This window comes from Strongylocentrotus purpuratus, unplaced genomic scaffold (assembly GCF_000002235.5).
Source record: "Strongylocentrotus purpuratus isolate Spur 01 unplaced genomic scaffold, Spur_5.0 spur5_scaffold_15, whole genome shotgun sequence".
NCBI lineage: Eukaryota > Metazoa > Echinodermata > Echinoidea > Camarodonta > Strongylocentrotidae > Strongylocentrotus > Strongylocentrotus purpuratus.
In genome coordinates this window covers 27838388-27910476 of record NW_022145600.1, presented here as the reverse complement: position 1 = coordinate 27910476, position 72089 = coordinate 27838388, and the positions used below count along the sequence as shown (strand labels likewise).

The window sequence follows — 72089 nt, the reverse complement described above, 5'->3', positions numbered from 1 at the left end:
ACAGTTATATCAGGGATATGTGAGTTTATATATTATGGTAGGTCCCATTTACAGGCCAAAAAATGAAAAGGTTAAATTCCAACATCATGACGAAAGACAATACTAATTTAGAACTTCCCTCAAAACGAAAGGGCTGGAAAATGGCATATAGTGGGCAAATAACGACCATTAGTTGTCGAATCGACGTAATACGTGATTGCAATCACCTAAGTAATAGTCTGATTTTTTTAGACCCTTTTATCGAATGGTCGGACGTTTTGTGCTGCACAAAGATTCAATCAGTTTAATTTTGGCCATCATTACAAGTAGCGGGTTATTGATGTAGACAAAGGCTCATGTACCTGTTGCAGCTCATTTTATGTATGTTATACCAAAAAAGAAAAGAAGCTAGTCAGTCGCTCAATAATGTCTGACAGTGAAATATAAAATAAACGGGTTTCCTTGCATATAACTGTATACTAGGACACTGCTAAGTAACGTTTCAATTTCACAGATAGGATATGCGTGACATATTCATAATAGACCAGTTCACGGTTAGCACATTACTGCAATGACCCCGAATATCCACAGATCTTTAGAACATGAAGAGGTCCCACTTTGTACATTTTGTACTTTGTACACTGTTTGTGCATAAATGAAAACATAACTTTCATGAGCACGTATCCAGTATTTCCTCTCCGTGTATTTCAAAATTTGTTCTGCAATGACCTTTATCTGCTCATGCTCAGACTGCAACCGTGAACTGGCTTATTCCTGTACAGTTCTACAGAATTTGATGTTGGCCGCAAAAGGGATACACAACCTTTAATATCCTGAACAGCGCTCAAAATACACGGCGACGGTGGGCGATTCGTCCCCGTGAGCTCCATAATCGCCCCCGTCAGGTTGCTCACGGGGGCGATTGCAAAATTAAAAATCGCCCCCGTGGAATTATAAAATAAAGATTTTCTTTTCTGATATAACTTTAACACAATATTGTGTATCACTTTGCAAATCTTAAACCAATGAAATGGAACTTAAATGGCGCTTTCTCTCCCATCTCTATGAGTATTACGATACAAACAACGGAAGATCGCAGCGGCAGCTAGTGCGGCCGTCAGTAGAGAGGATATACTGCGCCGGTAGTACCAGTGTGCACGCTGACGCCCAATATCTGCTGGAGCTGGAGACGATCGCGCAAGAACTGAAACATGGAGAAGTTTTTCGTTGTGAAAAGTGTGAATCCTCTAAAATCTGGTTATTCTAAAAGACCAGCAAATAATGTAACTCAACCAGTATTGATATTGATATTGAGAAGAAGATCACCAAAGATGTTGCAGGGGCGGATCTAGGCGGTTTAGGGGGTTTAACCCCCCCCCCCCCCTACCTTGGGCTGCCAAGTGAAAATGTGATGTGCATAGAAAAATGCTATCATGTGTCCAGACCTACACAGTATTAGTAGATGCCAGGAAAACGTCACGAACGGGGGTTCAAAATAGCAGCAACAAAAATTGCCTCGCCGCTATGCGGCTCATGGACGATGCCCAACATCGTATTAGGGTTACCCCCCCCCCCCCACCCTTAGCAAAAAGCTAAATCCGCCCCTGTGTTTTGGAAGGATATGGTAAAGACTAAAAATAAAGAAAGAATGTAAATAAGGTTGCTCCGAATAATGAGGAGGACATTATGTGCAGAACGGGAAGAAATGGATAGAATGTCATCACGGGGATAAAAGTCAATAAGAGCTATGTAACAAGTACATTTCTAAGAGGGAAAATGCCGACTTTAAATGATAATGATGAATTACCAAGGAATTTAGGAGTTTCATGGGTACCAATTCAATGGAAATTTGTATTAAAATAAGAGCCCCCGTCAGCACTAAAAGAACCCCTGTGAGAAGGCTCACGGGGGCGCTTTTCTTTTTGGAAGAGCCCCCGTAGACAAAAAATTAATTTGAGACCTGATCCTGAATATTTCTCCTAATACGCATAAATTGAGACGTTGGTATTTAATTGTCTATGACAGGCTGCAAGTAAGTTCTACAGAATTTGATGTTGGCCGCCAAAGGGATACAAATGTACACAACCTTTAATATCCTGAATATTTCTCTTAATACGCATAAATTGCGACGTTGGTTTTTAATTGTTTATAGCAGGCTGCAAGTAAAGGGAAACCAATTGCTGTCGTTTCCAATTAATCCTCGTTGTCGATCTAAAGTTTTTTTTTCGCAGTTTTTTCTTATTTTGACCAGAGATGACGCAACTACCAAACCTTTATTTCAAAGATGAAATTAGAGAGGAAATATCAATGCTCACTCTATATAATCAATTAGATATGAACGATAAATTTACAGCACTTCACTATAATTCAATCGATTGGAGATCTAGTGATGTAGAGCCCACTGTACAATAGGAGTCATCGGTAAAGCAGGCTCAGTAACGGACAGTAATGAGCAGGGTGATCCTGGCGATTTTTTAAAGAAAATTTTGAGGGAGGGGGGGGGGGAGAGGGTCTTATTATCATATTATCATATTATTTATATACCTAACTTAAGAAATCCAGCCATCTGATTGGTCGAAATTGCAGTCATGGTTTTAGCCATTCCCGTAAGTAAACGAAAAATGCCACGCCCATGTAATAGTTCGAGGATAAAAGTCAAGTTACCGGGAATAGTTCAGTCTTGCTTAAAAACTGGTTTGAGCGATCGCAGATACCATACGTGTACGTGTGCGAAGAATTGGTCGCTAGACAGCAAGAACACCAAAAGGGTAGGCCCTAGATATAGATTGTGATGTTATTGCTTGCGATAACGGTGATACAGGTATTGAAGATTGTATAATGCAAGTGTTTGAATTCATTTGATGGATGAAAAGTTGAATTCTACGCCATTTTGTGCGTCATTGCTGCGCTGAATTTGCCTGTTTGTCGCTAATTTCCGACAAATTTAAATAGCTTTCCTGATGGTATTTCATGAAAAATTTATGTTATATTGTTAAGCACTGATTCTTGTCATTACCTTTGACTTGTTTCTTGTCTGTTAATAGATGAATTACTTGAATTCTGAGCACATTTCAGTAACACAAAAAATCCAGCCCGTTCATAGTCCCACACACATATTTGTATGTACCTTGTGCCTTACACTGCTTAGTCAGTAAGTCTGCTGTCTCGATAGCGTAAACAAACTTGATTATCATGATTGGTAAGTCGCACATGTATTCTATGACCCTTTTCGGTATATAAAAGCACTAATGACTGCTTTAATTTTCGAGACATAGTTGTTTTTATACGCTCTCAGAAAGGTTACTATTGCCCGAGGGCCTCGGGCAATAGCTCGATTGTAACCTTCCCTTGAGCGTATAAAAACAACTATGTCTCGAAAAGCAGTCATTCATACTATATTCTATATGTTTTGTTTTATTTTTTTTGTAAATAAAATCAATAATTAAATCTACACTTTTTTGTATTTTAAACACGTGCCTAACAAACAATATTTGCTTTTGTCCCCCATCTTCACGTCACTGTCTCTCATTCTGCACTTCTCTCTCTCTCTCTCTCTCTCTTTCTCTTTCTTACCCTATCTCTCTTCTGCATCTCTCTCTATCTCTTACTCTCTCTCCCTCTTTCATCTCTCTTTATCTCTCTCTCTCCCTCACCCTCCCCCTCTCACTATCTCTTGTTACGAATTCACTTAGCCATACCGTTAATTTATAACTGTCGCTTATTGTAATGTTATTGTTATAACCATTTTGACCCAAAACTCTCTATCTATATTTTAGGAGCAAAGTTTAACACATTGCTTACTGGAACCTGGTGGTCCCTGTGTTAAGTCTATGGGAATTAGATAATTCAGTATTCAACGGGTTAAGGGGTTTGCGCCATACAGGCATTACTTCTATAGCATGCCCATCAACCCCCTCCCCCGTTTCATTGTATACATTTAAGTCAACCATGCTCCGTTATCATTTTCAGTTCTTCAATAATTCTACTTGGTCTTTTGTAAAATCTTATTACATTGTTTTATGTCATTGTTGTCATTAATATATGTACCTTATACGTGTTTGAACATCTTCATATTGAAACGAAAGTTATTACTTCAAATCATAAATACTGTACTGTAACATTAAGATTTGTCCGTTCGCTTCGAGAAAACGAGTATAGTTCATAGTCCATTCCCGATAAATTTTGAAATATCACTATCCGGTGAACCATCACAGACAGCGAGATGCCCATAAATCGTCCTCTGCAGGAAGTGAGTTGTCTACTTAAAGGGAAAGTTCACCCCCAAAATAAGTTTGTTTCGATAGAGGCAGAATAATAAGAAAATCAGGTGAGTAAAAGTTTGAGCAAATTCTGAATGAAAATAAGAAAGTTATGAATTATTGAAGTTGTGATCAATCAAATACAAATTGGCAACTCTGTGACTTATTATACGAGCTCTCTTTCATTTGCTTTATGCATAATATTCCATAAAATCATGTTTTCTTCGTTATTGATGACGGAATATATATTTGTTCCTTGCAGGGGGAGTATAGAAACATATTTGCAATTATTATATTTAGGGTGCATGTATGGTTGAAATTTTTCTTGAGGGAAAATGAAAATTTTAGATTTTTTTAGTACTGAGCAAATGGAAGTTGAGCTCGCATGATACGTCATAGAGTTGCCAATTTGTGTTTGATTGATCACAACTTCAAAAATCCTAACTTCCTTATTTTTAATCGGAATTTGCTCAAACTTTCACTGACTTGTTTCTCTCATTTTCTACTCCTATTAAAACTAACTTAATTTCAGGGTGGACTTCCCCTTTAATACTTTTAAGGAAAACAAAATTGAAATTGTTTTCATTACAATCATACAAATCTCATTGAAAGTATATGTAGTTGTTGTTTTTGTTGAATACAAGATCATTCACCGCTCGCTGACTCAAAATGTAATTTGATATATTATATTGTGCCTTCTCATGCTTCCTTTCTAATGCGCATTTCTCTTTCCTTATCTTCTTCTGAACCCCACGCATGCAGCTCATCATTTTGTATTATTTTCTGTAACCCCGATCTCTCACTTCTTTTTGTAATTGTCTACTCTTTGTATTATGACCGTGTTCTTCTATCTTTGTCGTGTAAAGCATTGTCTTGTCCCTTTCTCGTCTCTGCTGGTATTCCCCCTTTTTCTTTCCCCTATTTTGTAGTTACGGATTAGTTAATTTAATTACCCATTATTCCTAAGTATCATTTGAGGTGTTCACACTTGTACAAGCATTGCTTTTTAGTAGATCCCTCTGTTTTACATTTGTTTTAAATGCTTATAATTGATTTGTCATGTTTTGTTGGAAACATGAATAAATTGAAATTGAAATTGAATTGAATAATGAAATTTCTATATCTTATCCACTTTGTTTTGATAACGAATAACATTTTCCAAAAACCGTAATAAAGCGTCTTCTTCCGCTTGTTCGCTCGATTTAGAATTGGAGATGTGAAATTTGGACTGGGACGTCAGACCCTTGCCCTTGCTAATGTAATGAAGTGCGATATTTGTATGCCGACACATAGCCTGTGTCGTTTCGCTGAGCACGCATGGTTATTGGGTGTCATCTTGCTGCACACAGAGATATATCACGCTAGGGGATCAGCAGATTTGATTCGAAAGAAGTTTACATGAAATCACTGACATACAGAGATAAACAGAGTGCACAGGGCAAGAACTTACAATGATGTGAAAGCATCGTGGTAGAGTTGGTCGTTCACTGGACTCTCATTCCAAAGGTTGACGATTCAAATATCTGCCTGGTGAGTATGTCCTTAAACAATATTTTTTAATATATTTTTTTAATCTACAGCTGCCTCTGAACCGGGAGGGATTTATTCCTCGATTTATGGATATGTGCAAATTTGACTTGCCAAATCATTCATCATTATACTCGAATGGACATAAGTAAAAGGATGAACGACAAATGAAAATAAAAGAACGTGAATGGAATATGTATTTAAAAAATGTATATTATACTACATAAGAGAGAGAAAGAGAGAGAGATAAACAGAGACAGCAATAGAGAGAGCGAGAGAGAGAGAGAGAGAGAGAGAGAGAGAGAGAGAAAGACGTAAGGGGGAGAAAGAGCGATATGATGACCAGGCACCTAGCCAGAGTTCGATTTTTTTTTTTTTTTTTTTTTTTTTTTTTTGGGGGGGGGGGGGGGCACATACATGTAATCGATCGAGGTCAAAAAAGGGGGTCTAAAAAAAAAAAAGGGGGGCACGTGCCCCTCGTGCCCCCCCCCCCCCCCCCCATGGCTACATGCCTGGTGATGACATAAGTAGGGTTGTAATACACTTATTCCTGTGAGGCTGTGACAATTACCCCGCGTCAGTTTTCTACACTAACCGAATTTTAAACTTCAACCCTTGACCCAACTGTATACCTAACCCTGTACCTATCCCTAATCCTAACCCCAACCTTGACTCAAAACCCAATTAAAACCCTATACATAACCCTACACCTTTGAAGAAATAAAGCCCGGAGCAAACGTCGCAGGAAAAAATGTTGCCGGGTCATGCTTCTCAAAAGATAAAGACAGAATTCTTGCTAGTCGCACACACTCACATCCAAAGTCACGTTGAATCAAAATAAGTTCTCCTTAGTAACCACATAATTAACTTCTCTCCCCAAAATACCATTCAAATATTCAAACAAGATCAGCTTTAACTCCAAAAAACAACACATCAGTACATCGCACTAAAGTTTCTCACCTGTAAGAATACTGCAATCAATAGAATTGTAAAAAGAGCACATTATCCCTTGTAACTTCGCCGAAAAGGGTGTTCCTTCGAGGTGCTTCCATGCGCGGTATGGTGCTCCTCCTTCATATACTAAGCAAATAAATGTACTTTCATTAAATAAGTTTATATCTTTGATACGCATTTTGGATTCGGCTTGCCTCATTTCAATCGGCGTAACACAGTGAGAGTTCAATAACACGACTCAATTGCTTCGTTCATCTTAATCCTAAATAAAGAAACACAACTGTCTCACTGTTTTAAATCCCATGAGCTAGCGGAACATCGCGGCGGTTCGAGGAAGTCCTCGTAGTACACATCTTAAGCTTCATCTTACACACCAATGATTTTAATCGGGTATAGTACTTAACACGCTTTGGATAATCAGAGGTTTTAGGCTTTGTAATGGCGCCTACTAGGCGTTTAAGTTTGTTCTTTTATTTGCATGATTTGTCACTTAACCTCTAAAAACCACAAAACTCGATTTCAAGGGCGGAACCTGAATTTCTCTTAATGAGGGAGAGAGACATTCAGAGAGATATTACGGAGAGATATTATAAAGAGATATATTGAGAAAGAAAGAGAGACAAATGAGAAAGAGAAAGGAGGGAGGAGGATGGGAGGAGGAGAGAGAGAGAGAGAGAGAGAGGGGGGGGGGGTTGGTGGTGGTAGTGTGCGGGAGGCACAGTCACGGGTGGTAGCAAGACAAAAAAGACACTGTCAAATTTCATTTATATAGCACTTCTATTCAGTTTATCTTTGATTTCTACACACTTTCAAAGTGTACATCATGGAATTTGATTACGCAATTCTACAATTTAAACAGAAAGCGCCGACATATTAAATAGTGCTACATTTCGAACCGGGAAGTGCGGGGGCGGAATCCCTCCTTCCATGACATCTGGAAGTCATTTATCCATATAGCATTATCAAATATGGTAAAATAGTTCGGCACACTATCCTCAAATTCGTTTTTTCTTGCACTTTGCCAACGAGAATATCATGTTCTTAAATCAAAGGCTATTAATCATTTTGAAATGCATTCGGTTAAAAAGCCATTATGTGGTAGCCCACACCTTTGCGTATTGCTGCGTATTTATGGCAAGCCGTTTTAACATTTATTCCTATTTCTTGATATCAAGAATTTAATTCTTGAAATCAAGAAATGAATGCTTGATATCAAGAAATTGAGTTCTTGATATCAAGAATTACTATTGCTTTACACACACACGCACACACACACACAAAAAAAAAAACAATTCTTGATATCAAGAAAAATGAATAAATGTTAAAACGGTTGCCCTAAATACGCAACAATATGCAAGCGAAATACGCAAAGGTATGACTGAGGCATAACATTACAATTCCATCGTATCAGGCGAAGATGCCTCAGATTCTTATCTGACACGATCGTCATATGACAGTTCGGGAGGGATGAGAGAAAAAGATACGAACAGCCAAAAAATTACATCGGGCTCATTTCGTCACTCCATCCCCAGCCCTCTCAGAATGTATAAACGCGGGTCGAAGCCCATTCTATAACACACACAACCCAGTTGCGAATTGTTCCACCCTCCTCGGAATCACAATATAATTATATGCCCTATTCAATGTACTTATTCGATGATTATGATCTTATGATAGTAACAAAATAATTTAAAAATCTCATACAAGCTTATTGCGCACCGGCGAGCAGGTGAAATAATATGGCCATCTAAGGGGGGGGGGGGTAATAAAGCCCCCCTCCCCCTCCTGTCAATCCTGTACCCGTCTCTTAGTATAGATCCAGACAACCTGCAAAATGGACAATCACCCAGCGGGTGGCTGTCCATTAACCTTATTATGCGTGTGACTCTTCATCGATATTCCAACCTTGTGTTTACACGATACACGAAGCATGCTTGTTATAATAAATGAAGTGTATAATGAATAATACCATATCACAATCGTAAACATCGCGAAACAACTTTTTACCTTGCTAATATTATGTGGGTCATTAAATTCAGGGTGTATGTGTTATAGAAAGGACTGTTTTGTTTCGTTATTGTTATGGCAGTATAAAAACCAATATTTGTTTTGTTTGTTTTTATTCAGTGTTTTAAGTGAACCTAGTAACCAGCCCCATGCATGAGCGCCAAACCGTTTAATTAAAGAATGAAGAACAAACGAACAAAGCAACACAAAACAAATGGGCGTCTTATAGTCCCCCACTAGATTCACCGCTACCGTATGCCCCAGTTACTTTATCGACAACATGGGTATAGTATAGGAGATTATCGGAAACCGCATGACTTCCACCGTGACTAAAAGACAGATAGAAAAGTGATGTTGCGTTCAAGCAAGCAAAAACTTTGTCACAAGCTTAAGCACGTGAAAACGACGATCTGGGCCTACATTTTTTTTTTTTTTTTACAAGGATACCACCCTTTCAGGAATATTTCTAGAGAAAATGCACAGAATGAACAGCAAAATGTCGTGTCCATAGAGACGGTATCTTTGGATGGTGCTCCAGCTTTGGTTAATGACCCTAAATCTGGTTTCATTCTTACGAAGAATACTTCGCACTATGTTGTGTAGAATGTACCGTCGGTGCATAAATGAATTAGATCATTTCATGAGCAAGTATCCAGTATTCGTCTTGGCGGGTTTTACCATTTTGGTATAAATTACCTTTATCTGGCCATGCGGAGAACGTCCTTTAATTAATGTACAAAATATTGCATCCACACTGGTTCACTGGTGATACATATGGTATACATAATTATATGCTCCCTTACAAAATTTATTACTAACATGTACATGATTCGTGATAATATTTTTCATCTAAACTATTCATGTAAAATATAGAAAGCTGTGATCAATTTAGCACGGATGTGTAATTAAGAATTAGGATAATCTACACTTAATCATGTATGTTTGAATATTTAACAACCGAAAAGGGCATATAAACATTCACTAAATAATCGATATAATTGTTCTTTTGCAGTGTGGGTCTGATTATTTCTAGAAACCACACGGGGTAGTATTGATATTATTTTTTTGGTTTTATATAGCACTTACAATACACCATTAATGTCACTAAAAGCTGTTAAAAAACCACGAAGATTATGTCATAGGCCCTATACTTATGGTAAATAAACCTACTTAAATGTCACATTATGTCTGTTGAATTTCCCTGTATTCTGAAGCACAAAAGAATACACACGACCCCCCCCCCCCCCGTAAATTATTAACAAATATGTTACCATGGACTTAAAGGTAATACAAAGTTTTGGTAATATTTCAACAGAATTGGATTATGAGATTTAAAATTTGCATTACCATTGTGTAACCTAGTGTTAGAATAAGCAACTCTGAAAATATTGGGCTCTAAAACGCTTAGGATTTCGAGAAATGAAAATATCTAATTTATCGGTGCTCTAGATAAATTTCAAATAGCGCCTATGGCCATACAATGGTAACTGCGACCATGACAATTTCGGAATATGCAGTTCTGATACATAATTTCCAAACGGGAATAGAATATCGATCGATTTTAGTCAAGAAACATTGCTTCGAAGCTAAAGTATTAACAATCTTGAGAGGGAGTTATACAACATAAAGAGTTTATTTTCACTATTTTATCACTTAAGACTCGATTTTAACCGCGACAACGATCATTGTATATTGCAGGATCGCATATGCTTCCAATATGTTCATTTGAACCGAATTCATGACCCCATGCGAAACACTTTGTATTACCTTTAATTATTTGCGGAAGATAAATATTTTCCCTCACAACACCTGCTCTAACAACGGAAGCACCTACATTGAATAACTGTCTTCAGCTTATTCCATTTTCATATCGAAATGAAATTTGATGTCAGAAACTACCATCTAGGTGACCCACGTACATGACACAATAGCCTATAGTCTCACGGGTGCTTGACTCATGAACTCTAAATCAGGACTTGTGTGTCAACATCTAAGCAACTGTCACTTTCAATATAAGAGAACATCTGGTGAGACGTTCCAAAACAAAAATAGAATCTAAATCACATCGGCATACGAGTATACATGAAGGTGAATCAGTGACATAATCTAAAAATCAGTGTTTTTCTATAATATACGAGGCAGTTTAATTCAATTCATTTAGGCTTATTGGCCAATATATATGCATGTATACGAGAGCTTGTGAAGAAGACGCAGTGCCGAAAAACTAGTAAAATACTGGTTAAAATGCATTATCCTAGTCTTGGACTATCATTGTCGTCTTCCCCTGGCCATATTCAGACCTGTGAGAAAACTGGTCGCATGAAACTAAACATGATAAGAAGAAAAGAAATTACGATTGAAATTATTCAAAGTAGCTCGTCAGGATAATTATCCCCTGATCACTCTACTCTGTGATAATTAAAAAGTAGGTCAATTATCTCAAGCCAAGCACACCCGGCTAAATTATCGCAAGGAAACCAGGGGGCAGTTAGCAAATGGTAATTGTCCCATGGAATGTCCCAATGGGTAATCGTCCAGGGTATATGTCTGGAGACGTTTAAAAATTATGGTATTGATAGATAATTAATAAGTTTGGTCTTATTTAAACAGGGTTGCCACATCATTAGTAATACATATTGCTTATGTTGGCCCTGCAATTATTATTACCCAAGCCTTACAAGGAACCTATAATACCTGGGTCGAGAAGGAAAAATTTAGGCAAAACACGTTGCCAAGGTTTGAGCCCAGACTCTCGAAGGAGATTAAAGAACCTTCACTAATACACCACAAACGTCTCCCATGAGTACAACAAAGTTCTAGGGGGTAGCTGCCCGGAGTAGTAGTTCAGGGGGGTGTTTCACAAAGATCCTAAGTCGAACTAAACTCTTAGTTGGACTTATAATTTAAGGAGAGCCATTTGTAGCCTAAAAAAAGATATATTCAAAAGCGAAAACAAAGTATTTTAGACTTTTTATAAAGTCCACATCGGGAACATGAAATCTCCTTGATAATAGAAAATATGAATGATTTGAATCAACATTATATGCCTTTTAAAATAACTTTTGCAAAATATTTGTATAGATGCTAACGACTTTCCATAATTGTTAAGTCCAACTTGTGAAACACCCCCAGGGGTAGTTTTCCTAGAATCCTAAAAAGTTATGATCTACAACACCCCTGACGATGATAACCGTAATAATTTGATTACCACTCGGCTAATGCGAAACAACGTAACAGAAACTGAGATGCAAGGCTCAGTATTCCAAAGGCTCTTTATTTCTAAATCTTCTATTTAGAATGTCAAAATGTTGGTAAATGAAAAAGAGATATTGAAAGAATTGGGTTGCCAATTTCTGCATTTAAAAAGAGTGAACGGTTTTGGTCGCAAGCCTGTCTTTTAATGGTCCGTTCATTAAACATGGCATCAAACTTGCAACAATATCCGACGATTTTCATGTTTGGGAAAAGACGTTTTACTCCTTGATCTCGTGGTAAACTTGTATCTCCCACACCTCATACATTTCTTGAGAAAATAAGACTGTTCAAGACCATATCACTGTGATTAACTTGATCAATAGACCTGTGCATTGTCATCCACGAAGAGGAAAATCAGGAATAGCCCAGATTTCCGGGGTCGTTTGCGGATCGCAACGCAACAACTGTCCTGACTAAATCGGAGACAATCAATGTCAATTTTTTTTATACGAAAACCGTAGGGTTCTACATACACAAGTCATAATTATATCGGAACGTAATCTAGCGAGGTGGAAGGTTTCAGCTTCTCTTCGAACTGGAGATTGGTAAAGAATCGGGGCACAGCTAGAGCCCATGGGAACATCCGATCAGAGACAACGTCTCTGACCCGATGTTACGAAGACCATTTTCATTAAACAGGGTATATAAACGTGCGCTGATGATTATCAGCAATGCCTATGATCTAAGCTTACATACAACATGAATTGTATAACCTTACCTCCCCAACTAGGTCGTTTATTTGTTAATTCTATGTACGATATCTTCAACGATTGTCCACGTCTCTTTCACTGCAGGATGTTCTGATTTGAAGAAATACCTTTCTTTGACAATGTAGGAAACGATAAGGCCTTCAAATGCTACGATAGCAAGTCGGGTATAATTTCTTACGTTATTACCAGAATAGAAGACTGCCTTTCAACTCGTTCTAAACTTTCTTGAGGAATAAAAAGAATAATCTTACAATTAAATGGCATCGATATCATGGCATTTGAGGCGGAACTAATCCCGATTTTTTTTTATCAAGATGGAAAGTGGGTGGTCTTTGCACATTTGATTTATCCAGAAATCTAAAGTTATGTAATAGATTGCAATAAATCTTCCCCTGTCTATTGTATTACCTTCCTCTGTATGAAAAACGTTTTATAGGAAACCTCACCCCTATGAATGCGTGTTGGCGGTATGATAAACAAGATGTATTCCTGCCCTTTGATGTACAAAATTCCTTACGAGAAATGTACAAGATAAATGTAATTCATTTTAACATACTGAAATATAGTAGTTGAAAACTCTATTCCTTTTATGAAAAACCTGCACCCCAGAAAAGCGCCAACTTATATATGCAATTTACGTTCTGGTAATTGTAGTAAAAACGACAGAAGCAGGTGAATGCAATGATTCATCACCACACACACCTGGAAAGGAAGCATCCATACATTTACAAACATTAACAGGGTCCGGGGAACGATTTTTTCACCGGAGCCGCTGAGATATATATATATTGCGAAATTTTTGCAACGACTCAGCCAGCCGTTGAAAAAGGGGGGGGGGGGGGGGGGGGGGGGGGGGGGGGGTAAGAGGACATTTTTTTTTTTTTGTCCCAAAAATTTCGCAACGACTCAGCCAGCCGTTGAATAAGCGGGGGGGGGGGGGGGGGGGGGGTTAGAGGACACTTTTTTTTGTGTATTTCATAATTTGAAAATTTGATCGATCGGTATTGGGGTGGGGTAAGGTCTGTCATTTTTGGTCACCAATTATCACAATTTTTTTAATTTTTTTATTATTATATAAAAAAAAAATAAAAAACGCTTCGAGGGGTAATGTTATATGATTTTGTGAAAGAAACGTTATAATTTTGTACTTTTTAATCTTCATTTTTGGCTGTCGGCTGTGTGATAATTTTGTAAGCGAGGCATATAACGATATACAGTAAATATATCATACCAACAAAAATTCCGGGGATGCTGCAGCACCCCCAGCACCCCCGCTTCCCAGGGCCATGAACATTAACTTGATAAACGACTTCAAATAGTACGTCACGTTATCAAGAAATTGCGATGCCCATGTCGTGCCGAGGAACTGTACATTATTCTTGCTGTATGCCTCTTTCATACACTTTGGTGGGGAATCTTGTAGATTAATGGGTAAGAACATATAAATTTGTCAGAATAATAAACTTATTTTTTGAGGTTAGGTTTTCTTTAAAAATAAAACTTGATATAAATGGAATGAATGAATTTAGAATACAAATATAAAGGAATAACAAGTATTTACCCTTTCATTATCGCACAAAAGCAAATTAAAACCTCATTTTCCGCACCCCTTCAAATTACGGGTCAACAGGGGTCAAACTTGCCGAAGTTACAGTGACGACATAACATGTGGACCTGACCGGTTTACCTATATACCTGAGGCGATGAGCCGTGCTTAATTAATGCAAAGTCGTCGTGAATATGCGTACTCCAAATAAGATGATGTCATCAAGTCGAAAGCAATTTTTTTAGTTCGCAACTTCCTATTTTCAAAGCTTTATATTTTGAGTTTTCAGATAGCTGATACTCCTCTGACAGACACTAAAATGGAATGCAATTTATATTATAATAATCTATGGCTCATAAGCTTTCCGTTGATATATAATTCATCTATTTCACGTTTCAGTTCGGATATGGTCTTTAAGCGTAAAGCGTCGATTTTCACACCCAATTATGTACATCCGATGACATAGGATGTCCTCCCTCCCAATCCCAAAATAAATTGATCAATGCTCCCAGGTCTGTCCATTGCGTTTATATTCTTGCTGTATCCGATTCATCATGGTCCTCCTCGTTATTGGAATTTGACGTAAACTGTTCTGTCATCCCAGTGTGAACAGTGTTTCTCAAAATGCATAGACATGTCATGGCATCAATTAACTAACTTCAAAAGACAGCCGGCATCCCGGTGGATCTCCGTGCACAGCAATGACAACTTTAAAGGGCCCATGACATCGAAATACAAGTGTATTCCTGTTGGTGTCCAGTCCTGCATACATCTCATATTTTGATACGTAAACTTCTGAATTTGTTTCATAGATTTTTGTATTATTTATTGTAACAGGTGGTCGACTTCGGCAAACATCGTACCACTTTCTCAAGTTAGCTCATTGATGACTGACAGATGATGTCACAAGGGGATCGAGATCTTGAGGTTTTTGGGTGGAGCTTAGCAAATTTGAAGGACAAATATTTAAAGGTACTATGTCCCATTTGCAGGCCAAAAAAAAGAAAAAGTTAAATTCCAACTGCATTTGAAAGATAATACTAATTTAGAACTTCCCTAAAAAAGGTGGGGCTTGAAAATGTCTTCAAGTGGGAAAATAACGACTATTAGTTGTCAAATCGACTTTAGGGCTATAGAGCCCAAAAGTAATAGTCTTGATTTTCAGACAATTGTACCGAATGGTCATACGTCTGGAGGTTTTTGGGTGGAGCTTAGCAAATTTGAAAAACAAATATTTAAAGGTACTATGTCCCATTTGCAGGCCAAAAAATGAAAAAGTTAAATTCCAACTGCATTTGAAAGATAATACTAATTTAGAACTTCCCTAAAAAAGGTGGGGCTTGAAAATGTCTTCAAGTGGGAAAATAACGACTATTAGTTATCAAATCGACTTTAGGGCTATAGAGCCCAAAAGTAATTGTCTTGATTTTCAGACAATTGTACCGAATGGTCATACGTTTTATCATAGACGTCTATGGTTTTATGCTGCGCAAAGATTCAATCAGTTTAATCTTGGCCATCACAAGAAGTGGGTTATTGATGTAGACAAATGCTCATGTACCCTTTACAACTCTTTTCATGTATGTTACTACCAAAGAAGAAAAAAGCCAGTCAGTCACTCAATAGTGTCTGACAGTGAAGTCTAGCAAGTAAACAGGTTTCCTTGCATAATTTGAATATGAGGACACTGCCAACGTTTAAATTTCACAGATAGGACATACATGACATATTCATAATTCCTGCAAAGTTCTACAGAATTTGAGGTTGGCTGCAAAAAGGACATAGTACCTTTAAAATATATTGAAAATCTATGAAACAAATTCAGAAGTTTACATATCAAAAATGAGATGTCATGGGCCCTTTAACTTGCTGACGACTCGTGGAATTAACCCCATCGGTAACACCGAAAAGGCCACTAATTTGTGAAAGCCTTATTCAAACGATCTAAACATTTATACTTACTCGTTGTAATTGCGAACATGTATAGAATCCACGCATTTGGCCAGGGGAAGACGACAATGATAGTCCAAGACTAGGATAATGCATTTTAACCAGTATTTTACTAGTTTTTCGGCACTGCGTCTTCTTCACAAGCACAGCACCCCTCTACCATGTCCCGTTGTTCTTTGACTTTGTATAATCTGTTTCATTGAGGACACTACACGGCTAAAGGGTTTATCACAGCGAAATGTATTTGATTGCGCTTCATACTGGAGCCTCACCCCAATAAATCGGTGAGCATCACCGGACGGTATCCAGTGCCTGTATTAAATCGTCGTTACAATTATACTTATAGCTATCTTTATCGTTACAATTGAGATAAGACCGGTCATTTGATGATTCACTCTGAGTGAATGTGTCTTCTTTTTCAAGAATTCTCTGGAAAAGAGATTTCTAAAAAAAAATAATCATATAATAAACAAATAAAACAATCAGGACCGTATTAAAGGACATGACCAGGTATAATATGATATACATCTTTCTTCCTTGATCCTTTATTTCATAATAAAGCGATTATATTGTCATAATTATAAGGATTATAATAATAACAATAGGCCCTACAATTGACAACAACAACAATGATGATAATAATAATATCAATAACAATATGATAATAATAATAAAAGTAGTAATAATAAATAAAGATTATAATGGTAATGAAATAATAATATAATAATAATGATAATTATACTAATGATAATAACAAATAATAATAACAAATATACAGCTACTACTACTACTTCTTCTTCTACTACTACGATACTACTTTTACTTCTACTACTTTTACTACTACTACTACTACTACTACTTCTACTTCTACTACTACTCCTACTACAACTACAACTACTACTACTACTACTAATACTAATACTAATATCATATTTTACCCTCGGCAGCCTCATTATCAGAGGGACAGAATTAGGCGAAACAACTTGTCTAAGGATATTCGCCCCGAGAGAGTATCGAATCAAGGGAGATTAACCAATATCACACAATGTGATTGGCAGTTTCATAATGACCCTACTAATAGACCAATTTGCATGTTACGTTTCTCCAATGCTCTTGCATGTGAAGTTACAATTACACACGACCCCCCCCCCCCCCCCCCAACGTCAACTCTGGTAGGTGGTAGTTAAAGTTACGTTTGATTTTCTTTATATAGTAAGTGACGATGACTTATCATCATGATTATACCTCAGCCCGTAATAGGTCAATGCTCAGCCACACCGACAGATCGACACCAAACCGACCCATAATTCGCCATTGGTATGTTATGTATATCAATTAAAATGAAGATGTATGATTTCTCATTTGTACTGAATGAATGCAATAAAAAATGCTACAAAACTAAATTGTTCGTGATCTCGGAATGTAAATCACTCTTGTTCCGTGCGATGGCGGTCCATGTCTGCCTCATCGATGTGACTGAAGTATCAAGTATTTCGGGTATAAAGTCTGACACATGGTTAATAGCTCCTACGAACGCCCAGGAATTTTAAAACTCGTTGAATTTTATGCTACAATTAACCTTTGTCTGATCGTGCTTACTACAATCGCGATGGTAATAAAGATCCATCTGACCCTTTTTATGAAATTCTTAGTATCCCATGCGATTCAGTTTCTAATCCATTATTACTATCGTTATTAATCACCAGATACCGCGACATGGGCCGACAAATTGTATGAGTGTAGTAGAGCATCGTTTCGTTTGAAAGACATATAGCCTCTCGAAAGATACAAAAGCAAAACTACAAATTCGATACAGGGACGTAATCCGGCTTTACAGTAATAATGATTTTCGTGATGGCCAGGATAGCTATTTTCAGTTGAATAGACCAGGACAAAAGCACAAGGTAAACCATTACACTAGCTATTGTCATGCTTTGGCGGCCCAGTGGAACTACTCTCTAATGGCTTGACTGGGTATTCCTGTTACTTCCCCCCGGCCAGTATATTCACGTCATTGTTCTGGTCAGTAGTCGATCGTTTATATTCAGTTTGATTTTACAATGAGTTCACAGCATAGTACGAACAAACCCAATTTTATTGACAGAGACTAGAACAGAGAGTGATTATATCTTATCAATTTGTTTGCATAGAGTAATTTGAAAAGAATAAAAGAAGAGTGAAATAACTATAGAGGAGCCTACTGTGAAATTTGTAATTGTGCATGAGTTATAGGCCCCACAGGGTGGTAACATTTAAGAAAAATCGTTATAGGTAGTGGGAGAAATTAATGTAAATCACAGTAAAAGAATTCGCATTCGAAAAAATGGCAATGGATGATAGTGGCACTCTCATTTAAAAAATGTGACAAACAAGAATATTTGAATAATATGCAAAATAATCAATACCAGCCACGCGGAGAGCAATGAAGTCGATTTTCAGATCATTAAACTTATTTACTTTAATATATTTATGGGTTTTATCGGTCCACAGACATATAGATAATGGTTAACAACATCGTAGAATGAACTATAACGATCTAGCGTCGTTTCCCCACATCTAATTTCTACGTGATGGTATATTCCCTATCATCGTGTATTAGTTCGATGTTCTGTTTCTAATTAATGATAATATTCAGAAATCGCTGGAAAAAGAACAACCGAAGAAATCTCTTTTGTGCAGTTAGCCTATTTACTTCATCACGAGGTGACCTTACGTTAACTTCATTAGTGTATTCACGAGAAAGAAAATATAATTTCTTTATCATATGTGCAACAGAGCTAAGAGACAACTCTAAGACGTATATAAAATGACAAGGGCTCATTGAAAGACAGCATTATCACATGGTCAAGATGTTTAGCTGAAGCCCTTTGAATAATAATTAATATGTTTGTCATAATTTATAGGCAATCCTTGATATTCGTTTGGTACGTCGTACTATCACTTCTCTCTCTAACTGTTTTTTGTTATATAATTCCAATTCAGTCTTGTCCACTGTATCATTGGACCATAATTTTAGTTTTAGATTTTTTTTAATCCGAAGTAGGAGCGTTAACACAACCTTTTATTGCCTAAGGACCATTAGAATCATTAGAGGATTCTACACCGTTGGTCATAATGGTGGAAAATTATTTTTACCCCAAATTTATTGAATGATTTTGACAACGATTTATTTCTTATAGATCTAGATAATAGTATACAGGGCGTATCATAATAAAGGATATTGAAGTTTAATGACGATTTATATGAAAACTACTGATTTCATAATCAAGCATTTTATGTCTGTTGTAAAGGACAGAATGTCCTCTTTTTAATGACACCCCGATCATACTACTACTGTCACAGTTGACTGAATAACAAAGCATTGCTGTCCACCATGTGAAAGGTGCACTGTGCCAAGTTTGATAACATTTCCTTCTTAGACACATAATCCACTCATTGTTCAGCATTTCAATATGTCTGGGCTGACACAAGCACTAATCTTTAGAATTTATCTGTGAATGCTAACTTGTCACGGTGCACCTTTCACATGGTGGACAGCAATGCTTTGTTATTCAGTCAACTGTGACAGTAGAAGTATGATTGGGGTATTATTAAAAAGAGGACATTCTGTCCTTTACAACAGACATAAGTGCTTGATTATGAAATCAGTAGTTTTCATATAAATCGTCATTAAACTTCAATATCCTTTATTATGATACGCCCTGTATATTCTCAGATTTTATTGAATGACATTTGGGGAGTGTTTGTTTTGCGTGACTGCTAAAGCATATGTGTGCTACAATGCTAATCAACTAGGGAACCTACGTCCTTAAGTCATAACTGACAGTAATGGGGATTAATACGTCATAAAAGGGCACTAATATAGCACATCGACACGGTTTTGATCCTGGTGGCTCACAGTAACGAGGCCACTGTTTAGCCAATGAATCATGACTGTACGCAGCGGGCGATAGGGTACGTCGACGCCCCCACAAAAACAAAAAAGCAAAGAAAATGCAATAATTTTTCAATAATTCATTGCATTTTGCCCCGACCCCCAAAATAAAGAAATCTTCTATGTGGGCATGCCTTGAACCATAATGCATGGCCCTAGAGAGGAATTTTCCTTGTTGGCAGTCTTATCTTCGCCCTCATGTAGCCTATGTTCAGTAGAGGGATTAACCAAGAAGAGGGATGTTCGTTAGAACACAATGATGCATGCCTGCAATGATGTTGGGTATTGGACAACATATAGGTACTGGAACATACTGAGTCGGATCTTCGGAGAGTGAGAGCACAGAGGTGTCTGAAGTCGGGTGTTAGAACACATATAGGGATATCGGAACAGGTGGAGAGCACATGGGTGTCGACCATAGGTAAACAGAGGGGTGTCGGGACATACAGGAGACGGAACGTAGGTTTTTCTGAACATTGTGCTTCTGAACATTGCGCTGTTTTGAATAATGGGTTGCCGGAACACAATGGTGTCTGGTCATTTGGGTTTTGGATTGTAAGGGAATATGCAATATCACAGTGGTTTAGAGCGAAGGGACTGACAGCGGTATAACAAGTGTTCGAGACCGTCAGCAAACTTGTGCCATTTATGAAGGGCCTTATCCCCAAATATATGATCTACATCTACATCTACTCTGGTACTCAGCAAAGTCTACTTCTGGATATGACGCTGAGGTGAAGAAACATGTGCGTGTAAAGCTGGTGGGCGTTTGTGCAAAGTATGAACAAAATCCAAGTAAAAACTGCCTCCAGCATGGAACTAGAGAGCAAAGATGTGTACCCAAGGCCTTAAATGCAACTCTGAAAATCAAATGCAAGTCATAAAAATCAAACGCAACTTTCAAGCCCAACTTTTCCAGATCAAACGCAACTTTATGATAGATATAATCGATTTCGATCGCAACTCTCTTTTGGCAATGCGCAGTTGCGTTTGATTGCAAGTTGGTATGATATTTGCGTTTTCATCGCAACTTGACTTTTATGCAAGAAGACGCCCACTGATCGAGCGTGCTGGCGCCTGCAGTGAGTGCTTTCCGAAGCCTTACTGTTGTTAGCACGAAGGAGTTTGAGTATATGTCTTTGGTGGAGTACGCGGTGAGAGACTGGTACTTGGCAGGATGTTTTTTTCTCAATCTGGTGTGAGAGCCCTTTGCAAGACATCGGCTGGTAAGTCTGACTGTTAGGTTTACAACACACACTTTGCAGTGGGATGCACACAAATACATGTCTATATATTATGGGCAATTGACTGATCAAGAGGAAGGTCCGCAAGCGAATGAAACGAGCGAACCGATACTTTTTTTAGTGAGATGAAATTAATCACAGACCAGGTAGAGTTATAATTCAAACATTGGCATTGTTTCTCATTGTTTGGGTACCATTATCCCCGTGCAAACCTTATCAATATGAAATGCTTTCAGTGGTTGATTTAATAATCACTGAAAACGATTAAAAAGGGTTTAAGGAAAATAATATTTGGAAAATGATGTTCATGTGCTTTTAATATAGACAATTCATTCACAGATATATCTCCCCGACGGTAAAAAAAAACATGAGACACAAAAGAGGCATTAAATTCTAGACTGCCCCCAATTATAAGCTTACCTCTGATTATTCCAATAATGAGGGTCAAACTCTTCATCACATCCTAAAATTGTTGGAATGCACGAACGTCAGCCAAGGTAGACTGTTGCTCCAGGGGGATATAGTCTACATATTTCACGATCTGGATCAAATCATATTCTTCCTTCTAAATAACAAGCACCAATATTACACCACTCGGGATTCATCTTACGAGAGACACAGTCAATCTGGTATTATTCCGTAATATATGTTTCCTGTCACATGAAAGTGAATACACTGACGCATCTCTTTCCGTGAGGTCCATGAGATAACACCCGTGTGTCGATCCCGGCCGGAATCACGTAAAATCTCGGTTTACGAAAGAGGCTGATTTAACGGTGCCAATTTTAATAATGATGAATTTGTGAAAATAAAAATTCAATGTCGTGTAAAAGGCACGGACAGTGTTGCTGAATAACGGACTGCGCTGGTGTGAGCGTAGTCCAGAATCTGTCATGTTCTTAAATATTTCGTCTGTTTAATTTTCTCTACTCTTGCCTCAAGCCGCCGAAGATGGTGTTATCAGTGAACTCCTACTTCTACCCTTAGAAGCTCCCAAGGTCCATAAACGTGCGTAATGCTTTAGTACAATTATTGTGTCGCTAAGACGTACAACTAGAGAACAGTCAAGTCAGTGGACTAGTCGTATCCACGCCTTCTTCTCGACATTCGAGACATCGTCTTATAAACCACCGGTAAGTTTCAGGAAAATTCGCTCGAAGATTTGTCGCAAAGCATCACCACTTCATCACTCTAAAACACGGACGAACATGAAACATGCGTGAAGATGTTCCTTTCTGTCGCAACGATCCATTTTGTACCTCACCTAATGTGTAAAGAAAAACCTTGGGACTGGACTTAACCCATGGGTATGATCTGCCAAATGAACCACTTCTACTTTAAATATGATGACGATCCTGTGCGGTCGAGTCAGTCGCGCGTAGCACGGATAAAAGATACATCGCACAATTGACTCTAAAAATATAACCCAGCGAGCATAGAGGACGCAGAAAGTAGATGGGGGCACGGATCAACGAATCGGGTATTCTATGAACAATATGAAAAAATGTTGAAGCAAAGCAGACCTTATATACGGGGCTCGAAAATGGAAACAGCGCATGGTGTCAAAAGTGATCTTATATACATCCTGCTGTCACTCTTCAGATGTTCTTCACGTAGTGTCAACGCATTAACCAGGTTCCCATTACACACATTTAGTGTACATAAGTACATATGTACATATCACTATGTACAAGATAAGTTAGGAATCAAATTATTTCCTAAAGTCCCAAATCCGATGGTGAATCCACTGGACCACGACACTTCCATATATATTTATATATACATAAACATATATATATAACCCTACATGGTACATTAAGTGGACATCATAAAAACCCTAACCCTAACCCTTACCCTAACCCTGATATGTATGTTTATATTATGTATATATATATATATATATATATATACACTTACAAGAAAAAATGATCTTACACGAAGAATCAGTATTTCTTGTGTGTTTGTGTTTTTCTCGTATCAGGACTATTACCCCCGGACAATTAACCCCGGAAAAATATCTCCCAAAGAACAATTACCCCGTAGGACAATTACCCCCCTTCCTCCTAAAAATTACCCCTGTTCATTAAAGGGGAAGTCCACCCTGATAATAAGTTGGTGTTAAGTAAATCTTTTTTTTTCTTTTCCAGATGGTAATTGTCCCGGGGGGGGGGGGAGGGGAATTGCTGGAATTCTTTTCGACATAGAGAGCTTACTCCCAAACTACCTAGAGCTACATCTCTATTAACATCATTTTGCCCCCTTCCTGTAGCCTATATCCATTTCTAAAAACACCACTGTATACCTACCATTTAAATTAAACAAAATTACATTACAGTAATAACATTACGGAGTGAATTCGAGCGATTTTTGTAATCCGTGTCCACAGCTGCTTGCGAATTTCCTAGCCATGTAAATCAGTCAAAGAACTATGACAGTTGGTTTTAAAGGTAGTATTTAACACCTTAAATTAAAATTAATCTACTTAAATCCCATGTGCACTAGTTGGCCAGGAAGGATTAAACCTCCCTGCATGGTCATTGACAGGCAAGAAACCACGAACATTATAAAAGTTGATTAAAATTTACGGAAAATTAACCCACTCAAGACCCCCAAAACGATCGTATACAGCTGAATTTTCAGTGACGTCAATGAATGAACAATGGGCCGCTCGTGTGTATGCAAATCACTTGTATTGCATTGAGTGCTGTACTCATTCATAGCCGACGTAGTTTACCTTCATTAAAATCCCCAGGAAATATGGATATGGACGAAAATTTCTTGATTTGAGTTTTGAGGAGATAGAAGAAGGAAGTACCTCGGACAATAACAACGACAATGGAGATTTGGGAGATCTTGACCTAGAAGTAGAACTAGCAGATTTTACCAATTTTGCGGTACTATATAACCTGCCTGCAAGTTGTGCACGATAGCTGGCTTGCCATATAGTCATAGCCAGCCCGGTGGGCGATCAAACTAGCCGTAAATCGGGAACCTGACTGATCTCGGTTTTCTCTCGATTTCCCCTTCGCCATTTATCTGGTGCTACGACTTAATTTATCAAAAAGTATAAATTAGTCGGCCCAATCATACATTTTCGTAATGAATATCTGAACAATTTTATGTAAATTTGTTGCCTATTTTGCTCCAGAAGAGTCGTTAGGTCAGCATGTAAAATGTCCCTCGATATCATCACTGGTGGTAAGTATACAAACAACGTTAAAAATATATATGAGTGGGTTTCGGAGAGGGTATCAAAATTGCGTTTAATCTATTCATCACACTAGTGAGGGTTTAATAAGCACTTTACTCATTTTCTTAAGGTTCTCAGCATACGTCTATACCAAGTTATTGTGCTTTCATGTGCTTTCATCATGACTTTGTCAAAGTCATTTCAATTTGATGATTCGAAAACCTCACAGTATACATAATTTCCCATGTACTATCATAAGCACCCTTCCCAAATTGCTTCAGTACTCAACTTTGAATTGTGCAAAGATCTACCATAGGAGGGCACTACCATGGCTGATGTCTTTCAGCATTTAGCTCTACCCTTACCGGGAGTGACTCAGAATACACCTTCCACACCACCACCCTACATCAAAGTAGATCTCACACTTGGTGTCCTGACCTCAGATGACTTCAAGTGGTCTTCCCACATCTCAGCCACTTCTAAGAAGGCCAACCAACGATTAGGAATTGTTACGAAATGCCAGGCATCTTCTGCAGTCCTTTAGCAAATTTTAGACTACAAGAGAACCAGTAGTGCGACCGAGCTAATCTACACATTACAGTGGCCATTACAGTGATGCACAAGATAGCTAATGGTCTATCTGCCATTCCCTTGGAAGCATTATTTTCCTTCAATAAACCGCTAACATGGAAGAACCATGACATGACCTTCCAGATGCACCAAGCCGGAAGCGCCATAGACAAGTTGGCATTTGCCCAGCGATGTATACCCTAATCGAACAGCCTTCCAACAAATGTAGTGCACGCTGACAGTCCAGAGAACTTAAAGGCCGTCTGTACCAGTTTGGGAAGAAGGGAATAGACCACCCAGAGTGGTCACTGACAGGTGGCTATCTCATCAGCTCAGCTCTCAATTGACATAAGAAAACGAGGATCATGGGGGACCAATGGTCACCGATTTAGTTCATCTTCTTGATCGGCTGTATAGCCCTGGAAGATTACAAAAAGAAGAAGAATATTGCAAAGTTTCATGTAATGATAAATGGTAAGTCTAGTTATGTCTTATACACTTTTTTCTTCTCTACGTCGTATCGTCAAATACACGCTCGTACAAAAGGGAAATAATTGTCTACAAATTGTAACTCTGAATATGTAATTTGCTAAAGATATGTATTAATCTGCCATCTTGGTGTCCATGAACTACAATGTATTATGCCTCAGAGCCCTCCAAGTGTGACATAACAGGCCAACTTTTGATTGTATGTAGCAAAAAACTATCTGATAGATCAACGACATATATATATATATATATATATATCCCTTTAAGATAGAGTATTAGAAAAACGACTACGCAGACACTCTTAACCAATCAGCATCGCTGGACACGTAGAGGTATCAGATCAGAAAAAGACTGCAATGGAGCTCGCAAACAGTCAGTATTGTTCGAGATACCGATCTCTACTGACTGCATCTATTCTTTCGTGCGAAAGTCTACTCTAGATGTATACGGATCTCATCAATGGAAAGGGTTTTGCCCTTTTCACAAAGTTTAACCGAATACAATTTACATTTTCAGCGACAGCATAGATTTAAAAAATAATTGTAAGGGAATATCAGTTTAGTTACTAGCAAAGTGTGGATATCGTCTTTTTCCATTTCACCTTTAGTCGTCACTTAAACGACACATAGAGTTGCTACACATGCACATGTTAAAACATATATTTGAACGAGCCTTAAATATATGGCAATGGTAGTAAGAAAATCATCTAATAATTTTAAAAATTATGTTTGGGGGGGGGGGGGAGGTTTATGGCCTTATGTCTGAATCAGGTTTGTCGAATACGTGCAATGATGAAAAGTGATTCGTTTGAACCTAAAACCATTTAGTAATACCAATCGCATTTAATTTCAGATTGAGCAGTTAAAGTTTTCGCATGCACCACAACTATTGTGGAATGCAGTAAAAAGCCAGTCAAGTTATAACAAGGTATATATGAACATATTTACAAAACCATTTAAAAATTATTCATAATATGCCAGTTAACAAGAGGGTCGGGGTATCAAAATGCCGGACGTGATTGCTGTGGTTTTTTCAAGCCATTCGTTCTTCCCCTTGTAAAACATCACATTTTTGTGGGTCCCCGTCACCAGACTAAAGAAGGAAATTTAAAAAATCGATGTTTCTAACTATTACAGGCCTTTAATGAGTGTATACTAGGAAGTATTTTTGAATCAAGTAGTTATCAAAATGCCTTTTCATGAACACCGTGCGATATGGTCTGTTTTTGTGTGTGCGTATGTGTGTGCGGGGGGGGGGGCAATTAAACGGTTTATTGCAAATATATCTTTGCCCTTTAAAAAAAAAAATTATTACTGAAATATTTCTTTTACCATTTGCAGATATATTTAAAGAGAAGGTTGAGTTCTGGGAAAATGTAAACAATAACTTGTGAGCGGTATCATTGTTATTATGCGAGTGAGACAGAACACCAGAAATAAAATGTTCCCTGAAAAGAATGGCTCTTCAATCGCCTTAATATTCTAAATATGGCATATAACAGCATCTTAACATGATTCTGATTTGTACAATTCTTTGTAAATTTCATCCACGAATTCTTTCTTTCATTTTCCTCTTGTTTTCAGGTTTTCAACTCCACATCCTTGTTTATTTCATCGGAAAGTCCATAATAGGGAAAGGACGACCCATCTCATACACCCATTGACTGGAACTTCCAGCAAATTTCAAGGGTTGAGCAAAGCTCTGTTTGGTTTCTGCGGGTACCGTTTTGTAATGTGCAAAACGCTGGTGCTTATGTTCTTCACACATCATTTCGAAGGAAACGGATAGTACTGACAAGTGACTCAATAGGAAGTAATCGCAACACATGTTCGACAGCACCTGTACATATCTCGAGTTTAAACAACCTTTATAAACAGAACCGCTCTCAGAGTGAACGGAAGTTTACTACGTGTTTCAGTTAATAGACCACACATTCAGGAGAGAAAACAAATTGCAAGGCAGAAACGAACCCCTATCCAGGATGTAATAATGGAACTCGATAACCATTCGCAGTTGTGAATATCTACATATTCGTGAAATGAAAATCGGATTTTAAAGGGGAACATGCCACTACATTAGGTGGGAGCAGGGGGAGGGGGCTGCAGCCCCCTCCAAAAATATCGAAATAAAAAAAAAACCGTCATCTAATGGTGAACGAGGTGGTCAGTTCTTATATACTTATGACGAAAAAAACATTTTCACAATGAAAAGAAATAACGGATCAAAAATTTTGCTCGCTCGCCCAAATTTAGAAACTGCATTAGAGAAGTAAACCCCTATCCGTATTCCTATGGCAACGGGCTTGCACGTTTCATATTTTCTATCTTGAAGTTGGAAAAAAAGTTTGAATTTAGTTGACTGGTAGGAAATAGCTTTTGAACTTTCTTTACGTTCACACACCTTTTAAAGAGCATTAATCCCGCATTGGGTAAATTTTAGAACCGTCAAGTTTGGAATATTATTATCTGTCCAAAAAGGTCTAATATGAGTTTGAAATAGAGACCCTATTCATACTCATCTGTCTGAAAAAAGATTTCACGAAAAGTCCTCGGAACGAAATCAATACTTATATGATTGTGGCACATTTGCAATACCATTACAAGCTTTCGGCAGATATATTAGCCTGCTTATACAAAACCAAATGCATTACGAAAAAAATAACACCGTGTCAATTCAAACATTCCTTAATCTTTAATTTTCCGTTCTTCCGATCCACCTCTCACTACATCTCTCCTTCTCTCGCTCCTTTCTCTCATCAAGCTCAGCATCTAGCTCTTATTCATAATATTATTGCTCTAATAGACCCTCCTTTGCTGTTTCTGTCACCATGGTATTTTTTTGCCTCTCCCTCACCCCCTTTTGCACTGTCTGTTTTCTTTCCGTCGATGGTAACTCTAAAGGCAGAGCGTCTTAACAAAATACGAACATAACAAATATATATATATAGATAATGAGTACACTTTATTGTGCCATGCATCATTGTTGGGAAATTAAAAACAAAAATATACGTTTTATTCACCGGCACAGAAACAGAAAAATGCATATATTTGCGTGTGCATATTCATTATATATAATATATATATATATATATATATATATATATATATATATTGAAGAAGACATTCAAAACCAGCTATGTAACTTTATTTCTAAATTTTCGCCCCCCCCCCCTCCGTCAAGGATGAAATTCCATATAGGTGATCATAATTTTTACAAATATATATTTATATATATACATATATATATTTAGAAATAAATTGATATGTATGTTATATACACATTATACACACAATTAAATATAACAATATGAATATTAAGTTACATAACAAATGTTTGCTTTCATGGTTTCAATCGCAATTCAAATATAAATCAAACGGTAAAGGCTTGATTTGAAATTTACCGATATTTTACGAAAACTTACAGGTTTTGGGTAATTCCGTGTTATCTTATTTTGTATGCAAAATCTCAAAAATCATGTGAACAAACATGAATTAATTTGTTTGAGGGTATTCTTAAAGCATTATCGAATGAAATATAATAAGGTGAATCGGCGGTCTCTTGAAGTGATTACGATTTAAGAGAAAAATAAATTACGATTTTGGAGTATGTCGTAAATAGGACATCTTTGTAGGACGCACGATCATACGTTTCCAATTAATTCCACCCATGTGGAAGAAGAAGAAAAACAAATCGATGGTATCACTTGAAGAAAATCATTTTTTCATCGAGTATTTGTATAGTTGAAGGGATATTAATGTTGCCAAAATGTTTGTATCCCCACATGGAATCGCCGATCTAGAATCCAACACAGATGTTTGCATTACATACGGTAAGTTCACTTGTCAAGATACATTTGATATTGAATAACAATTACTATTAAGAATGGCAAGAATTAAGAAATGCCATTTCAGTACTTAGAGGAAGACGTTTCTTATTTCCATATATTTTGTTGAATATAATACTGATGGGTAGCATGTGTCTGGACCGTTCTCCAGGTAGTAAGTAATAATAATGTGTAATAATCTATTTAATTCATATCTATTAAACATATTACTTATCACTTAAATAATAACGAAATATATGCCATCTTTTTCACACCCTAAATTGAGTTGTTGTAATTAACCCTTGCTATGCTTTTGCTGAAGTTTGGCACAGACGTTTCACGTAAAATCTTTAGCCCACAGCACACTACACGACCCTACTGTGACGCGATTTTTGAAAAAAATTGCAATGTCGTTATATATCGAAATTTAATCAAACAAGAATTATCTTTTTCTCTTATAATGTAGTTTGTAATCCCAAAAGATCTTATTGGATCGACATATAAATATTTAGAACCACGGTCATTAAGAATGTACATGTTTGAGTGCTATTTCAAATACTACTACGAATTCTTATAAAACCGGATCGCAGTCAGATCGCAGCGAGATATTGCTTAGCTGCAAGTTTCATGGTGCATAGATTAGATGAGAAACAATCAATTAACTTCAGTGTAATGTATTATTAATGATCTTGAAGAAAACTTTGAGTTCTGATGAAGATGGAATGTATGTGAGCTGTCGCATTCTTCTTATGTTAGTTCATATAAGACTATCTTGGAAGGAAGGTCCCCTGCTAATAACTGCTCTATATTTGAATTGATATTAAGATTTAGCTTGAATATTTGGACCAAATTTTGTATGTGTAGTCCCATATAATCATTTCTGTGTGCAGTGCATGTGAGTTGCAACAAAATGTTGTAAGTTTCTTTTCGTTTTGATTACCGCAAAATCTCACAGTATAGCCAATATTTATGTACTTCATAATCAACATAATTTCACAATTCTGCTTCCAGATAGTATTAAATCGCGTTACCAGAACTCAACTTCGTCTTGAAGCCGAACTACATTATGTACGACATGTTTTATGTACGTAACTATAGACCTATACTCATCTAGTAGTAGATTTAAATGATTGTATACATAGCATGTATGATGGTGGAAAAAGATCGACATGAACAAAAATGTCACAAAGACATACTTAATTGAAATATTGCAAATACACGTGTATTCAGTTGTTTGTTGTTAATATGCATATTATAACGTGCACATCTGTATATATTTACATACATTTACATGTATTTACAGTAGTTGGTAAACTTAACATAAGCTATAAAGTGGAACATTTCATTTATTCTTCGTAAAAAAATGTTGTAATTTGATCGTTGAGATTATCCATATTTTACCTCATTTACATTTTTTTTTTCTTACAATTTTTAACTTTCACTTCAAATATTGAGACTGCATAAAAATCAACATGCTTTCGAAGGTCGAAATAAAAGAGGGCATGAATCTCTATGCACGAACTCCTTTCATAATCACACGACCTGTGGTAGACGTGCGATCACCCCACGAATTCACCATTCCCCTGACGTACTTCTCTTACACAGGCTTGTGTGTGAGCGAGCGCTCACGTCCGGTGGCACCTTTGAGAGTTCGACGGTACTTTAAAAAAAAAATGGTAGAAGGCCCGGATACAGTTTTACAGACTAAAAAGGTGAAGGGGTTAAGAAATTGGATTTGAGCCAGTGTTCGAGACGCTTGATCTGCCATCAGTTAATCCTCAAGAATGTCAGCTGTCTATCTCTTTGTAATATGATCATGGGTCTTTTTTCATTCGGGTCTCGATGGATCGAGACAAGCACGTCTGATCAAGGCTCGTAAAAATCATGGTCTGAAACCGTCTGATAAAGACTGTTCAGTGATTAATCCCAAGATGACAAGTTCTCGAGTTTTATTCATTGAATAGTCACTACGTAACATATAGCATGTTGCATGAAAGAGGCTTTGATGGGTAGATTTTGCAATTGCCTTGCGCTTCCATGTTAAAGCCCTGCTAAATTTCCATTCAGCGTGTTTATTTAATTACCCATAATGCACATTTCCATATCATGCCCCTTTCAGCTATTTTGTAGCTCACCCGAAGTTTAATGAAACATTTTTAGATAAGAAAGACGTAAAATGCAGATGTGCATCAATGTTGTAGTCCCTCTGAAGTCAGATTCAGCGTGTTCTTTGAGTGACCTATTGATTTCAGAGCTTTTCTTATCCGATGTTGTCAGCCGTTTTATAGTTCCTCTAAAAATTCCATAACGCAAATTGCCTGAATCACTTAAGATACAATATTTTGGTGTAGTTAAGCATTTTTATGGTGCACTCTTGTTCTAGTCCCCCTGTAGACCAGAATCTTGCTGGTTCTTCGTATCCCCTACAATTGAATCAAGTCGCCGAAGATGGCGATATCAACGAACTCATATAACCTCACCAGCCAAGCCATGCGGGCGTCCTAATTTAATGATCACGCCATCTTCGGCTGGCAGCAAGTTAGTAGGGGGAGGTCGCGTTGGTGAGGTGAAAGTCAAAAATTAAATAGCCCAGATTCTGGACTAGTCCCTCTTTAGTTCCTTTCGGGTCATTAGTGAATGATCTTAGACCAGAACTGCCATTTTGTAGCACTTCTCTAAAGTTCCATAGCGCATGTTGTTAGAATGACCTACGATCGCACCTCTTCGTACATGTCGTTTTCGTCGATGTCGTAGCCCCTCTGAACGGTACGAAAGTCCACGGGGTGGAGGATGAGAATGACAATGCGGCCTGCCTTCTTGATCATCTCCCATACCTATCAATGGAAGAGGGAAATAGTTAACAATCTTACATCATCAGGTCACAGGATGGCTTTGTTATGCCCCCCCCCCTGGCGCTCAAGGAGGGGTGCAATTTTTAAAATTTTCGAGGGCCACACAAAAAAATTAGTGCTCACTATCCCTAAAGACACTGATTGCAGTTGTAAAAGTTTCCAGGGAATTGTTATAGATGGCTACATTTCAGTGATTTTATCGATGCCATTTCAACGTTTGGTGATTTTTGTAAATGTTTTATTTACTATTAAATTTTATAGAATCATGAACGCAAAAAATTAGTGTCATCAGAAAGGTATTCAGTTCACTACTGTAAAATTATTTTCAGAACGGCAACGAATGAATGAACGACCCAATGTGTGATATGAAATTCTTTTCCTAGAATTCTAGAAACGTATCCTCATGATGGTAAGGAACGTTCTCGTATGTATCTTCCTGGCGGGCTGTGTGTGGAGTAAACTATATGGTAAGCCAAAGATTTTATCTTAAGCATGTAAATATTTGTCTTGAGCTTAAGCTACACTGATTGTCGAATTTACAGCATGATGATACTAAAGATTTTAATGATAATGATAATAATAATAAAAATGGTTGATTCTTATTGACTCAGGGCAGCCACGTCGAAATTAATACTGTTCTGCCTGCATGGGGGCACCACAATTATCACTATCCCACCAATTGACAGGACCAGTTGGAGAGACAAGAGTGGCAAATGTGGATTAATGTCTTGTCACCAGAAATAACACCCCAGTATTCCTGTCATCCTTATGACCCTCCGCTTCTTTTATATTTTAATATGAGTGACCAATGGTAAAGTGGAGACGATTCTGTCAGATCTGCCTACCTGTTCTGTAGATGCATTGGGTTGGACGCAGTCAAAGTTGACCTCAGTGATGACGTAGTTGCATCTCAAGCCTGCACTGTTCAGACAAGTGGTATCGTTTGACTGTAGAGATCCTCTGCGATGAGCCAGACCTTCTGGATATACCCGCTCAATCTGAAATGAGGATTTTTTTTTTTACATCAAATGTTGGTAAATTTCTCTGAGGACTTTCTGCAGGGGTATCATCATTCACAACTTACGTCGGTGAAATTCTAAAAATTGTGACTAAAGTTTTTCTCTGCAGACCAGCCTTGCCTGTAGGAAATTGGTTGTTGCTTTGAATGTTTAAAATGAAGGCACTTACAGAAATGATTCAGGAAATGGTACCCCTTTGACAGTTAATAGCATTTTGTTTCCGATGCGTAAAAGAACACACACCAAATTTGAAATCATGAGATGGGAGGAGGTATACGGGAGTTGGAGGGATGCTAGATGAACTAGGTATTTATTTCATTTGGCCTAATGTTTCAGCCAACAGACGCAATATAGTCCTGCCTTATCTTACCTCGTTTCCGTGGAGTTTCAACCCTATGTCGTCAACATTATCTGAATTCCATTGGAAGTCACAGATTGTTCCAAACGGGATTCTCTTTAGCGTGATCTCGATCTGAAAAAGAGAAAAAATTAGAACGTTTTGTTACATTAGACTTTATATCATTCCGCCCTTGGAAGGGCATCGATCCGCAAGTTACCTTCACCGAGTTCTGCTTAGACTTTCGATTTTTTTTTCTTCTTCGATTCCATGTTTTTTTTTTTGTCTTTTAGGTCATCGATTCGCAAGTTTCCTTCACCGAGTTCTTCTTAGACTTCTGATTTTGTTCGATTCCATGTTGTATTTGTGTCTTTTAGGTCATTTTCTTTATGCAATGTATATGAAGTTCGATTCATAAAATGTAGGATTCTTGCACGAATATTACATGAAATTCATTCATTAACATTACAAAATTGCATAACAATCCTGCCGGAAATTAGTGTCACCAAATTCATTCAAAGATAAGGCAAATGAGTCAGTATCATTTTCTCAGAAGTCCTTCAACCAAGATTCAACGTGCTGACGAATGATCTAACTGATGTATTAATATGAAATATTGCATTTATATTTGTTCTCATCCTTAACAAATGTTGAATGATTTAGCATAATATATTACCTCCGGTTTGTCTGACATTCGAACACAGTCTCGGGCAAAGTGGACGTTTTTCAGCATATTATCATTGACCTTCAACCACTGGTCACCTACCCGGAAGTAATCCTTGAGTTCGCAAGGAACATCCGTAACTCTGTCATGGGTGAAGAAAAAAGGAATAATAAATTTCAGTTAAAAGACGAAGAAGCAAAGTTCTGTTAAAAGAAACGACAAGAGATAAAACTGAAAGGGGAGGGGGGAATAAAGCAAGAATAGAAAGAAAGACAAACTGAAAATTAGACCCCCACTTACAACCAGCCACCCTCCGCCCCCCCCCCCCCAAAAATATATATATATAATAATAATAATAAAGGTACTTACAAAATACTGTCTCTGGTTTCATTCAGCATAGACAAGTACCGAACGATGATAGTTTTGGCGATACGTACTGTTGCTGTTCCTGATAGCTTCTCCCCTTTAAGTTTCCTATAATAAAAAAATAAGATGAAACTAGATGAGTAATTTATTTGGAACCTCCAATGTAATTAAGCCAGTTAGATTCCAATCGTTGTTATATTTTCCGTTAATGCACAACATACGAAATACATTGTTCGGGTTTTATATTAATTGATGGTAAAGTTGATTAAGTTCATGAGAAGAAATATTGCGCACTGCATGTACAACATAAACTTTCGAACGAAGTAGTGGGAATGCAAAATGCCTTTTTTAAAATTTATTTGTAAAATAATCTCGAATTATATATGTGGAAAAATAATGAAACACCATTATTATTTCAATTCCATTCTAATCGGAAGTAACGAAGTATCTCCAAGGCTTTAGACCTCACATATCCAACACGTTCACGATATATGCCTTATCGATATCCTGCAAAATATAGTTTTAAAAATAGTAACTGTACATAATAACTAATTCCATTATATATCCGTATTATTTCTAGAAATCGACTTATCAGCTGCTTTGTATCAAAAATACATTTTCCATGTAAATTGTGAAGAAACTAACTTTATCTCCTTTGGCTCTTACTTGCATTGCGTTTCAATCTTCATGGCTGGATTTTTCTCAGGTAGCTTTGGAGGGGCGAACCTAGCCGATAAAGACGGCACACTTAATTTACGCGGAGGGACATGTGGTTTGGCGTCATTCCGTACAGAGGCTGATCGTTGCGGTGTTGTACGTGTGGTCATCTGAATGACGGACGAATTTTCATAGATCTGTTCAACCTCGGGTTCAACCAGGCACAAGCCAGCCTTGGGTTCCAATGTTTTTGAGCTTGGGGGGTTTCTGAATTCGGGCTCTGAATCATCAGTCGATGCAGGACTGGATGGCCAACTACTCTCTGTTGGTTCTTTACAGCTGTGTAGACTATGAGGAGCTGACATGGCCGAAGCACCACATTCGGACTCTTCGGACGAAGTACTGCAGCCAGAGAGACGGTTATCACTTTCCGGCAAGGGATCCCTGCGAAAATCTGGAGTCTCGTACTCGTTCTCCTGCTTTTCCTGAAAGACAAATTCGATAAGACCATTGTTCATATTGTGATTTTGTTACCTTTACCGTGGGTCCTCAAACATTAATTGTTCATGGAACTTGAATATTCTTGTTTTAAAATGCCTTTGCTGTCTACAATGTTTCAGATTTGATGGCGTGTTTCCACATGGGACCCTGTCTTATAAAGAGGTGATATTAAGCGCAACTTATTTGTGATTGATATCAATCGCAATTATGTTCATGAGAGATTGCAAACTTGCTATTGATTGGAGAACTTGCGAATGATTTGGATCGAGCGTAACTCTTTATAAAACGGGACCCATGAGATCACACACTGTACGATCAGCACAATGCAATTCACATGATTACATTAAACTTTATCCAATTCCAAAAAATATGTCAATTTAGACACTGTCTAAGACACAATTTCGTTTTTCAATCCGTTCCTTACCCGCAAGAAGGCCGTATCAATAACATATTGTAAATGGCAACGGCCTTATTGCGGGTAGCCGACGATTTATTAACCCCTTATTAGTTTACTGGCATATGCAATATTTCTCCGTTGGTGAACGGCCCACAAATCTCATCAAGAGTTTTGACAATATAACGAATAAGGTACTGACCTGAAGCACTACCGTCTGATGAAAATCTTCGTACAGTTCTTGTGTCTTTTTGAGGGCCTGCTTGTGCTTGGATGTTCGCTGCTGTCTATGCCAATTCTTCGGATTAGGAACACGAGGAACGTTCTCGTATGTATCTTCCTGGCGGGCTGTGTGTGGAGTAATGAAAGTGACCAAATGATAAATGGATATTGCTATTATTACGCGCTATAGCAATGTTAACAAAAACATTATTTGAAAACTACACGACTTGATTTAGAGATCAGAGTCATTTTCTTTGTTGTTTTGGCTACATAACCATCTACTGGTGAAACATACCAGATGTTCATGTATTTATTTGGACCTACGCGCGACACCGGCTCATTTATCATATTAATAATTATTGTTTCTTAAAAGCGCTTTAAGAGTTACATCAACCAATTTAGAGCTGAAAGTAATGATATTACCCTGGTCACTGGATTAATATTATATTCAGTAGATTACAGTACACATTCTCCACTGTCTGGGGAGCAGACTTTTCTAATCACATTGACCTTCGCATCCTTCCGGGTACCCAATAAGAACCCCGGTAAAGAGGAGCAATCTAAATACAATATATTGCGCTTAAAGACAAAAGTGGCGAGTCAGGGCTCGATCTACGACCTTTGCATTCCCAGTCACGTGAATGAACCACTCGACTTCGACACATCGATATCACTGAATTCGTTCACCATGCATATTATTTGAGGTATTTACCGGGGTGTGACGTCCAGGCCTCCAAGTGAGGACGTCCACGGCAGACTGGGCTCTCGTCAGTCTCCTTGATAGATTCTGGTGGATTGACCCTCTTCTATTAGATATAATTTAAAGAGAAACTATACACTAAGCCGATTTCGCTAACAACAACCAAAAATGTCAATTAAATCAATAGATAAATAGTGGAATAAAATAGAGATACAAGAAAATGAATACCTATCTTATTTTTAAAGGATCGGGAAGAGCAGGAAGCTACATGACAGACATGTGCGCTATATAAGAAGCCACCATTATTATTATTATTATTACATGTACATTTCGTTGTTTTTCTTAATCAAAGGTTTCATGTTTATTGCAGGCGATAGCTCAAAGACATTACATTTCAGACATGCCCTCACTTTCCATGATAGAAGAAAGCTTTATCTATAACAGTCGACGTTTAATTCAACAACGGGACTAACCTTAACGACTTTGTCTAGCTCATCGTGAAAAATCCCTTGTACGTTGCCAGGGGCAGTGATGGCGGCTCCTTTCCGAGTCCGAGACACGGCCGATCTATTGGAGGTAGCATCTGTCCGTGTTCTCTCTCGATAGGGCTGCGATGGCTGTTGATTGGGTGTGGTTCTTCTGGATATCAAGGCCTGTAGTTGGCTGCACCACTCATCCCTCTGATCTCTGCGTTAAATCAGTAGAACGGTTGGGGAAAATTTTCCGTTATGACGTTCTCAGTCTCGAACACATCGGATATCCATGGTGCGAATGACGATTGATTTCTTTATTCTATTCATTAATTAATTATTGGGTGTTTATCCTTCTTCTTAAACAAGTTTTGTTTTAAACACCCTTTAAGGAAATCAATAACTAATTGCTCTGCCACCGTGACAATCACTTATACTACTGTAACTTCTCATATCACTAGTCATACTTTTCAAACAAATCTTTTTTCTTTTTAAAATCAGAATTGCTGCTGCAAGGGCTAGATTGTTTTTAAAAAAAGTATACTTCTTCTGTTTACTGCTCTGAACCATATATATCTTATCAATTTAGCCTTTTTACTGATTTTTCTTTTGCTCACCTTGTATATGTGCGTAGATATGTAGGTTTAGCCCCGCTACCACTACCGGTGATGCAGATATAGTTGTCGTACTTTGCCTTGACGATCTTCGGGACAATGTCACGCTCTTGCACGGCTGCGAAGGACTTCACTTTGACGATAGAAGTTGGTTCTTCGGATCCATCGGTGAATATTTGAATCTCTGGACGCTCCCCGATGTCACGTGGAACTAGCTTGCACATCACCAGTTGTTCTTTGTCCTGTAATGTGCATATATTATCCATTTGATGTGTGCTTTAATCATCATCACCACACACATTATATCGATATCATTTTTTCAATAGTGATTTTTAAAAATACGAAAGGTTTGTTGTGTTTATGTCTTCAATCATTAAACAAAGGATAGCTGACAATTTCGACCATTCTAAGTTTTACAACTTATTTTTATTTGACTATTAAAAGTCACGTCAATCACCTGTTATATTGTAAACTATCACATATACGTTTACAATTAAAGGACGTAGCGAAAGGAATGTTTCTTCAATCAAATCACATTAATATTGATTTTGATGATTCATTTTGAAGAAAGTGTAGTGAACGAAATAGTATATCAACAAGATTTAAATCTCACATTCTTGGTAGTGTTTACTTGAAATTCAGGCACCAGTTTTCTCGATACCGTCATAAGTCTAAATTCGTTGACATCACATAGAAGAGCGTGATAATTCTATATTACACATTTTAATGGAATGTCCAAGAAGTAAAGACTTATGAACGTTTCGAGAAACAGCCCCCAGTAGTCTACAATAAAACCTCCATAACATTAAATGACTCGACATGTCTTTTTTTCGAAAAATAATCCTACTAATTTTGTTAACTTTGTGTTAAAACAAGGAACAGATAATTTTCATCTGATTCGGATCAAAGTTAGCTTATAAACTCCAGTTTTCTTTTAGGGTATCAATATATTTAGCTTTTGTTGATGTGAAAAGAAAATGCAATGATTTATTCTATTTGACGACGCCTGGACATCTCTTACCGTTCGCTTGAGGAACCCTGCCTTGTGCAAAAACATAGGAGTTTCTGTTGTCCCAGACATGGTTCTGAAAGATAAAACATTTCGATACTACTTCAATATCTGCAATTATTAAACTATCTGGCAGAATATAATCCATTTCTGTTTACATAAAAAGTGTCTTGATATAGAGAACATTCCATGTATTTAATTTGTTCGACGTTCCATAAAGTCGTCCCTACCTCCAAGAAGGCCGTAACAGTTATGTTTGTCAATGGCATTAACGGTATGATTGCAGGTAGCCGACGAGGTATCAGTACCAAACCAGTCGATTCTAAAATTTTGAAATATGTTTGAGTTCAGGCGTTTCATTCTATTGCTTCGAGAAAAAAAAAGGAAATGATGTAGTATTACACCACGGTGACATCATACTCTTACAAATGGCCACGGGTCTCAGGAAACAATACAATACTGCTTTTTAATGGGAATACTTCTGTTTTTTACAAATTATATTATGATGATGATAATGATGATAACAATAATAATAATAATAATAATGATAATCATGAGACTTGTAAGCGCTCAAGGCGCACTATTTCAAAAAGATGAAATAGCATCTGTATAATTAACTAAAGAGCAACTTGAATAAGATAGAACAAACAAAACTGACAGAGAACAATACATTTTTTATGCCGAATTAAACATATGCGTTTTAAGATTAATTATAAATACTTCACCTGATCTGCTATTACGAATCTCTGAAGACATGAGCAAAGGTCCCCCTCCCAAATATTCAGCTTAGAAAGAACAAGTAATCCGCATTTAAGAGAGCGTAAATATGTAGACGAAATGTAATGATTTATAAAAACACGGTTTTTGTCATTCATTAATTTTTATAAATCTAATGTTGTCATCATTGCATCATGAGTTCAAAGGATAAGTCATTGCTTTTCTATGCCTTATGGCAACCTGATGTGAATATGGGAAATACAGGTGACAATAAACTCGTCCTAACATAGACATTCTGTTTGTAAGAGATGAGGGGGATTCTAAATCTTTATATTCCGTGAATCTAGATTCCTACCATATGGTCACCGTGAAGGCTTATGGCAGTTACTAACACAAACTTAAGGCTTTTGTCATCCTACCAAGTCCCCGTTTCTTTCCCGGGTATGGAGTGGCAAATATAGATTAATGCCTTGCTAAAGAACATTATATCAACAACTTCTGAACTAGATCAGAGTATTTCCTAACCAATGACACTCATGTATCTTGCATGGTGTCCATTCCATTTTATGATCGGTTAAGGATGCAAGTTGCAAGTGTTAGCATTCACATTTGATAAACAGATATTGATGAATATGCATGTCCATATAGATAAAATCAACACACAATAAAATTACAAAACCCGATGACATCGTCATTTCTGACAAATTTCCATTGACCGGAATATTGTAAGCCCTATGAGCGAAACTTTGTTAGACCTTTACATTGTCAACCGCGTGTTTTTTTTTTTAATTCTGCGGTGAGTCTCTTGAGACTTTACTCCGTCGCAGAATATGTTTGTCTTATATATATATATATATATATATATTCTCATCGTATCGTATTGGGTAATCATTATTGCACAATCAAAGATAAACACCCCGCGTTATTTCAGTTGTTTGAATAGTACTCAAACAATCTGAGAGCTAATGAGGCGAGGAATGTCAAACCTTGTTCGTTGTAATTAATGAAAACGTGAACTGAAATGTCCCCAAAATTCAGTTGTGTAATGTTTACATTATCATTCATTCAGCATTGTTCGTTCGGATGTTCAAGTGGGAAAATAGCTCATGTCATGGGACTCTATATCAAGTCTATTGACTCAAACTTATATTTGTAAAAGGTACCGCTCCGGGACATTTCTTCAGAAAAAAGGAAGAAGAAACAGATTTGGGGGCCATAAAAGGGGAAACAACTGGTGTAAAGGTGTACAATACTGATGACTAAGTCTAATGTATTATGATACTATCATATGATTGATAGCAAAACCGTATAGCATTAATCAAAGTAAATATTATAAAAGAAAATGATATTTCAATCGTACTTTACTTTTCAATCTATTACACTTAGAAACATAAGGGATTCAAAATTATCAGCCACCCTAGACTTGCCATGACTGTTGATATCATAATCGCATTGCTAATTCTAATAGAAGCTTTGGTAAAGCTCCCCCCCCCCCTAAAAGGTATAAAGTGAACATGCAAGTTCGTTTGTAAACATTGACCCAATATTGAGTGTAATGTAGATTGGTTAGAATTTATCCAATAATTGATTAAGTTGTACCAGTTATTAGTGTATTATACTGCGCCTCCTTTTACATGTCGTTCGTGCCAAACAGTCACAGAAAAATCAATTCTTAAACGAAGAGGAACCATAGACTATTTTTAACAAAAGAGGAAATGTTTCATATCGTATATTTAGAAAACAATTTTTTGGTCAAAATTAGAAAACCATCTTATTATTGAAGCTTAATCAATCACATCCCATTTCATTACAGACATCTGTACATAATCCGAAGCAACGTAATAAATGTGCTATTGCAATTCAATTATGAACTCTGATCCCATCACCTGTCATGCAAATTTCAGCTAAAAGTGCCAGTATTTATTGAATTAAGATGCCTTTACAAAATTAATACATGTTTACTTAGAACACTCTGTAGCGGATCCACATGTCAAGTAATCAAAACACTCTGTTGATCAATTTTAAAGAAAAAAAGTTAAAGATGAATGATGAAATTGATTTACAATTTTGTGTTTTGTTTTGTTCCAATTTTGAATTTGGTTTTTATACATTCAAAAGCTTTCAAACTGAGTTTATTATAAACAATGTATATTTTCATGACAAAACAAACACCCAGGCCTGCAAACATCCCTAGATGTATATTGCATCATGATTCCCGGTACTCGTTATAATGATCATCAAAACTTCATTATCCTCAAAACAATGATATCAATAGTTACCCAAGCTTGTGGGCTACAGCACTGGAAATACCCAAACAAAAGATCATTAGTTTTCTGTCGTTATCAAAACTGTTTTTTCAAGATATCAGAAGTTTCACAAGGTAATTGTCTGTCGATCAATTTCCTGTTGATCTCAAGATATGGCACACAAAGCTCCTACTTTAGTTTTTTCTACGGTGATTTAAGTAGTTTTTTTTGTTCCTATGGAAGAGCTTCAGGAAACTAAACTCATTCTCCCACGCACTCTTCTCATATAATTGTGACTAACAAGTACAAAAGTTGTTTTATATCCTTAGTGTAAATTATCGATGATAGTTTGCTTTAAAAAGTCGGTCATTATCCTAAACTATACAATACATTTTCTGGTTAAATAATCTCCAACTCACGATTGAAGGCTTTTGGTATATGCGTTAGCCTACCTGAATAGGCTGTTGATATTTTCGTCAACGAACCCGCTTATGGGGCATTTGAGAGCAGTTAAGCATGAGAAAGGGTATTAAAAAAGAGAAAGAAAGGAAATATATGATAATAGAATTTGTATTTGTACACCAAAACGAGGTAAAGAGGAAAACAGGAATCGGAAAAGTAAAGAAGGGGTGATAGGAAGGCTGCCACATAGTGTTGACTTGTTCAACATGACAAGATTTTAAAGCGAAATTGCTGTCATATGAGATGACTATTAATGCAGATGGTTCTGCAAATTTATCTGATCAATTTTTACAAAGATACTTTTGATTTTGGACTCGTATATAGAGCTCGTTAAGATCGAGGGTGCTAAAAGTTTGATTGTCTGATAAAATATTCCCACGTTATAAAGTAGTTTTGATTTCGATTCTTTTGTTTCGTAAACGTCAGGCGTGTCATCTAAAGCTATTACGCGAGCAGTCATGATTTTCATTTGTCGAAAGAAATCGTTAACACATTAAAAAAATATCACAACAACCATTATGAAATATTATTCTTTACTTAATATTCTGTCAATGATTGAGTGAAGTTGTGATATTATGATGATATCACAACAATGTAAAATATTTGGGATTCGGGCGTATTTCTTTCATTTGATTCACTTAATGTTTGAGTTAATTATAGCCACCCCTTCCTTTGCATATGCCTTGTGATAACGATACATTCGACAGTGACAAAAGGCGTCTTTATTTTATTACTATTATTATTTGTGATGGTGGTGGTGTAATGGTTCCAATATTACGAGACTTACTTGACAGATTAATGTAATCCGATAAATCAGTATAACATTTTGCATTTTAGTCGTCGGTACCTTTCTCCTTGATTTTTACAGAAAAGTGTTCTGATTGCAAGCCGGACTTATTTGATCAGATACTATATACTATTTCTTCCCGATGGCACTAATAAATATCTTTATTGATTGGGATTATAGCCTACAATCTTGTTATGCGATATAGGCTATATGAACAAACATCAGTACCAATATAACTATTATTATTTTTAATAGCAATATTCCTTCTTCTTCTTCTTCTTATTATGGTATCATTATCATTTTCGTTCTTATTATTATCATTGTTGTTGTTGTTGTTGTTTTTGTTTTCTTTTTGTATCAATATCATTATCATTATAATTATTATTACAATTATTATAATTATTATCTTATTCTTCTCCTACTGCAAGTTGCTCAAGTATTCAACTACTATTAACATAAATATTAATTTGGAGATAGAGATTAAAAGTCGAACATCATTATCGGCACATTGGATGTTATAATATTAATTATGGAGTCACAATGAAAGTCCATACATGTTATTATAAACAATTGTTTTATTGCACACAATTTGCTCCTCGATTTATTACATAATCTTTTATTTCCAGAGGTCTGATCGACACAGATTAATGATGAGCCATCCAGGATATGATTACTATGTTGGCTAGACGGCAATTCCGCTCAGCTTTCAATCTGGTGTAAAAGTTACAAATAATGTCATTTTCATTTTATTCCACTGCCAAATCCATCACAATTTAAATACCTTTCCAGCTTATAACTTAATTATTATTCCCCCTATAAATGTTATGGTTTTTGGTGTTTTTCGTACATGTAACTCGAGAATGAAAAGTGAACTGCTTGAATTAGGGCCTTTGTTGAATACACTTAGATATAAGCTTTAATATGTCGTTGTTAATCAACTTGACATACACTGCTTTGCATGGTCCCCCACATCGAACAATCATTGTGAAACCTTTCAAAGTAAATACAGTTTTGTTCGGAAGAGTGAATAAAGGAAATATAAATATCATAACATTATACGTCCAAACACCTATACAGTGACCTTTGTACCAGTATGATATATGTGGGTGTTCGCGTGTGTGCGTATGTATGTGAGTGGTATCTGCTTTACACAAATGGTATTCATAATCATTTGATACAGTCAATAAAGTACATAAGGAGGAATGCAGACAGTATAACATTGGGAAGTTATATTACCACTGTTTCGTTTCCTATGAATGGTAGTATTTCTTTACTTGGAACAAAAAATATACGTTTATAGTCGCCTTGATGAATTTCTTGCAGACATTATTAGTGTTAATTTTAGAATCTCTTTTTTTCCCCAAAGGTATTCCACAATTTAGAAGTACATGTACAAGTATTATAATCACATATCCATTATGTTTGTGTGATTAAGCTCAATAGAAAATAGTAAAATATAAAGATACTTTGCTATCCCATATGAAAAAATAGCTCTTACAGGCATGCAAAAATAAATCATATATCGTCACATCAACAAAATAAATTAGCTCTGTTATTACTCTTGAGAGGGGGGGGGGGGGAGAAAAAAATTCTGTTTGTTTCCGTTTGTGTTTTGATACAGAGTGTTAAAGTTTAATCAGCATGAAGTTCGTTTTAAAGATAAAACTGAGTTCTGGTAAAAAAAATTTTTTTTTTAAATTCTTACAGAATTAAATTAAACTTACACTGACTGTTCAAGATTACAAATAAATGTCATTAGCCAAACAATTTTGGTAGAAAATGTATACTGGCTGAGTAATGAGCATAGACAGATTAGGAAATCAATGTTAGTAGCCCCAACACCATTTGTGCAGTCCCATATACATCTTTCTGTGTACAGTGCTTGTTACTTTACCGAGACTGGGCCAAATTTATTATGATTTTAATGACTCCAGAACTTTGCAGTACACACCAATACTTAAAATAATGCTACATGATCAACTTTTTCTGATTCATTCCACACCTTTTCGTCCACAATGCAATCGGATGACCAGAACTCACCTTTATCTTTAAGTATAAACTTCTGTGTTTTATTTGCATGTTCAATCTCTCTCTATCTCTCTCTCTCTCTTTCTCTTTCTCTTTTTCTCTCTCTCTCTCTTTCTCTTTCTCTCTCTCTCTCTCTCTCTTCAAAATTCAAGTCTGCATTTACAAGGTATTATATTTCTCATGTTAACAATAAGCTAAGTAGCTGCATTATTTGTCTCACCTCTCCTTCTCCGACATACTGCCTAGGTAGATACTATCCGACAGTTGGCCAAGCTGGCGATGAGACTGGTTTGGAAGCTTGCTCTCACGACGATAGTCCGAGTGAATTTCTGATTGTTAAATAATCATCACTGTACTACCCTTCTAATTGCTTCCCGTGTACCAATGAACCCGAAACAGGCCTTCACTTCAGGATATTTAAAAAAAAATGAGCTCTAAAGTGCTCGCAATCCAAGATCAAGTTATTTTTCAACTTAACTTCCTCAAACTGATATTTTGTAAAAAGGGAAAGACCCGGCACGATTACAGGCCCAGGCCTACACGCATGACGTAGCTGCTTTTATCAATTCGGGGGTTTCAATGATGACGTATTCGGCATAATTGTTAACTAGCAGAAGAAGTGTTTGTAATTGCCATGCCAACTCCTGTCAAAAAAAGTATTGGTTTTCTTTTTCCACTTTATTTGTTCTTACGAAGTGTGTATATGCATTTCGATGGATTTCACTATTTGACTTTGACATGTCTGATGCTGGTAGAGTGTCGATTGAACATGATCATTAATTTTACGGCAACATCACGGCTTTCGTCATTCATGAACTTATTTAGTTTTTGTTTTCAATCCTTTGGTAGGGTTATGTAATGTCACAAAATATTCCATAACAATTTTTTATTTAATAGTTGTTTAAAGCAATTATAATTATAGAGATGAGTTTTTACGATGGTTACAGATTGTTTAAAATATTGTGATAAGCACGGCAGGTTTATGGGCACACCGTCAATTGCCCCGACTAGTGCCTTATCGCTTAGTTGAGTAAACACTACACCATCGATGTTACATACCTAAAACCATAATAACAACAAGCAAACAAACAAAAACAAAAAAGAAACAACCCCCCCCCCCAAAAAAAAAAAAAAAAAAAAAAAAAGTTCTTTCTTTGTATCCTGACAAAAATGAAATGTTTCCCCGATAGGATTTTGTTGCACCACACTAAACAGTAACACGGAAATAGTGGGCGGGTGTGAGGAAGGTGGTGGTGGTGGTGGTGTTATTATTCCAATCAAGTATGATTCTAAAAGAGCTGGCGATCGGTGGAGAAGTAGTCCAGAATCTGCCCGGTCCTTTATAACTCCCTACACACTTTCAAGCCGTCGAAGATGGCGTTATCAACAAACTCATAATTATGCTCACCAGCCCAGCCTGGCGGCGCATATATCTTTTACACAACTGTTTACCCATTTTCGCGACAAAATTTCAAGAAGTGCTCTGGTGAAAGAGTCTAAGTCGTCAGCGCACTATATGTGCAAGCACGTACACCCAGGGAAGGGAAAAGATAGAAAGGGAAAAATAAGGATAGTGGAGAGGATATTGAGAAGGAAAAACAAGGAAATCCATAAGGAAAGAGAAGAGGATAAGTCAAAGGAAGAACATAAAAATACATAATTGAAGAGCTAAGAGGATCATAGACTAAATAAAAAACAGGGAAATACATAAAGATGGAGAAAGGAAATCTATCAGATTAAAGCCCGTCTGTACGACGTTGGTCAGGAGGGATACCTACCTGCATGGTCACTGACAGGTGGTTATCTCATCAAATCAGCTCTCAATTAACATAAGAAAAAGAGGATCATGGGAGATCAACGGTCAACACTTAGGCAATGTTTGCTATATAGAGGTCGCAAGTAGCTATAAGTAGTGCAGTGGGGGCTTTAAAACAAAGAAATAGATGACGAAGGAGAAAAGGAAAGATTAAAGGAGAAACAAAGAAATAAATCAAACAAAAGAGAAGAGGTTAGAATGAAGGGGAACAAAAGAATTACATAACGAAGGAGAACTGGGGGATAGGTTGTGGAAAAACAAAGAAATATGTAACGAAGGAGAAAAAGGATAGATTGAAGAAGAAAAAGAAATACATGACAAAAGAGAAGAGGATAGATTGAAGGAGAACACAGAAATACATAATGAAAGAGAAGAGAGGATAGATTTAACCCGAAACAATTAACGAGTATACACTGTGTAACACTGCTAAGGGTAATGCTAGACTCTGTCTCTAGTCGTTTGCACAGTATATTTGACTGAAGTGGCTAAACAGTTATGTAAACAAAATATGCGCAGCCTGGCGTCTTAATTCAATGATCACGCCATCATCGGCTGGTAGCAAGTAAGTAGGGAGAGGTAGCGTTAGAAAGAAAAAAAATGAAATTAAAAAAAAGCGTTGGTGTGGTGGAGATCAAAATTAAATAGGCCAGATTCTGGACTAGTGGAGAAGTCGCGAGGAGGGTATGGCAATGTGTGTACATTAGGGGTGCGTGGGTAAGGCTGGTGGTGGTGGTGGCTAGGAGCGTGCGGTCGGTGGAGATGTCGCGAGGAGGTCCATGATGGTGGTGGTTGAGCTGCTTGTGGTGGTGGTATTTATAGGAGCCCGCGGTCTGTGGAGATTTCGCGAGCTTGGTTGGACAATGTGTGTGTGTGTGGGGGGGGGGGGGGGGGGTGGTGGGATATGGTGGATGGTGGCGGTTTAGTTGGTGGTTTTGATGGTGAATATGGGGGGGGGGAGGAGATAGGTATGGATAAATACAGAGCGAATTAAAATGAATACGAACAGAAAGGCGGCCCAAATGGCACCACTATTTTTCACCTCGTACGGAACGCTTCGAAATCAAAATCGTGGTAAACTCCATGATGCGAATAAACAATTCATCCAGCATAATCTCTGGTACGCGCCATTATACTGGTGGCTTTATGCAGTGGGGGGGGGGGGGGGCGACAGGGCCCAATACCTTAGATGTACGACCTATAGATTTACGATTTTTCAGCTGCTTTTTAACTCCATAATCCCGGAGGCACACACAAATAGTTATTACTGCACTTTTGTTCACTTTGTGTACTATACGACAGATTTGACGCCCCCACCTTTCTGCGATTCGCTGATGGGGAGAACACCCAGTAAAGAAGAACAATGTATCATTGAGCATTATCACACGTGATCGAGGTGGCTCGATGAATAATGGTTTCTGATCATGTAAATACGGTAGATTATGTAACTGATTAACTGTATACGATAAATGATTTAGGCATCATTAAATGCCACACCAATCTAGGGACTTTGTTTAAGTGTAAACACTAAAGAAATCACAGATTTAGATTGCTTTATCTAATTGACGTCATAAAATCGATGTCAACTAGAGTTTATCGTGTACATAATATGATAATGGCTAAGGGGGAATATTGTTATTGTGTCTGGCATTCAGCCAAATCGTAGAGGGGTGGGATGGATAACAACAATATTGATCAAGATAAAATGGTATTGATTTGTCGTAGTCTAGTGGATACGTCCCCGGGCTGCAAATCCCACGGTTCACGGTGCGAGTCCCGCCGCGGCATTTAATAAATGTATTTTGACAAAATATAAATCTACATTTGCCCATCTCCACCCAGGTGAAGTAAATGGTTACCCGGTAATAAGGCATTTCTTAATTGCTTTAGTGCCTTATTATGGCGGCTCAGTTACAGCCGGGGTAATAATGTGATCGTTTGTACATGTATTTAGTAGCAGCGCTATATTAATGCGCTTATTACTATTATTATTATTGATAGGGATAAGGCCTAAAAAAAAAAAAACTTGTTGTATTGCTCTTTGCGACCGACCCCAAACTCTGAAAATCTACGGTCGGCTTTTAATTTATTTTTTATTTTTTTTTTTTTACCGTTTTTTAGATTTTTTTAAATTAATGAATAAAAAAATATGTATTTTGTTTGTTTAAATGGGATATAAATGCATAAAATCAAATTATTCCAAAATTCAAACCATGGATAATTATGAGGTGAAATAGATATAAATGGAATGGTGACGCTGAAACACATGCATTAAAGCATTAAAAACTGAGAAATATCAGCCAAAAGAGGGCGGGAAAAAACGAAAACAAAAACAAAAACATTCAAATCTGAAAAATATCGGCCCAAAGAGGGCGACAAAAAAAAAATCCGACCAACCGACCCATGTTTTGGCACCCAAAGGGCAATACAACACGTTTTTATTTTAGGCCTAATAGTGAATGGTATCAAGAGGTTATATTTGATCTTTATCGGAATTCTCACTCTCGCTATAATGTTGTTGTTATTTTTGGTCCCATCATTGAAAATATAATAACCACTAATATTCCAAAGTTTTTTTGGACACATTATGTCCCGTGGAGTAGCTAGGTTGGGGGGGGGGGGACAGCGCACCCCCTCAAATGGCGAAATGTTTAGATAGAGAGTGGGGTAAACGGGAGAAGAAGACTCTAGGACCTTCCCAAATGCCATATCCTAGTAAACATGATCTATGTCTTGGTCATTTACAAGTTTACTGAGTGTTAACAGTGCTCCCCCCCCCCCGTACAAGTTGTCCTCTTATTGACTTACGCTGAGCCAATGAGACAAACGTGGTGATAATGCTATGGTACAGTTTTGATAAAACAAACAAAATCTAGTGACTTAAAAATTATGACAAATTATGAAACTCATGTGACATATAAACATTAAAAAAAAGACATTTATTTGAATTCGGTGGCTACTCGTTTATCCGAAGATTTATTTTCTCCGAACGTTCGTCATTGTCAATAAATATGATTCAGTATGTGAATATTTGCACACACTTTGCACTGGGTACTATGTTTATCATGAAGTAGGGTTTTCCCCCCAATGTCTCTTAGTCCTTTATTTCTTCTTGTTGCATGAACTTCTCAAAGATGACAGTATTGTACATTAAACAACCTGTATCATTTTATGTGTTCCAAATAGAAATTCTTTGAAATTATTAGAATGGCATTAAAAAAGAACCCTGTTCTTTCCCTCCTCATCTCTGCAGAATTAAATTTCATTTTGGTCCCTTCTATGAAAACTAATGTGAGCCAATGCCCCTGCGAAGAACTTTTTTTCTCTCTCTCTCTGTTGTTAATCATAGTGTCGAAGTGAGAACATAATAGACTTTGTTCTCGCCCCTTAAAATTTCATCGTATTTTAACTGTTTTCATTTGCAATTATGAATATCTTCCTTTCTGTAGAATAAATCGAATTTCAAAGGCGGACATGCCACTACATAAGTCATAAGTTATGAGGAGGGAGCAGGGGGAGGGGGAACCGTCACCTATTATGATCAAAGAGGCGTTTAGTTCTTTTACACTTTTTTCACAATGATTATGAATAAGGCGTTACATATTTTGTTCGCTCGCCTTATTTAGAAACTCCATTTCTTACAAGTTTGCGACCGGAGTCAACCCCTACCCCTACGCATACATGTATAACAACGGGTATACACATTTCTCTTTTTCCTATCTTGAAGTTAAAAAATAGTTTGAATTTAGTTTGACTGATAAGAAATAGCTTTAAAAACTTTCTTCACACATTCAAAGAATTATTAATTCATCATTAGGTAACTTTGAGAACGGTTAAATGTGGAATATTATTTTCTGTCCAATTAATTTGAGTTTGAAATAGAGGCCCTATCGATTTTATTTCAACTGAAATAAGATGTCACGAAAAGTCGTCGGAACGAAAGCAAAACTTGTGTATGACTGTGGCACATTTGCAATACCATTTAAAGCTTGCGGCAGATTTGTAAGGGCGCTCATACAAAAAAAAAATGAATAAAATAAAATAAAATAACGCCGTGTCAACTCACACATTCCGTAATCTTTAATTTTCCGTTGTTACGATCCACCTCTCCCTACATCTCTGCTTCTCTCGCTCCTTTCTCTCATCATGCTTAGCATCTCTATTCTTTTAATAATAGTATTGCTTCCATAGACCGTCCCTTGCTCTTTGGGTCATCATGGCTGTTTTTTGCCTCTCCCTTATCCCCTCTGTCACTGTCTGTTTTCTTTCTATCGATCTTAAGTCTAAATGCAAGGCGTCTAAACAAAATACGGAAATAACAAATATATATATACAGATAATGAGTTTTATTGTGCAACGCATCATCGTTTTAAAATTAAATACACAAATATACGTTTCGTTGACACAGAAACAGGAAAATGCACTTATTTACATATGCATAATTATTACATACATTCATATATATATATATATATATATATATATATAAGATATTTTAAGCCAACTATATAACTTTATTTCCGAGTTTTTGCCCCCCCCCCTCCCTCAAGGATAAAATGGCTAATGGGTGATCATAATTTTTTACAAACAAATAAATATAAATAAATGAATTGATATCTATGTTGTACACACATTGTACACACATTCAAATATAAAACTATGAATATTAATTTACATTAAAATGTATGCGTTCATATGTAAGAAGAAAGAAAATATCTGGTACCACTCGCCTTAAGAAAATAATTTGTTCATCCATTGTTTCTATAGTTTAATGTTGCCATAATGTTTTTTTTTTCTCCCACCTGGAATCGCCCATCTAGAATCCAACACAGATGTATGCATTACATACGGTGAACTAACATACATTAGATGTTGAAAATCAGTAACTGGCAAGAATCAAGGAATGCCACTTCAATACATTAAGAAATACATTAATTATTTCTACATTAAAACAAATATATAGTACCGATGGGTAGCATTTATGTCGATCGACCTCAAGGTAGTAATTAATAATGATGTGGAATAATGTACTTAATTAATATCTACAACACATATTGCTTATCACTAAAGTTTATAACGAAATTTGCTATCTATCACATCATAAATTGAGTTTATTGAGTTAAGCAAAATCTTAAGATTTAAAATGCACTTAGGCCTTCATGTCAGAATAAAAGAAGAATCAGGTACAAATTATAGACATTTGCATTATTGGTCGGACATCGCTAAGTCGATTTAGGTTTTCTCTAAAGATGAAGCTTGCCACCCCCCCCCCCCCCGAAGCTTATATTTCATTGGTATATGAATATATTCAGAACCTCAGTCATTTGGATTTTACACGTTTGAGTCCTAGGCCTGTATCAAATACTATTGCAAAACATATAACTTGCATACATCTGTAAATACATACAGTTACATGTATGTACAGTAGTTATTCAGCCTATAAGCTATAGTGCAACAGTTGGTCAATGCTCCGTAAACAAATTGTAATTTGATGGTATTACATTATCTTTTGTTTACCTCATTTTAGATATTCTTTTCTACAATTATTGTTTACTTTCCCTTCAAATAATGAGACTGCATGTTTTCGAAGTCCGAAATTCACAATAGTATTGATTTAGAAACAATATCTTCTGCCCAATTCTTAGATGTATGATGTCGTTACTTATATATATTATATATATATATATATATATATTCATGTATATTTCATTTTTATGATTTTCTAAACTTCTAATAGCTACTGTGCATTGAGGCTAATATTTGAGTGTAACAAATCGACTATTATGACCTTTTGACATTTTGGAGAACGGGAAATATATCAAGTATGTGGTAATAACCATCAGTTGTCTATCTCTATGAAATATATGAGTCTCTTTCATTCGGGTCTCAATTGATCAAGACATGCACGTCTAGTCATAGCTAGTAAAATCCATGGTCTGATAAAGACTGTTCGGTAAATTAGTCCCAAGATAAAACTAAAAGGTTCTCGAGTTTTATTCATTGAACAGTCATCATCTGTACGCGATATACGTGTATAATGCAGTCATCAGCTTGTCTGTAGCTCATGTAAAGCTTTATTTAGCATGTTGCATGAAAAAGGCTTCGATGGGTCAATTATGCATCTGCGTTGCGCGTCCATGTCGTAGCCCTGGTAAATTTCCATTCAACATGCCCCTTTCAACTCATTCGTAGCTCCCTCAAAGTTCAATGAAGCATTTTGGATAAGAATAACCTAAGATCCAAATGTTTAATCATGCATTCGCATTGTGCATCCATGATGAAGTTTCTCTGAAGTTAGAATCAACGTGTTCATTGAGTGACCTGTTAAGTTCGGAGCTTTTCATAATTACCATGCTGTTGTCAGCCAATTTGTAGCTCCTCTAAAATTGCATAACGCTAATGGCCTGGATCACGATATAATGTTCTCGTGTAATTGGGGATTGTTCTGGTACACACTTGTTCTAGACCCTCTGTAGCTCCTTTGAGGGTCTTAAGTGAATGATCTTAGATCAATATTTGTCATGTTACGTGGTTGTAAGCTATTGTATAGCACTTCTCTAAAAGGTTCCATTGCGCATGTTGCTAGATCGACCTACGTTTTGGTACACGTCATTTTCGTCGATGTCGTAGCCCCTCTGAACGGTACGGAAGTCCACGGGGTGGAGGATGAGAATGACAATGCCCTCTGCCTTCTTGATCATCTCCCATACCTACAAATGATAGGGGAAATAATTAACAATCTTTCCTCAACAGGACGCGCGATGGCATAGTTATAGACCTGTAAATTAGTAATCGGGAGGTCTTGGGTTCCAAAGTAAGCGGATGCGCTAGTAACCTTGGTAAGGCATTTGTCCTTATTACCAAGTCCATCAGAGACGACTTTAAGCCGTCGGTCCCCTGTTTGTTTACTAACAACCATATACATGCTTTTTTGGCAGTCAGGTGAAAACAAACCAATCAACAAATCATAATAAGAATTATTATAATTGTTATAACGGGGCATTTCACCGGCTGGTGAAGTTCACATAAGGCACAGTATTGAAGAAACTGATTGCGGTTGTAAAAGTTTGCAGGGAATTGTTATAGATGACAGCATTTTAGTGATTTCATCGATGCCATTTCAATGTTTGGGGATTTGTTGATATTTACTATTATATTACATATATTCATGAGATATTTCATCAGAAAGGTATTCGGTGCATTACTGTATAATTATTTTCAGAACGGCAAAGTATAAATGAACGGCCTGATGTGTAATGTGAATTTTCCCCTTGAATTTTAGAAACCTTTCCTCATGACGGGAAACTGTATGGGAAGCCAAGGATTTTATCTTAAACATGTACATATCACACATTTTCTGAGCTTAAGCTATACTGATTGTCGAATTTACGGCATGATAATAATAATGATTATGATAATAGTAATACTAATTGATATAATGAAAATGACAATTGAGTCTTATTTACTCAGGGGCAGCCACGTCAGAATTAAAACAGTTCTGCCAGCATGGGGGCCTTACAATTATCATCACCCCAGCAATTGCCAGGTACCCATATACACTTGGCTGGAGAGTGGCAAATGTGGATTAATGTCCTTGTTAACAGACGTTAAAGAACCGATATACCGCAGAAAAAATATGTATACAATTTTGTGCCGCCAAAACCCTTAAAGGGGAAGTCCACCCTGAAATTAAGTTAGTTTTAATAGGAGTAGAAAAATGAGAGAAACAAGTCAGTGAAAGTTTGAGCAAATTCCGATTAAAAATAAGGAAGTTAGGATTTTTGAAGTTGTGATCAATCAAACACAAATTGGCAACTCTATGACGTATCATGCGAGCTCAACTTCCATTTGCTCAGTACTAAAAAAATCTAAAATTTTCATTTTCCCTCAAGAAAAATTTCAACCATACATGCACCCTAAATATAATAATTGCAAATATGTTTCTATACTCCCCCTGCAAGGAACAAATATATATTCCGTCATCAATAACGAAGAAAACATGATTTTATGGAATATTATGCACAAAGCAAATGAAGGAGAGCTCGTATAATAAGTCACAGAGTTGCCAATTTGTATTTGATTGATCACAACTTCAATAATTCATAACTTTCTTATTTTCATTCAGAATTTGCTCAAACTTTCACTCACCTAATTTTCTTATTATTCTGCCTCTATCGAAACAAACTTATTTTGGGGGTGGACTTTCCCTTTAATTGATCTGGTACAATTCTAGCTATTTCAAAAAATGGCGGTTATTCTAGTTTTCTCACCTGTTCATTAATTGACATTATCTTGTACGTAACCAGAAATGACTCCCCAATATAACTTTCATCGAAATATCTTTATGACCCTCCACTTCTTTTATATTTTGATAGGGGTTACTCGATGGTAAACTGGAGACGATTCTGCCGGATCTGCTTACCTGTTCCGTAGTTGCATCTGGGTGGACGCACTCAAAGTTGACCTCAGTGATGACGTAGTTGCATCTCAAGCCCGCACTGTTCAGACAAGTCGTATCGTTAGACTGTAGAGATCCTCTGCGATGAGCCAGACCGTCTTGAGATACACGCTCAATCTGAAACGAGGATTTTTGACATCAAATGTTGGTTAATTTGTCTGTGGACTATGTGCAGGGGTCTCACCAATCACAACTTTTGTCCGTAAAATTCTTGAAAGCAAGTATACATTTTTTTTCTGGAGACTTGTTATGCCTGTCGGAAAGTCCCCTTTTCTATTTGTATGATAATAATCATGGAATAAATGGGGTTGGTGCTTGAGGAGGAGGGGCTTTCATTTTATTTGATAGGTGATATATGTTATGTACATAAGCTACATATACCGTCGCATTACTTTTAACGTTTTGTAGATGTTGCTGATATTCGATTTCATTTGTATACTGGCTCCAAACAATTTTCTAGATTTTCCCAAAATTCTTATTGACGTAATTAAAAAGAAAAAAAAACATCGAATTAAAAAGAAAGAGACAAGGATAAGATTTACAAGAGGGGGAGTGATGGAAGATAAATAAGGAATTTATTTTATTTGGCCTAATGTTTCAGCCAACAGACTCAATAGTCCTGCCATATCTTACCTCATTTCCTTGGAGTTTCAACCCTATGTCGTCAACATTATCTGAATTCCATTGGAAGTCACAGATTGTTCCAAACGGGATTCTCTTTAGCGTGATCTCGATCTGAAAAAGAGGGAAAAAAACAACATTAGAACATTGTGTTACTTTTTACCTTATATCGTTTGGCCTTTGGATGGGCATCGATCCGCAAGTTACCTTCGCCGAGTTCTGCTTAGACTATCCAATTTTGTTCTTCTTCGATCCCATGTTGTTTTTTGGTGTCTTTTAGGTAATTTTCGAGAAATTAAATTAAAAGATTTAACAGGATTCTTGCATTGATATAACATTAAATCCATTCATTAAAATTACAAAATTGCATAACACTTCTGCCGGAAATTCGTGCCATTAGTGCATAATGTCACCAAATTCATTCAAAGGTATTAGGCAAATGAGTCAGTATCTATGACACGATTTCTCAGACGTCCAATAATCAAAAGTAATTGTGTTGACGAACGATGTATCAATATGTAATATTGTATTTGTATTTTCCTCATCCTAGAGAAATTTGAATGATTTAGCATAATACATTACCTCTGGTTTGTCTGACATTCGAACACAGTCTCGGGCAAAGTGGACGTTTTTCAGCATAGTATCATTAACCTTCAACCACTGGTCGCCTACCCGGAAGTAATCTTTGAGTTCGCGAGGAACATCCATAACTCTGTAATATGGGTGCGGAAAAAAATGTATTTCAGTTGAAAGACGTAGAAGCCTAATTCTTTTAACTGAAAAGACAGGATATAAAACTGAAAGGGGAAAGGGAGAAATCAAGAAAAGCGAGAAAGGCAAAAGGTAATTTCCCCCATCACCACCACCATTATAAACAAAATAAAAAGGAGAAACAACAAATGGGTATGAAAGAGTGATTATAAAAGTACTCACAAAATACTGTCACTGGTTTCCTTGAGCAGTAGCTGAGACAAGTACCGAACGAGGGTAGTTTTGGCGACAATTACGACAGCCGTTCCCGATAGCTTCTCCCCTTTAAGTTTCCTTTGAAAAGAAATTAGATGAATTTAGATAAGTGATAATACTTGGAAACCTCTAATGTAATTAAGACAGTCGGATACCGATCTTTGTTATATTTTCCTTTAATGCATAATAAACAAAATACTTTGCACTACTTCTTAATTATTTGATGGTAATGTTGATTAAGTATATAAGGAATAATATTGCTTTAAGCGCACTATACTACAGAAATTCTCCGAACGTAATATTCAATGTACAAAAATCCTTCTTTATTCATTTAAAAATAATTTTAAATTATATCAATTAGATAAGGAAGCAATATTATTTTTTATTAAAAATCGGAAGTGACGAAGCATCTCCAAGATTTTAGACTTCACATATTTAACACGTTTATGAAAGTATGTCTTATCGATATCCTGCGAAACGTAACGACTTGTTTGACTATCTATCCGTATTGTTTTGGTAACAGATTTTAAGCTTGTTTGAATCATAAATACCTTTTCCATGTTAGTGCGGAAGAAATTAAGTTCAAAATTCTCAACGTGATTATTTCATGTTCAGTTGATAACTAAATCACTTGTTGTCACATCTCCTTTGGCTATTACCTGCATTTTGTTTCCATCTTCGTGGCTGGAGTTTTCTCCTGTAGCTTCAGAGGGACTGACTTAGCCGTTAACGACGACATACTTGTTTTACGCGGTGGAAGAGGGGGTTTAGCGTCATTCCGTACAGCGGCTGACCGTGGTGGTGTTGTGGTTCTAGAGTCAGTTCTGGGCCGTCTCTGAATGACGGACGTATTTTCATAGATATTTTCATCCAGGCACAAACCTGCCTCGGGTTCCTTTATGTCTAGAAGTCTTCCTCCTGGCATTTCTCCCGTAAATGTATTTGAGCATTCGGGCTCTGACTCATCTGACGGTGTAGGACTAGGTGGCCAACTGCTCTCTGTTGGTACTTTACAGATGTGAAGATTCTTGAGAGCACCTCCTTCGGATTCTTCAGACGAAGTACTGCAGCCAGAGAGACGGTTATCGAATCCGGACAAGGGATCTATGCGACGTTCTGGAATCTCGTACTCGTTCTCTGAATGATCAGCCCTTTCCTGAAGACGAATTTCGATAAGACCATTGGTGATATTGTAATTGTGTTAACTTTACCGGGTGTTCTCATACATTTTCCAATAAAGGTAATACAAAGTTTTGGGAAATTTTGAAAATTGGGTGGATAGTGATTCTTTACAATTTTGATATATTTGGATGCCCCTGTTGATGTATTATAAGCACTAGAAAATGTAACATCTAAAACACTTCTGCTTTCGAGATGAATTGAATATAAAAATTTACCGGTGCTCCCGGTAAATTTTGATAAATTTCAAATAGCGCCTACGTCCGTACAATAGTAGCTGCGACCATGAAAATCTCTGAATATGTAGTTATGATATATAACTTCCAAACGGGAATAGCTAGTCGGCCGATTTTAGTCAAGAAACATTGTTTTATAGCTTAATTAATATCTTGACCTTGAGAGGGAGCTATACAGCATAAAGAGTTAATTATTTATAATTTCATAACTTTAGACTCGATTTCAACCGCGACAACGATTACTGAATATTGTAGGATCGCATATGCTTCCAATATGTTCATTTGAACCCAATTCATGACCCCATACCAAAACTGTGTATTACCTTTAATCTTTAATAAAGCTTGATTTTTAAATGCGTTTGCTGTCTGCACTATTTAAGTCTGATGGCCTGTTTCTAAGCACACATGGCCCCGTCTTTAATATAAAGAGTTGATTATAATCAATATTATGTACATGAGAGATAGGAGATTACAAACTTACATTTGATTGGAGGAATTACGATTGATTAGGATCAATCTCAACTCTTTATAAGACGGGACCCAAGACATCACATATTGTACGATTAGCACAATACAATATGATTACACTAAACTTTATCTAATTTAAAATACAACTGTATGTCGATTCAATCCGTCCCCAAGCTGCAAGAAGGCCATAGGCAACTACATATTGACAATGGCAGTAACGGCCTTATTGCGGGGAACCGCCGATTTATCAACCCCTTATTGGTTTACTACCGTTTGTAACATGTCTTGACATGTCTTAACATGAATTGACGATACAATGAAAAAGGTACTGACCTGAAGCGTCTTTGTATGATGGAAATATTGGTACAGTTCTTGTGTCTTTTGGAGGGCCTGTCTGGAGGTTTGCTGGTGCATAGGACATTCATCCGCATGGTGAACGTTCTCGTCTGTATCTTGACAGCGGGCTGTGTGTGAGGTAATAAAAATTACCAAATAATAATTGTATATTATTATTATTATGTGCCATAACAATATCAACAAAAAAAAACTATAAGACTTGTGAAATATACCACCGGTAAAATATACCAGATGTCCGTGTATCCTAAAAGACAATAGTTACATTTAGTTGGACCTATGCTGGAAACCGGCGCCATACCATACACTAAATCAATTTAGCGCTTACAATATTATTATTACCCCGGTCACTGGATTAATATTAAATTGAGTATATTGCAGTGCACATTCTCCACATTCTCTGCATGAAGAGCAGTCCAGCTGGTCGCCTTTTCACGAGCGTGCACAGGGTTATCTAATCACGATGACCTGCGCATCCTTCCGGGTACCCATTTAGCACTTCGATGGAGAGGGACAATGTCGATACGATACATTGCTCAAGGACATAAGTTCCTTGGCAGCGCTCGAACCCGCGACCTTTGTATTCTAGTCAAGTGACCGAACCACTCGACTACAACACATCGATATCAATGACTTTGTTCTCTACACATTTCTGAGCTATTTACCGTCGTGTGACGCGCCAGCCCCCAAGTGATGACGTCCACTGCAGACTGGGCTTTCGTCAGTCTCCTCAATAGGTTGTTGTGGATTGACCCTCTTCTGTAAGATATAATGAAAAGAGAAAATATACACTAAACAGATTTAGCTAACAACAACCAAACTTATCAATTAAATAAAATGAATAGTGTGGAATACAATAGCTATATACAAGAAAAAGAATACCTATCTTGTTTTAAAGGATGGGGAAGATCAGGAAGATACATTTCATTTTTGTTAATCAAAGGTTTCATATCTAATGCAATGCGACAGAACGAAGACATTAGGCCTTAGATATTTCTTCCCTTTCACGTTCTTGCCTATGACAGAAGGCATCCTCACCTATAACAGTCGACATCTTCCATGATTTAATGACAGAAGGACTAACCTGAAAAACTTTGTCTAGCTCATCATGAAAAATCCCCTGCATGCTGCCAGGTGCTGTGATATGGGCTCCTTTCCGAGTCCGAGACACGGACGGTTTGTTGGAGGAAGCATCTGTATGTGTTCTCTCTCGATAGGGCTGCGATGGCTGTTGAGAAGTCAGCTGGGAATTGGATGCGGTTCTGTTGGGCATCAAGGCCCGTAGTTGGATGCACCACTCGTCCCTCTGCTCTCTGCGTAAATCAGTAGAACGGTTGGAAAAAATGTTCTTTTTATATCATTTTCAGTCTCGAACACCTTGAATATCCATGGTGCGAATGACGATTTATTATTCAATACTGGTTGTTGATTATTTTCCTTCAAAACAAAAAATTTAAATACTTCTGTTTAAACGCTCCTTATGGGAATCGACAAATTAATTGCTCTGCTACCGTGACAATCACCACTACTTCTGTAACTTCTCATATCTCTCATCCTAATTTCCAAATAAATCTATTTTCTTTTTCAAATCAGAATTACCGCTGCAAGTGCTAGATTGTATACTTCTACTGTTCACTGCTTTGAACCATACATTATATGTTATATATTTCACCTTTTCCCTGATTTTTATTTTTGCTTACCTTGTATCTGTGCGAAGGTATGTAGGTTTAGTCCCGCTACCACTACCGGTGATGCAGATGTAGTTGTCGTACTTTGCCTTGACGATCTTTGGGACAAGGTCGCCCTTTTGCACGGCTGCGAAGGATTTTACTTTGACGATAGAATTTGGTTCTCCGGATCCATCGGTGAATATTTGAATCTCTGGACGCTCCTCAATGCCAGGTGAAGCTAGCTTGCAGATCACCAGTTGTTCTTTGTCCTGCAATGTGCGTAAGTTATGGATTTGATGTTTTTTTTAATCGCCATCACCACGAACACGTTTGATCGATACAACTTTTTCAATAGTGATTAAAAATACACGAAAGGTTTGTTGTTAGATATTTTTTGTCTTCAATCATTAAACAATGAAAGCTTCAACTGTATTGAACTTTGTTTAAATTTACTAGTAAAAAAGTCAAGTCAATCATTTTTGTTCTATTGTAAAATTTCATGAAAACGCTTGAATGAATACATATAGCAAAAGGAATGTTCCTTTAATCAAATCACACGAGTATTAAATCTAATGATTCATATTGTACTAAGTGTAGTGTTTGAACTAGTAAATCAACAATATCTCCTTGGTGGTGTTTACTTGAAATTCAGGGGCCAGTTTCTCGAAACCGGCATAAGTCTAGATTCGTGGACATCACGTAGAAGAGCGTGTTTAACACACATTTCAATGAGATGTCCAAGAAGTTAAGACGTATGATGGTTTCGGGAAACATCCCCGAGTATGCTACAATACTAACCCTCCATAACATAATGGCTCTACATGTATTCATTATGAAAATAACTCTACTAAATTGCGTCAACAACAAGGAACAGATAATTTCTATCTGTTTCTGATCAAAGTTCTCTTTGTTAACTCCAGTTTTGTTTCAGGGTATCAATATATTCAACATTTATTGATGTGATAAGAAAATGCAATGACTTATTCTATTTGACGACGTCTGGACATCTCTTACCTTTAGGAACCCCCCTGCCTTGTGCAAAAACATGTGTGATTTTGTTGTCCCAGACATGGTTCTGAAAGACAAAAACATTTCGATACTTCTTCATTATCTGTAATTATTATACTTTTTGACGGAATATAATCTATTTCTTTTTACATTAAAGGGGTCTTGATATAGAGAACATTCCAATTATTTAATTTGTTTGACGTTCCATAAAGTCGTCTCCTACCACGAGAAGGCCGTGTCAGTTATGTTCGTCGATGGAACTGACCGCCTTATATTTCGGGCTGCATTTCTACCATACGGTCACCGTGAAGGCATATAGCAATTACTAACACAAAGGCTTTCGTCATCCTACCAGGTTCTGATTTCTCTCCTGAATATATAGCGGCAAATGTAGATTAATGCCTTGCAAAAGGATATGTATATAACATCTTCTTAGCCGGGTCAGAGCGTTTCCGAGAGGCTAATAACACTCATGTTTCTTGCATGGTGTCCATTCCATTTTACAATAGGCTAAGTATCCGAGTTGCGAGTTTTACCATTCATGTTTGATAAACAGATATTATTGGATATGCATGTCTATACTAATAGACTTAAACAAAAATGTCATTAAAAAATTCGATTACATCGAAAATTGTGACAAATTTCTATTTACTTGAAGAAGCCCAATAGGCGAAAAATTTGTGACACCTTTACATTGTTAACCGCGCGTTTTGTCAATTTTGTTTTGAGTCTCTTTAAAACTTTTTACTCCGCTGCAGAACATGTTCTTCTTTATCTATATATGACAATGATATCACATTAGGTAGTCATTATTGCGCAATCAAAGGTTAAAAAACCCCAACAATTCGATTGTTTGAATAGCACTCAATCTGAGAGCTATTGAGGCGAGGAATGTCGAACTTTGTTGTCAAAGGTATCGCCCGCGCACATTTCCTCAGAATAAATAAAAGAAGAAAGAGATTTTGGGGTTAAAAAGGGAAATCCCAAATACTCTTTAAATCAATTTTGAAGAAGAAAACAAGTTTAAAACAATTAATGGTGTAATTGAATTGCAATTTTCCGGGGGGGGGGGGGGGTCTCCAAACTTTTATTTGATTATTATGTTTCAATTAGCTGAGTTCATTATGAGCAATATATATTTTCATGTGAAAACAAACCTCCCTAGATGCACATTTCATCATGATTCCAGTTATTTGTTATAATGATCCTTATCATAACTTTATTATCCTAAAACAACGATATCAATAATTCTCTGAACTAGTGGGCTATACAGCACTGGAAATACCCAAACAAAAGATAATTAGTTTTCTTTCGTCATCAAAACTGTGCATTCGAGATATCAGAAGTTTCAAAAGCTAATTGTCTGTCAATCTATTTCCTGTCGGTCTCACGATATTTGACACACAGGACAGCTACTTTTTTTTTGTTTCAACAGTGATTTAAGTTTGTTTTTTGTTCCTATAGAAGTACTTTAGGAAACTAAACCCATCATCCCACACACCCTTCGAATATTATTGAGACTAAAATGTACAAATCAATAAATAACGACATTTGTGATATGTATCGACGATAACAATCCATGTATTATTCTTTATTTATATTCTTGATTATTCTCTACTTCTCTTTTTCTGCTTAGAGGAATCGGAAAAAGTAAAGGAGTGATAGAGATTCGAAGTGCTGACTTGTTGAACATTATAAGATTTTAAAGCGAAATTGCTGTCATATTAGATGACTATTATTGCAGATGGTTATGCAAATTTATCTGGTCTATTTCACCGAGATACTTTTTATTTTGGACTAGTAGAGCCAGAGATCGAGGGTGTTAGAAATTTGGTTGTCTGATAAAAGATTCCCACGATATAAAATAGTTTTTATTTCGATTCTTTTGTTTCATAAACGTCAGACATGTCAAACGAGTCTATCACGTGACTAGTTCTGATTTTCAGGCGGACACATGTTAAAAATATCACAACAATCATGACAATATTAAATATTCAAGATAAGGGCATGTATTATTTTCTTTGAATTCTTTCAATGATTGAGTAACATTTTGCCACACCTTCCTTTGCATATGCCTTGTGATAAAATTACAAAAAATACGGTATTGTAAACTACGTATTTTTTTGGTTCTTATTAACGCAAACTTCAAATAACTGGATTTGTTTTCATTTTTACCATGTCACCATGTATTTCATCTGGAATGCAGACTTTAAGTTACCTTAATTCCTCTTTTTAATAATATCAATTCAATGTTGATTGTATGGATTACTCAAATATTTTTCCACGATACATTTGGAAAGTAAGAAGACAGTGCCGATGTTCGCCATCACGATATTAACTAACTTTTCTGATAAATGTTTTTAATTATCATGATTAATGTCTCTTCCTCCTCGTCACATCTATAGAAATATATTTGTTAAAGGAAAAATAATATAAAACACCTGACCAGAACAAAATTGTTTGATAACAGATTCACCTGACTCCATAATAAAGGATATATGTTCCTCCTTTGTACTACAAACAAGTATTGTTGAGGTCATGAGCCCCAAGGCTATGCCGGAGCTAATCAGACACACGATTTTATCATTATCATCAATATAGTTATTATTTTAACTGTTATCACCATTCTCATTCTTATTATCATCATCATCGTTATTATTATTATTATTATCATTATTATCAGTATATCTTTATTATCTGATAAGTAATATCCTTTGTCATTTCATTATTATTATTCTTTTTCTTCTTCTTTGTTATCCAAAAGATGTAATAAGCTTGGGATACACCCCTTTGCATGAGACCCCAAATCAAACAGTCCTTTTCAATAATACTTCCAAACACATATGCAGTGACCTTTGTACCATTATGATCTATGCGAGTGTTTGTGTGTGCGTGGGTGTGTGTGTGTGTATGTTGGATTTTGCATTGCACATAGGACAGTCTAGACCGTACGATGCTGTCAACAAAGTACATGCAGAAATTTTAAAATTGAGAGTTTATATTGCCACTGTTTCGTTTTCTTTAAAGACCGTCAATACTACTGGGCCAGAAGGGATTAGACCACACAACGAGGTCACTGACAGGTGGCTATCTCATTAACTCAGCTCTCAACTAACATAAGAAAAAGAGAATCATGGGGGACCAACAGGCACCGATTGGCGAAGTTTTCTATATAGAGGCAGCAAGTAGCTACAAGTATGACAGTGAGGCTTTGAATTGAGTATTTCTTTACTTGTAAAGAAAAAATATACGTTTATAGTCGCATTGATGAATTTACTGCAGACATTATTGCTGTTATTCCACAATGTAGAATTACATGTGCATGCATGTTTTATAATCAAATTGCCATTCTGTATTTTATTAAGCTAAATAGAAAATGGTACAATATAATGAAATTTTGCTATCCCATATGAAACACTAGCTCTTACAGGACTGCACAAATAAATCATATATCGTCACATGAACAACAACAAATTACTAAGTAATCTTTACTCCTTCTGGGGGAAAAAAAAGAGAAAATCATTCCGTTTGTTTCTGTTTGTGTTTTCAATACAGTATGATAATACAGAAGGTTAATGATTAATAATCTTAAAGTTCGCTTTAAGTATAAACTAATGTGCTATATTTTCATTTTCGCTCTCTATCTCTTTTTGAGAAGCAGTGGTCATGGATGTAGTCTCGTCTAAAAATGTGCGAGAACGCTTCTAGGAATTACTTTGTACAAGTATCTTTTAACGTTCATGTGCAAAAACAACAACAACTCCGGCTAAATCATCGTTTTGACTATAAACAAATTCTAATATTACATGGTGAGCTTTTGCTTATTTCAATTCAATACCATTAAATTCATACCATTACCATTTAAAGTGGACGATGCTTATTTATCAGCGTTTCAATTGATGAGTTTGGTAGCGAAAAAAACTAATTTCAAACAAATGTTTGTGTTGTATACATTTACAAGAGGAATTCAAAATGTATATACACCCTCTCTCTCTCTCTCTCTCTCTCTCTCTCTCTTTCTCTCTCGTTCTCCTTCCCACTCTCCCTTATACTTTTCTAATTCTAGAGTTAGACAAATAAACACAAAATATCCAAAACATACAAAAGGTGTTGCTAAATGTGTAAATCAAAACAGAAATTAAGTCCCGCGCTTAAGTCAAAACCACTATTGATAATCCTCCATGAATACGGCAAATATCATCAAAATTCAAGTCTGCAATCAGAGGGTATTAGATTTCTCATGCTAACCAAGAGCTAATGAGCTGCATTATTTGACTCACCTCTCCTTCTCTGACATACTCCCCTGGTAGATACTATCTGACAGTTGGCCAAGCTGGTGATTACTACAGACTTGTTTGGAAGCTTGCCGTCACGACGATGATCTTGGTGAACTCTTGATTGTTGAATGATTATTACTTTACTACCCTTCTGTTTGCTTCCCTTATACTAAGGCACCCTAAAAAGACCTTGACTTCATGAAATGTATTTTAAAAATGAGCTCTAAAGTTATTTTCCAACTTTACTTCCTCAAACTGAAATTTGCACGACGCGATTAAACATGCGCAGGCCTAAAGTCATGACGTAATCTGCTTTTTTTAACTCGGGGAATATAATGATGACCTATTCGGCATAATTGTTACCCAGCAGAAGACGTGTTTGTAGTTGCTAGATATCAGCAACTGTCGAAATAATATTTTGTGTTTTTTCTACCTTATTTTTTTCTTACGAAATGTTTTTATACATATTGATGCATTTTACTATTTGACTACCACATGTATGATGCTGGTAGAATGTCGAGTAAACACGATTTTAAATTTTTGACAACACCACGTCCTTTATTATTCATGAACTTATTTAGTTTTTGTTTTTAATCCTTTGGTAGGGTAATGTTATGTCACAAAATATTCCATAACATAGTTTGTTTCAATTGTTGTTAAATCAATTTTAATTATAGAGAGGAGTTTATACGATGGTTGCAGATGATATAAATATTGTGATAAGCACGGCAGGTTTATGGGCACACGGTCTATTGCCCTGACTAGTGCCTTATCGCTTTATAGTTAATAAGTAAATACTACACCATGGACGTTAAATATTACGAAGAACTCTTTGCAAAGTAGAAAATTGACAGCAGTATTTTAGTTCATTCCTGTGCAGCCTTTTTTCCCTCATACAAATTTGAACTTTCTGATGCAACGGCTTATGCTTATAAATACATTAAATAACCTAAATCATCTAAAGTGTATTCCCCCCAAAAAATGTTTTGAAATGATTTTAATGTCATTCAAAAAATGGCCTTGTTCTCTCCCTCCTCATCTCTGCAGAATTAAATTTCTTTTTGGTCCCTTCAATGAAAAAGTAATGTGAATCAATGCCCCTGTAAAAACGTTATTTATTCCCTTTTTCTCTCTCACTTGCGCTCACTCTCTCTCTCTCTTTCTTTCTCTCTCTTTCTTTCTGTCTTTTCCCCTCTCTAGCTGTTCCTTTATCTTTATTTCTCTCTCTCTTGCTTTATCATTTATCCAAAAGGTTTGAGCAAAATTGAATAAGTAATAAGAAAATTATGAATTTTTAATGACATGAAAAACTTTGAAAATCACACTAAAGACAAATTGACAACTCACTCATTAGTCTGTGAACTCATTGCCTCACTATTCACTAATTATTTTGTTTATATTGATAACATAAATTTCCCATTTCACCCTAATAATGTAATTTCCTCACACCACCATCCAATTCATATTGATAGCAATATTACTAATGTGGATGCACTAATATAGAGTAGTTTTTTCAATAAAATCCAGAAAAATGTGAATTTTTATTAACTATGTATATACAAATCAACGATTTTTAATATACAATATTTAGAAAATAGTATCAATTTTTCAAAGTTCAAAAAAAGAATTTGTGAAATGTCATACACGCAATATGATACAAATCATATAACCTGGGCAAAGGCATGGGATAATTTTGGATAACAAAGGGAAATTAATGGGATAAAAATGTATAAAGCAATTGATAAATAGTGAGACAATGATGTCACAAATTGATAACCAAATTGGCAATTTGTGTAGTGATATCCATCGTTCCATACTTTTTCATACTTATTAGTGATCAAATTTTACTCACTTTTTGTTTGCTCTGTTTCTCTTGTTTGTATGCATCTATTAAAAGCCAATTATTTTTGGATCGGTGAAGGTTGGGACAATGTGTGCGCATGATGATTGTGTGTGTATGACGGGTGTATGTGGTGGTTGGGGTTTTGTTAAAGGAGCACGCGATAGGTGAAAGTGTCGCAACCAGTGTGGGAGAATGTGTAGCGCCATGTGATGGTATGTGCTGATGGTGGTAGTCAGTGGCGTACTCAGGATTTGTTAAAGGGGTGTATTTTTAATTGAGCTTTATCACACGACCGTGATAGCGTTGGCTTGAATTCTGATGAAGGTGAAAGTGAAGTGTAAATAGGGTAGATTATGCAACTCATTAATTGTAATCGATTAATGATTTGGGCATCATTAAAGGTCACGCAAAGTGTATGACCTCTAACAATGTTCAACCATCTACAGAAAATGGGTGATTATTGCCCCAAATCACTGAAGATATAATGTGTCTGACCATCATTTTAGCTTTATTCACATGAGATCGTGTGAACATTAAGTTTAACTTAAACTGTAAGTTAGAGAAAATACGATGTCATAAATAGCGATCCATTAACGACCGTTCGCACGTGACAGAAACAAAAAGTATTCAAAGTTTAATCTACAAGCCGGTCAAGCAGTCATTTAAACTACAAGCTGGCGTAAAGGGATAGTTGAGTTCTGTTTTCAGACCGCAAATGCCTTCAAAGTGCATGGTTATTGCTCATATTCCTATCTATGACATTTCTAGTGCCCTTTTAGAACCTAAAACTGCTATGGTAATTTTAGACCCCAAAATGTGTGAAATTTAGCTTATACGATCATACCAATTCAGCTCCACTTTCCAAAAAATACGGTGACCGTTAATTAATTATTTAATTAAAAATGACAATACATGGGCGGCTGGTTGTGCGTAATATAAACAACAAGAAAATGCCGACAAAAAGCCAACATCGGCACGGGCTGAAATACAACGTAAAAGATGCCATTTCGTTTTTTCAACGTTTTTTTCAAATGATCTAATAGACAGTATTAGAAATCGTTATATTTATGGATATTTCAGCCGTATCTGAACCGATTTTGATTTAACAAAAAATTGATTTTGTTATTAAAATTGTATGTTCCTTCAAATTTGACACTCAGTTTTTCATTATCTCATTAAACAAATATTTTGTGTAGCGCCCTCTGCAACAGAACTCAACTATCCCTTTAAGTGAGGATCCCCGCTACCCTTTTTTTTTTGCGCTCACCTGATAACGCTCGTGGTTTATGACGAGTAAACTTACAGTTTCGTGACCACGAGCGCGTCCGCATGGTGCGTAAAATGATGCTTAAAATGATTGTACACACTATTAAAAGAATTGTATTATTGATCAAGGCAAAAACAAAAATGCATATCTCTGGTTAGAGATATTATCGATATAGATAGAACTTGTGAACCCGGATATTGTGATTGCCATAGTATGCTGTGTACTATCGGTACCGATCTAGTGACTTTGTTTAAAGGTAAACACTAACTAGATCACATAATCTTTAGATTGCTTTATCTAGTTGACGTCATAAAATCTATGTCAACGAGAATTTATTGTTTGCATAATATGAAAATGGCATGGGGCAAATATCGTCACTGTATTCAGCCAAATCTTAAAGGGGTGGAATGGATAAATATTGATCAAGATAAATGGTTTTGAGTAGTCGTGGTCTGGTGGCAACGCGCACAATCAAAAGGCGATTTTTTTTTTTTAAGAGAGAGAGGGGAAGGGGTGAACGTTAAATGAAAACACTACGGCCCTTCCACACTCCCTCCCCTAATCATCATGAATCATGCCTTTATCATTTACAAGAGACCACCGTGCAAGTGCAAGTTCCATGCAAATTCTCTTTATGTTTATTCCCGCTTCGCCACTGCTTCAATAAGAGACACGTGAGATTAATGCTATGGTAATGTATCGATACAAACAAACAAAAATCACGCTACTGACTTAAAAATAATGACAAATGATAAAACTCATATAAAATAAAAAGTATATAAATGTTATATTTAATATAAAAGTTATTAAAAAAGATAATTAAATGACTCGTTTATCGATGGGTTTTTTCCCCGAAGGTTCATAATTCCGGGACACCAATTTCCTATACTATATACACTGTCGCTCATATAGTTCGAATATTTTTGTTTTACACCAATTCCTGGAATTATTTTAAAAAATAATTTAAAAATAATAGATCTAATAATATTATACATTCTCAGATTGTATTGAAAAATAATTTGACAATGTGTGTTTTGCGTGACTGCTAAAGCATGTGTATTTAATAATTCCATAAATTGGGGTAAAACAAAAACATTCCAACTTTATGAGCGACAGTGTAATTCATAATTCAAAAATTGGAAAAGGTTCTTAATTCTGAACATGTTTTTTTTTACTGCGAGGTTTCGTTATTCTGAAGGTTCGTAGAAAAAAGGGTTCATTATTCCGAGAAAAAATGATTCATTCTTCTGAAGGCTTGTAAAATTCGAAAATGACACAAAGTTCTATTTAATTTTACGGCTATTCATTTTTCAAATACGAACCTTCGGAATTACTATCCTTCAAAACGAAACCGAACATGTTACCTTTGATTCATACACAAATTTGCAAAGTAAAAAAATGACAACAAACAGTAACATGTATGCAAAAAGGACCATCCCCTTATCATTACCGATAAGATTTTAAATGATTGTCTTATTGTAGTTCGTTTCTATGTAGCAATTTCCCCCTTATACAAATTTGGACTTTCTGCTTTAACGACCTTTGTCGATAAAAACGACTCAGTATATGAATATTTTCACACACTTTGCACTGGGTACTATTCTTATTATGAAGTTGGTGTTTTCAATAATGTCTCTTAGTCCTTTATTTCTTCTTGTTGCATTAACTTCCAAAGATGACAGTATTGTACATTGAATAACCTGTACCATTTAAAGTGTATTACAAGAAGAAATTCTTTGAAATTCTTTGAAATGAATTAAATGACACTTAAAAAATTGGCTCTGTTCCCTCCAATCTCTTCTCTGCAGAATTAAATTTCTTTTTGGTCCCTTCAATGAAAAACTAATGTAAATCAATGCCCCTGTATAAAGAACATTATTCATTCCCTCTTTCTCTCTTGCTTGCTCTCTCTCTCTCTCTCTCTTTCTTTTCCCCTCTCTGCCCCTCTCTCTTTCTTTCTTTTTTTTTTGTCTCTCTCTCTCTCTTTTACCTTATCATTTTATCATTTTAACAAAATAATGCAGCTTATGATTTTTTTAAATTTTTTTTAATGTATTTATTTTGATTTGGCGTACAATGATAAATGAAACAAATTAACATTTCAGCAGTGTAGAGTACCGTTTTATTCTTTTATAATTAAAGTCAATATCATATAAGTCTGGCAAAAACATGAATGATTATTAATAAAAAAAAACATGCAATCAGAAACTGTTCTGATTGCAAGACGGTCTTATTTAGTCAGATAGTATACAAATATACACTGTCTTGAGAGGTTGTGGTTAAAACCATGCGCAAGAGGCGAATCCAATAGTCTTATTGGAGTCACGCAAGGCCCATAGTTTTAACCAGTACCTCGAAAAGAAGGCATGGTTTATTTGTTTTATATCCTGCATCAAAAATTTGTATTTGAGAAAGAAAAAATATATAAAAAGTACCAATTTTTAAAT

At 36.5% G+C, this 72089-nt stretch overlaps 3 protein-coding genes and 2 long non-coding RNA genes across 5 annotated transcripts in view; all 5 read right to left on the bottom strand.

Annotated features, from left to right (window-relative positions):
- LOC115918015 overlaps positions 1–23028 on the bottom strand; it is a 34097-nt gene extending 11069 nt beyond the window's left edge. The window contains exon 1 of the mRNA XM_030986104.1: positions 21786–23028. Coding sequence (XP_030841964.1) covers positions 21786–21822 — 37 coding nt within the window. The 5' untranslated portion in view covers positions 21823–23028. The remainder of the gene's footprint in view (positions 1–21785) is intronic.
- Positions 23029–31578: 8550 nt separating this feature from the next.
- LOC105437808 lies at positions 31579–35453 on the bottom strand. The gene is made up of 6 exons (XM_030986103.1): positions 35342–35453; positions 34679–34783; positions 34322–34451; positions 33679–33780; positions 33135–33287; positions 31579–32271 (listed from the first exon to the last, which is right to left on the bottom strand). The coding sequence occupies exons 1-6, from the start codon at positions 35362–35364 to the stop codon at positions 32146–32148; spliced, it is 639 nt and encodes a 212-aa protein (XP_030841963.1). The 5' UTR covers positions 35365–35453; the 3' UTR covers positions 31579–32145.
- Positions 35454–38370: 2917 nt separating this feature from the next.
- Positions 38371–45968, bottom strand: LOC115924205. The gene is made up of 3 exons (XR_004064210.1): positions 45703–45968; positions 39255–39318; positions 38371–38475 (listed from the first exon to the last, which is right to left on the bottom strand). It is a non-coding gene; the product is annotated as an uncharacterized LOC115924205 (long non-coding RNA).
- A 7050-nt stretch (positions 45969–53018) lies between these two features.
- Positions 53019–58521, bottom strand: LOC100889525. The gene is made up of 6 exons (XM_030986031.1): positions 58000–58521; positions 57308–57418; positions 56957–57086; positions 56387–56488; positions 55718–55870; positions 53019–54005 (listed from the first exon to the last, which is right to left on the bottom strand). The coding sequence occupies exons 1-6, from the start codon at positions 58263–58265 to the stop codon at positions 53853–53855; spliced, it is 915 nt and encodes a 304-aa protein (XP_030841891.1). The 5' UTR covers positions 58266–58521; the 3' UTR covers positions 53019–53852.
- A 2853-nt stretch (positions 58522–61374) lies between these two features.
- On the bottom strand, positions 61375–66701 carry LOC581923. Its single transcript, XR_004064209.1, has 3 exons — positions 66536–66701; positions 62262–62322; positions 61375–61516 (listed from the first exon to the last, which is right to left on the bottom strand). It is a non-coding gene; the product is annotated as an uncharacterized LOC581923 (long non-coding RNA).
- Positions 66702–72089: the final 5388 nt, after the last annotated feature.

Bases quoted from the DNA above. Each gene is read 5' to 3' on its own strand.
- LOC100889525 (XM_030986031.1), bottom strand. From the start codon at position 58,265: ATGCCAGGAGGAAGACTTCTAGACATAAAGGAACCCGAGGCAGGTTTG. The intron at 57,087-57,307 runs GTGAGTACTTTT...CCCATATTACAG, and splicing joins GAAACCAGTGACAGTATTTT to AGTTATGGATGTTCCTCGCG. The intron at 56,489-56,956 runs GTAATGTATTAT...CCTCTTTTTCAG, and splicing joins GAATGTCAGACAAACCAGAG to ATCGAGATCACGCTAAAGAG.
- LOC105437808 (XM_030986103.1), bottom strand. From the start codon at position 35,364: ATGAAGATTGAAACGCAATGCAA. The intron at 34,452-34,678 runs GTAAGTACCTTT...CACCCATGACAG, and splicing joins GAAACCAGAGACAGTATTTT to AGTTACGGATGTTCCTTGCG. The intron at 33,288-33,678 runs GTAAGATAAGGC...TCCTCATTTCAG, and splicing joins TGAAACTCCACGGAAACGAG to ATTGAGCGGGTATATCCAGA.